General features: G+C 53.4%; 5 long non-coding RNA genes and 1 pseudogene across 9 annotated transcripts; all 6 read left to right on the top strand.

The window, feature by feature from the left end:
- Nucleotides 1-3,081: 3,081 nt before the first annotated feature.
- Nucleotides 3,082-8,709, top strand: LOC117309467 (uncharacterized). Its single transcript, XR_004523806.2, has 5 exons — nucleotides 3,082-3,352; nucleotides 3,873-3,994; nucleotides 5,911-6,033; nucleotides 6,554-6,675; nucleotides 8,593-8,709. It is a non-coding gene; the product is annotated as an uncharacterized lncRNA (long non-coding RNA).
- Nucleotides 8,710-11,916: 3,207 nt separating this feature from the next.
- On the top strand, nucleotides 11,917-17,156 carry LOC141278103 (uncharacterized). The gene is made up of 4 exons (XR_012330403.1): nucleotides 11,917-12,038; nucleotides 13,955-14,077; nucleotides 14,598-14,719; nucleotides 16,637-17,156. It is a non-coding gene; the product is annotated as an uncharacterized lncRNA (long non-coding RNA).
- Nucleotides 17,157-17,201: 45 nt separating this feature from the next.
- Nucleotides 17,202-22,123, top strand: LOC141278102 (uncharacterized). Its single transcript, XR_012330402.1, has 4 exons — nucleotides 17,202-17,401; nucleotides 19,320-19,442; nucleotides 19,963-20,084; nucleotides 22,003-22,123. It is a non-coding gene; the product is annotated as an uncharacterized lncRNA (long non-coding RNA).
- Nucleotides 22,124-22,639: 516 nt separating this feature from the next.
- Nucleotides 22,640-29,086, top strand: LOC141278101 (uncharacterized). 3 transcript variants are annotated; one of them, XR_012330400.1, is made up of 6 exons: nucleotides 22,640-22,767; nucleotides 24,687-24,809; nucleotides 25,330-25,451; nucleotides 27,369-27,491; nucleotides 28,012-28,133; nucleotides 28,999-29,086. It is a non-coding gene; the product is annotated as an uncharacterized lncRNA (long non-coding RNA). The 3 variants fall into 3 exon arrangements; XR_012330399.1 differs by lacking the exon at nucleotides 22,640-22,767 and adding an exon at nucleotides 23,635-23,761; XR_012330401.1 differs by lacking the exons at nucleotides 22,640-22,767; nucleotides 24,687-24,809 and adding an exon at nucleotides 23,710-23,761.
- A 1,456-nt stretch (nucleotides 29,087-30,542) lies between these two features.
- Nucleotides 30,543-42,138, top strand: LOC141278100 (uncharacterized). Of its 3 annotated transcripts, none has more exons than XR_012330397.1 (18): nucleotides 30,543-30,727; nucleotides 30,893-30,948; nucleotides 31,162-31,293; nucleotides 31,763-31,896; nucleotides 32,339-32,469; nucleotides 32,905-33,041; nucleotides 33,493-33,615; nucleotides 34,058-34,185; nucleotides 34,623-34,756; nucleotides 35,186-35,325; nucleotides 35,766-35,920; nucleotides 36,159-37,122; nucleotides 37,556-37,695; nucleotides 37,864-37,940; nucleotides 38,127-38,266; nucleotides 38,437-38,537; nucleotides 38,701-38,841; nucleotides 40,709-42,138. It is a non-coding gene; the product is annotated as an uncharacterized lncRNA (long non-coding RNA). The 3 variants fall into 3 exon arrangements; XR_012330396.1 differs by having other exon boundaries at nucleotides 36,414-37,122; nucleotides 40,709-42,137; XR_012330398.1 differs by lacking the exon at nucleotides 30,893-30,948 and having other exon boundaries at nucleotides 36,414-37,122; nucleotides 40,709-42,136.
- Nucleotides 42,139-42,486: 348 nt separating this feature from the next.
- On the top strand, nucleotides 42,487-44,663 carry LOC117312193 (serine/arginine-rich splicing factor 3 pseudogene; annotated as a pseudogene).
- The last annotated feature ends 24,757 nt before the right edge of the window (nucleotides 44,664-69,420 follow it).

Below are 69,420 nucleotides of genomic sequence, written 5' to 3'. Positions count from 1 at the left end.
GCACGCGTCCGCGGAGTACACCTCGCTGCACAGGTAGCCACGGGACTGGGCGTCGTAGCTTCCTGCGAGGCGGCCGGAGGTCCCGCAGGCGGGTGGGCCCCTGGGACAGACGCGCGGAGCGGCTCCTGCCCGGCCCCCCTGAGAACCGTCGCCGTTCCGTAAGGCGAGGCGCCTGCTTCAGAATGTAAAATCATGTGTCCGCTCCATCGATACGCCGTTTAGTTTACCAGGCAAGACTTTCTTGGTGAAAGAAGCAGCCTTGCCTTGCATTCTCGAGCAGGCTTCTCGGCTGGCTGTGCACCGGTACTCTCTCTCTGGGTGTGCTAGTCCGCAGGGCAGGGCATCGCCTGGGCGGGGTGGAGCGTGATCTCTGCGGCCTCGTCTTGCAGCTCCTTCCTTTCATTCTCAGTCATCCTGCCCACAGTGGCCTCCTCTCAGGCCTGCATACTTACAACGGCGCATTGCCCGTGCTGCCCCTCTGCAGGCAGTGTCCCTCTGTTTAGTTTGCAGCTGACTGATGCCGCCTCACCCTTCTCATCTCTTCTCAGGTGTCACTTGGTCAAGAAAGCGTCCCCTTACCTACTCAGCTCATCACGTCGCCCTACCGTAGCTCACGTGGCACCACGCACCTCTCGCTTATGGCCGTCATCGCCTTTCCCGTCCAGTTTCAGGTAGGTAAGTTTACCCCGTGGTCCGTGAGGAAGAAGAGATCACGCCTGTTTTGCTTACTCTTGATTCCCAGCGACTAGCCCGGTTACTGATAACCTCTGTTAGAGGGAGAAAAGAATGCACCCAATCCCTGGTGAAGCCCTGAGCGTTTTCCTTTCTAGTGTCCCTCGTACTCCTCCCTGCCATCTGTGTCGCCCTTACTCGGCGTCTACCGTTTATGAGTTTACGCCTGGGTTACGGTGACTGCTCCGGAGAATCGCATGCCTTTCTATCTCCCTCGCTGCGACCTCTCCTACACCTCCCAGGGCTCTTGGGTTATGCCCTTGCCCTCGTCCGAGCCGTCCGTGGCACCCTCTGTCAACGCCGTACGGCCAAGCTCCGAAGACTGACACTCAAGGCCCTCCGTAATTTGGCTTCAGTTTCACTTTCTAGACGTTTCAAGAAAGAACGGGGTCTAAATATCTGTGAACCTCTGCTCCGTTTCATATCTACCCACGAGGTTAATTTTTTTGTTTCTTCCAGTCCGCCTATTTTGCACCTCCTTCTCTGGGAAGACTTCACTGAGAATCCAAGCGATTTCTGGATCCCTTCTCTCCCCTGAAGCTGCAAACACTTCAACAGGACATGTGCGGAACTGCCGTAAGGTAATCTACATCTTGTCTCCCTCTCTGGTATCTAACCTCCCTGCGAATGGGGGTACGTCTCCGTGTTCTGTGCGGGTTTTCAGCCCAGGACTCTCTACGCGTAGTGGATATTTGATTTGGTAAGTGAACGAATAAGTGGATGAGTCACCGAGATGAGGGTGTTGTCTCATTCTTTCTCTCTTCCTCCACTTTCAAGTTTCTTTAGTTAGTTTCCTCAGACAAAGGGTTTCTTTGTAGCTACACAGTGGCCAGGTCCACAGAATGTTGCAGATAGCTGCTGAAAACATCCCTCCTCCACCTGAGAATGGCTTGCTCTCCCTCTCAAGCGGAGAGAGCTGGGATTCGATATTTAATGAAGTGCCTCTGTCCACTTGGCATTGAGAGGCACTAGGGGGCGTTAGTGCTCTACACCCGGCGAAATGCCTGTTTCGTTTGTGATTTTCCTTTGTGAAAAACAACTATCCACAGAGTGTTTTGTGCCGATTTTCCATCCTTTTAGAGTGACGGAAAGCATTTTACCCACGTAGAAACAGAGAACGAATAGAAAGAGCGTTGCATTACGTTCAATAAAAGCTTAGGGCGGTCTCGGTGGTACGTTAGTGAAGTTATCTGGGGACACCTTAGCCACGTACATTGTGTTGGAGAGGCACCGAGAATTCAGGAGTTCTCAAAGTTCGAGGACACAGTTGCCTTACACGTAGGCACGGTGGCAGCCATGGACGTGGCAGTGATTTGGAGAACGTTGTACTAGTCAGCTCTTGCTGCGATAATGCTTTGCAACAAATCTCCCCAAAACTCACTTACATAAAGAGGCATCTAGTTTTCTGGGACCTGTGGGCTAGCTGCAGCGGCTCTCTTGTAGACCTCTCGATGGCGGGTGTCGCTCCATGCCGTGGGTCAGTTTGAGGTCTGTCCCGCACACCTTACCGTGGAGCCCAACTGTGAGGCTGCAGGTCCCTGTCTTCTTGCAGAGTTCGGTGAAACGTAAGAGGTGAACCCAACCACACAAGCCCACGTAAGGCCTCTGCGACTCATTTAAGGCCCTCGTGTCTTCCCTTGGCCTCCTGGGAACCCCCTGGCCCCAGGATGCAGCTTCCGTAGCCCAGGGCAACCGGCGGAGGGGGGGCGGGCGGGGCTGCAGGAGGGTGGATCGCCGAGGTCACAGAGGGTGTGGGTGTGGCCACCTCTGCTGTGACTGAACCAAGGGCAGGGGGGCAGGGGGTCCAGGGCAGGGCCCTCAGAGCCCGGTAGGCCCAGGGGGGCGGCGCAAGCACCTAGGCCCAGGCCGAAGAGCGCCTTCTTGGTACGCGCGGCAGGCCGGCCTCTCGCCTTGCCACTCAGGCCGCCCTCCCACTTGAAGTGTGTGTGGCACGCGTCCGCGGAGTACACCTCGCTGCACAGGTAGCCACGGGACTGGGCGTCATAGCTTCCTGCGAGGCGGCCGGAGGTCCCGCAGGCGGGTGGGCCCCTGGGACAGACGCGCGGAGCGGCTCCTGCCCGGCCCCCCTGAGAACCGTCGCCGTTCCGTAAGGCGGGGCGCCTGCTTCAGAATGTAAAATCATGTGTCCGCTCCATCGATACGCCGTTTAGTTTACCAGGCAAGACTTTCTTGGTGAAAGAAGCAGCCTTGCCTTGCATTCTCGAGCAGGCTTCTCGGCTGGCTGTGCACCGGTACTCTCTCTCTGGGTGTGCTAGTCCGCAGGGCAGGGCATCGCCTGGGCGGGGTGGAGCGTGATCTCTGCGGCCTCGTCTTGCAGCTCCTTCCTTTCATTCTCAGTCATCCTGCCCACAGTGGCCTCCTCTCAGGCCTGCATACTTACAACGGCGCATTGCCCGTGCTGCCCCTCTGCAGGCAGTGTCCCTCTGTTTAGTTTGCAGCTGACTGATGCCGCCTCACCCTTCTCATCTCTTCTCAGGTGTCACTTGGTCAAGAAAGCGTCCCCTTACCTACTCAGCTCATCACGTCGCCCTACCGTAGCTCACGTGGCACCACGCACCTCTCGCTTATGGCCGTCATCGCCTTTCCCGTCCAGTTTCAGGTAGGTAAGTTTACCCCGTGGTCCGTGAGGAAGAAGAGATCACGCCTGTTTTGCTTACTCTTGATTCCCAGCGACTAGCCCGGTTACTGATAACCTCTCTTAGAGGGAGAAAAGAATGCACCCAATCCCTGGTGAAGCCCTGAGCGTTTTCCTTTCTAGTGTCCCTCGTACTCCTCCCAGCCATCTGTGTCGCCCTTACTCGGCGTCTACCGTTTATGAGTTTACGCCTGGGTTACGGTGACTGCTCCGGAGAATCGCATGCCTTTCTATCTCCCTCGCTGCGACCTCTCCTACACCTCCCAGGGCTCTTGGGTTATGCCCTTGCCCTCGTCCGAGCCGTCCGTGGCACCCGCTGTCAACGCCGTACGGCCAAGCTCCGAAGACTGACACTCAAGGCCCTCCGTAATTTGGCTTCAGTTTCACTTTCTAGACGTTTCAAGAAAGAACGGGGTCTAAATATCTGTGAACCTCTGCTCCGTTTCATATCTACCCACGAGGTTAATTTTTTTGTTTCTTCCAGTCCGCCTATTTTGCACCTCCTTCTCTGGGAAGACTTCACTGAGAATCCAAGCGATTTCTGGATCCCTTCTCTCCCCTGAAGCTGCAAACACTTCAACAGGACATGTGCGGAACTGCCGTAAGGTAATCTACATCTTGTCTCCCTCTCTGGTATCTAACCTCCCTGCGAATGGGGGTACGTCTCCATGTTCTGTGCGGGTTTTCAGCCCAGGACTCTCTACGCGTAGTGGATATTTGATTTGGTAAGTGAACGAATAAGTGGATGAGTCACCGAGATGAGGGTGTTGTCTCATTCTTTCTCTCTTCCTCCACTTTCAAGTTTCTTTAGTTAGTTTCCTCAGACAAAGGGTTTCTTTGTAGCTACACAGTGGCCAGGTCCACAGAATGTTGCAGATAGCTGCTGAAAACATCCCTCCTCCACCTGAGAATGGCTTGCTCTCCCTCTCAAGCGGAGAGAGCTGGGATTCGATATTTAATGAAGTGCCTCTGTCCACTTGGCATTGAGAGGCACTAGGGGGCGTTAGTGCTCTACACCCGGCGAAATGCCTGTTTCGTTTGTGATTTTCCTTTGTGAAAAACAACTATCCACAGAGTGTTTTGTGCCGATTTTCCATCCTTTTAGAGTGACGGAAAGCATTTTACCCACGTAGAAACAGAGAACGAATAGAAAGAGCGTTGCATTACGTTCAATAAAAGCTTAGGGCGGTCTCGGTGGTACGTTAGTGAAGTTATCTGGGGACACCTTAGCCACGTACATTGTGTTGGAGAGGCACCGAGAATTCAGGAGTTCTCAAAGTTCGAGGACACAGTTGCCTTACACGTAGGCACGGTGGCAGCCGTGGACGTGGCAGTGATTTGGAGAACGTTGTACTAGTCAGCTCTTGCTGCGATAATGCTTTGCAACAAATCTCCCCAAAACTCACTTACATAAAGAGGCATCTAGTTTTCTGGGACCTGTGGGCTAGCTGCAGCGGCTCTCTTGTAGACCTCTCGATGGCGGGTGTCGCTCCATGCCGTGGGTCAGTTTGAGGTCTGTCCCGCACACCTTACCGTGGAGCCCAACTGTGAGGCTGCAGGTCCCTGTCTTCTTGCAGAGTTCGGTGAAACGTAAGAGGTGAACCCAACCACACAAGCCCACGTAAGGCCTCTGCGACTCATTTAAGGCCCTCGTGTCTTCCCTTGGCCTCCTGGGAACCCCCTGGCCCCAGGATGCAGCTTCCGTAGCCCAGGGCAACCGGCGGAGGGGGGGCGGGCGGGGCTGCAGGAGGGTGGAACGCCGAGGTCACAGAGGGTGTGGGTGTGGCCACCTCTGCTGTGACTGAACCAAGGGCAGGGGGGCAGGGGGTCCAGGGCAGGGCCCTCAGAGCCCGGTAGGCCCAGGGGGGCGGCGCAAGCACCTAGGCCCAGGCCGAAGAGCGCCTTCTTGGTACGCGCGGCAGGCCGGCCTCTCGCCTTGACACTCAGGCCGCCCTCCCACTTGAAGTGTGTGTGGCACGCGTCCGCGGAGTACACCTCGCTGCACAGGTAGCCACGGGACTGGGCGTCGTAGCTTCCTGCGAGGCGGCCGGAGGTCCCGCAGGCGGGTGGGCCCCTGGGACAGACGCGCGGAGCGGCTCCTGCCCGGCCCCCCTGAGAACCGTCGCCGTTCCGTAAGGCGGGGCGCCTGCTTCAGAATGTAAAATCATGTGTCCGCTCCATCGATACGCCGTTTAGTTTACCAGGCAAGACTTTCTTGGTGAAAGAAGCAGCCTTGCCTTGCATTCTCGAGCAGGCTTCTCGGCTGGCTGTGCACCGGTACTCTCTCTCTGGGTGTGCTAGTCCGCAGGGCAGGGCATCGCCTGGGCGGGGTGGAGCGTGATCTCTGCGGCCTCGTCTTGCAGCTCCTTCCTTTCATTCTCAGTCATCCTGCCCACAGTGGCCTCCTCTCAGGCCTGCATACTTACAACGGCGCATTGCCCGTGCTGCCCCTCTGCAGGCAGTGTCCCTCTGTTTAGTTTGCAGCTGACTGATGCCGCCTCACCCTTCTCATCTCTTCTCAGGTGTCACTTGGTCAAGAAAGCGTCCCCTTACCTACTCAGCTCATCACGTCCCCCTACCGTAGCTCACGTGACACCACGCACCTCTCGCTTATGGCCGTCATCGCCTTTCCCATCCAGTTTCAGGTAGGTAAGTTTACCCCGTGGTCCGTGAGGAAGAAGAGATCACGCCTGTTTTGCTTACTCTTGATTCCCAGCGACTAGCCCGGTTACTGATAACCTCTGTTAGAGGGAGAAAGGAATGCACCCAATCCCTGGTGAAGCCCTGAGCGTTTTCCTTTCTAGTGTCCCTCGTACTCCTCCCTGCCATCTGTGTCGCCCTTACTCGGCGTCTACCGTTTATGAGTTTACGCCTGGGTTACGGTGACTGCTCCGGAGAATCGCATGCCTTTCTATCTCCCTCGCTGCGACCTCTCCTACACCTCCCAGGGCTCTTGGGTTATGCCCTTGCCCTCGTCCGAGCCGTCCGTGGCACCCGCTGTCAACCCCGTACGGCCAAGCTCCGAAGACTGACACTCAAGGCCCTCCGTAATTTGGCTTCAGTTTCACTTTCTAGACGTTTCAAGAAAGAACGGGGTCTAAATATCTGTGAACCTCTGCTCCGTTTCATATCTACCCACGAGGTTAATTTTTTTGTTTCTTCCAGTCCGCCTATTTTGCACCTCCTTCTCTGGGAAGACTTCACTGAGAATCCAAGCGATTTCTGGATCCCTTCTCTCCCCTGAAGCTGCAAACACTTTAACAGGACATGTGCGGAACTGCCGTAAGGTAATCTACATCTTGTCTCCCTCTCTGGTATCTAACCTCCCTGCGAATGGGGGTACGTCTCCGTGTTCTGTGCGGGTTTTCAGCCCAGGACTCTCTACGCGTAGTGGATATTTGATTTGGTAAGTGAACGAATAAGTGGATGAGTCACCGAGATGAGGGTGTTGTCTCATTCTTTCTCTCTTCCTCCACTTTCAAGTTTCTTTAGTTAGTTTCCTCAGACAAAAGGTTTCTTTGTAGCTACACAGTGGCCAGGTCCACAGAATGTTGCAGATAGCTGCTGAAAACATCCCTCCTCCACCTGAGAATGGCTTGCTCTCCCTCTCAAGCGGAGAGAGCTGGGATTCGATATTTAATGAAGTGCCTCTGTCCACTTGGCATTGAGAGGCACCAGGGGGCGTTAGTGCTCTACACCCGGCGAAATGCCTGTTTCGTTTGTGATTTTCCTTTGTGAAAAACAACTATCCACAGAGTGTTTTGTGCCGATTTTCCATCCTTTTAGAGTGACGGAAAGCATTTTACCCACGTAGAAACAGAGAACGAATAGAAAGAGCGTTGCATTACGTTCAATAAAAGCTTAGGGCGGTCTCGGTGGTACGTTAGTGAAGTTATCTGGGGACACCTTAGCCACGTACATTGTGTTGGAGAGGCACCGAGAATTCAGGAGTTCTCAAAGTTCGAGGACACAGTTGCCTTACACGTAGGCACGGTGGCAGCCGTGGACATGGCAGTGATTTGGAGAACGTTGTATTAGTCAGCTCTTGCTGCGATAATGCTTTGCAACAAATCTCCCCAAAACTCACTTACATAAAGAGGCATCTAGTTTTCTGGGACCTGTGGGCTAGCTGCAGCGGCTCTCTTGTAGACCTCTCGATGGCGGGTGTCGCTCCATGCCGTGGGTCAGTTTGAGGTCTGTCCCGCACACCTTACCGTGGAGCCCAACTGTGAGGCTGCAGGTCCCTGTCTTCTCGCAGAGTTCGGTGAAACGTAAGAGGTGAACCCAACCACACAAGCCCACGTAAGGCCTCTGCGACTCATTTAAGGCCCTCGTGTCTTCCCTTGGCCTCCTGGGAACCCCCTGGCCCCAGGATGCAGCTTCCGTAGCCCAGGGCAACCGGCGGAGGGGGGGGCGGGCGGGGCTGCAGGAGGGTGGAACGCCGAGGTCACAGAGGGTGTGGGTGTGGCCACCTCTGCTGTGACTGAACCAAGGGCAGGGGGGCAGGGGGTCCAGGGCAGGGCCCTCAGAGCCCGGTAGGCCCAGGGGGGCGGCGCAAGCACCTAGGCCCAGGCCGAAGAGCGCCTTCTTGGTACGCGCGGCAGGCCGGCCTCTCGCCTTGCCACTCAGGCCGCCCTCCCACTTGAAGTGTGTGTGGCACGCGTCCGCGGAGTACACCTCGCTGCACAGGTAGCCACGGGACTGGGCGTCGTAGCTTCCTGCGAGGCGGCCGGAGGTCCCGCAGGCGGGTGGGTCCCTGGGACGGACGCGCGGGGCGGCTCCTGCCCGGCCCCCCTGAGAACCGTCGCCGTTCCGTAAGGCGGGGCGCCTGCTTCAGAATGTAAAATCACGTGTCCGCTCCATCGATACGCCGTTTAGTTTACCAGGGAAGACTTTCTTGGTGAAAGAAGCAGCCTTGCCTTGCATTCTCGAGCAGGCTTCTCGGCTGGCTGTGCACCGGTACTCTCTCTCTGGGTGTGCTAGTCCGTAGGGCAGGGCATCGCCTGGGCAGGGTGGAGCGTGATCTCTGCGGCCTCGTCTTGCAGCTCCTTCCTTTCATTCTCAGTCATCCTGCCCACAGTGGCCTCCTCTCAGGCCTGCATACTTACAACGGCGCATTGCCCGTGCTGCCCCTCTGCAGGCAGTGTCCCTCTGTTTAGTTTGCAGCTGACTGATGCCGCCTCACCCTTCTCATCTCTTCTCAGGTGTCACTTGGTCAAGAAAGCGTCCCCTTACCTACTCAGCTCATCACGTCCCCCTACCGTAGCTCACGTGACACCACGCACCTCTCGCTTATGGCCGTCATCGCCTTTCCCGTCCAGGTTCAGGTAGGTAAGTTTACCCCGTGGTCCGTGAGGAAGAAGAGATCACGCCTGTTTTGCTTACTCTTGATTCCCAGCGACTAGCCCGGTTACTGATAACCTCTGTTAGAGGGAGAAAGGAATGCACCCAATCCCTGGTGAAGCCCTGAGCGTTTTCCTTTCTAGTGTCCCTCGTACTCCTCCCTGCCATCTGTGTCGCCCTTACTCGGCGTCTACCGTTTATGAGTTTACGCCTGGGTTACGGTGACTGCTCCGGAGAATCGCATGCCTTTCTATCTCCCTCGCTGCGACCTCTCCTACACCTCCCAGGGCTCTTGGGTTATGCCCTTGCCCTCGTCCGAGCCGTCCGTGGCACCCGCTGTCAACCCCGTACGGTCAAGCTCCGAAGACTGACACTCAAGGCCCTCCGTAATTTGGCTTCAGTTTCACTTTCTAGACGTTTCAAGAAAGAACGGGGTCTAAATATCTGTGAACCTCTGCTCCGTTTCATATCTACCCACAAGGTTAATTTTTTTGTTTCTTCCAGTCCGCCTATTTTGCACCTCCTTCTCTGGGAAGACTTCACTGAGAATCCAAGCGATTTCTGGATCCCTTCTCTCCCCTGAAGCTGCAAACACTTTAACAGGACATGTGCGGAACTGCCGTAAGGTAATCTACATCTTGTCTCCCTCTCTGGTATCTAACCTCCCTGCGAATGGGGGTACGTCTCCGTGTTCTGTGCGGGTTTTCAGCCCAGGACTCTCTACGTGTAGTGGATATTTGATTTGGTAAGTGAACGAATAAGTGGATGAGTCACCGAGATGAGGGTGTTGTCTCATTCTTTCTCTCTTCCTCCACTTTCAAGTTTCTTTAGTTAGTTTCCTCAGACAAAAGGTTTCTTTGTAGCTACACAGTGGCCAGGTCCACAGAATGTTGCAGATAGCTGCTGAAAACATCCCTCCTCCACCTGAGAATGGCTTGCTCTCCCTCTCAAGCGGAGAGAGCTGGGATTCGATATTTAATGAAGTGCCTCTGTCCACTTGGCATTGAGAGGCACTAGGGGGCGTTAGTGCTCTACACCCGGCGAAATGCCTGTTTCGTTTGTGATTTTCCTTTCTGAAAAACAACTATCCACAGAGTGTTTTGTGCCGATTTTCCATCCTTTTAGAGTGACGGAAAGCATTTTACCCACGTAGAAACAGAGAACGAATAGAAAGAGCGTTGCATTACGTTCAATAAAAGCTTAGGGCGGTCTCGGTGGTACGTTAGTGAAGTTATCTGGGGACACCTTAGCCACGTACATTGTGTTGGAGAGGCACCGAGAATTCAGGAGTTCTCAAAGTTCGAGGACACAGTTGCCTTACACGTAGGCACGGTGGCAGCCGTGGACATGGCAGTGATTTGGAGAACGTTGTATTAGTCAGCTCTTGCTGCGATAATGCTTTGCAACAAATCTCCCCAAAACTCACTTACATAAAGAGGCATCTAGTTTTCTGGGACCTGTGGGCTAGCTGCAGCGGCTCTCTTGTAGACCTCTCGATGGCGGGTGTCGCTCCATGCCGTGGGTCAGTTTGAGGTCTGTCCCGCACACCTTACCGTGGAGCCCAACTGTGAGGCTGCAGGTCCCTGTCTTCTCGCAGAGTTCGGTGAAACGTAAGAGGTGAACCCAACCACACAAGCCCACGTAAGGCCTCTGCGACTCATTTAAGGCCCTCGTGTCTTCCCTTGGCCTCCTGGGAACCCCCTGGCCCCAGGATGCAGCTTCCGTAGCCCAGGGCAACCGGCGGAGGGGGGGCGGGCGGGGCTGCAGGAGGGTGGAACGCCGAGGTCACAGAGGGTGTGGGTGTGGCCACCTCTGCTGTGACTGAACCAAGGGCAGGGGGGCAGGGGGTCCAGGGCAGGGCCCTCAGAGCCCGGTAGGCCCAGGGGGGCGGCGCAAGCACCTAGGCCCAGGCCGAAGAGCGCCTTCTTGGTACGCGCGGCAGGCCGGCCTCTCGCCTTGCCACTCAGGCCGCCCTCCCACTTGAAGTGTGTGTGGCACGCGTCCGCGGAGTACACCTCGCTGCACAGGTAGCCACGGGACTGGGCGTCGTAGCTTCCTGCGAGGCGGCCGGAGGTCCCGCAGGCGGGTGGGTCCCTGGGACGGACGCGCGGGGCGGCTCCTGCCCGGCCCCCCTGAGAACCGTCGCCGTTCCGTAAGGCGGGGCGCCTGCTTCAGAATGTAAAATCACGTGTCCGCTCCATCGATACGCCGTTTAGTTTACCAGGGAAGACTTTCTTGGTGAAAGAAGCAGCCTTGCCTTGCATTCTCGAGCAGGCTTCTCGGCTGGCTGTGCACCGGTACTCTCTCTCTGGGTGTGCTAGTCCGTAGGGCAGGGCATCGCCTGGGCAGGGTGGAGCGTGATCTCTGCGGCCTCGTCTTGCAGCTCCTTCCTTTCATTCTCAGTCATCCTGCCCACAGTGGCCTCCTCTCAGGCCTGCATACTTACAACGGCGCATTGCCCGTGCTGCCCCTCTGCAGGCAGTGTCCCTCTGTTTAGTTTGCAGCTGACTGATGCCGCCTCACCCTTCTCATCTCTTCTCAGGTGTCACTTGGTCAAGAAAGCGTCCCCTTACCTACTCAGCTCATCACGTCCCCCTACCGTAGCTCACGTGACACCACGCACCTCTCGCTTATGGCCGTCATCGCCTTTCCCATCCAGGTTCAGGTAGGTAAGTTTACCCCGTGGTCCGTGAGGAAGAAGAGATCACGCCTGTTTTGCTTACTCTTGATTCCCAGCGACTAGCCCGGTTACTGATAACCTCTGTGAGAGGGAGAAAGGAATGCACCCAATCCCTGGTGAAGCCCTGAGCGTTTTCCTTTCTAGTGTCCCTCGTACTCCTCCCTGCCATCTGTGTCGCCCTTACTCGGCGTCTACCGTTTATGAGTTTACGCCTGGGTTACGGTGACTGCTCCGGAGAATCGCATGCCTTTCTATCTCCCTCGCTGCGACCTCTCCTACACCTCCCAGGGCTCTTGGGTTATGCCCTTGCCCTCGTCCGAGCCGTCCGTGGCACCCGCTGTCAACCCCGTACGGTCAAGCTCCGAAGACTGACACTCAAGGCCCTCCGTAATTTGGCTTCAGTTTCACTTTCTAGACGTTTCAAGAAAGAACGGGGTCTAAATATCTGTGAACCTCTGCTCCGTTTCATATCTACCCACAAGGTTAATTTTTTTGTTTCTTCCAGTCCGCCTATTTTGCACCTCCTTCTCTGGGAAGACTTCACTGAGAATCCAAGCGATTTCTGGATCCCTTCTCTCCCCTGAAGCTGCAAACACTTTAACAGGACATGTGCGGAACTGCCGTAAGGTAATCTACATCTTGTCTCCCTCTCTGGTATCTAACCTCCCTGCGAATGGGGGTACGTCTCCGTGTTCTGTGCGGGTTTTCAGCCCAGGACTCTCTACGTGTAGTGGATATTTGATTTGGTAAGTGAACGAATAAGTGGATGAGTCACCGAGATGAGGGTGTTGTCTCATTCTTTCTCTCTTCCTCCACTTTCAAGTTTCTTTAGTTAGTTTCCTCAGACAAAAGGTTTCTTTGTAGCTACACAGTGGCCAGGTCCACAGAATGTTGCAGATAGCTGCTGAAAACATCCCTCCTCCACCTGAGAATGGCTTGCTCTCCCTCTCAAGCGGAGAGAGCTGGGATTCGATATTTAATGAAGTGCCTCTGTCCACTTGGCATTGAGAGGCACTAGGGGGCGTTAGTGCTCTACACCCGGCGAAATGCCTGTTTCGTTTGTGATTTTCCTTTCTGAAAAACAACTATCCACAGAGTGTTTTGTGCCGATTTTCCATCCTTTTAGAGTGACGGAAAGCATTTTACCCACGTAGAAACAGAGAACGAATAGAAAGAGCGTTGCATTACGTTCAATAAAAGCTTAGGGCGGTCTCGGTGGTACGTTAGTGAAGTTATCTGGGGACACCTTAGCCACGTACATTGTGTTGGAGAGGCACCGAGAATTCAGGAGTTCTCAAAGTTCGAGGACACAGTTGCCTTACACGTAGGCACGGTGGCAGCCGTGGACATGGCAGTGATTTGGAGAACGTTGTATTAGTCAGCTCTTGCTGCGATAATGCTTTGCAACAAATCTCCCCAAAACTCACTTACATAAAGAGGCATCTAGTTTTCTGGGACCTGTGGGCTAGCTGCAGCGGCTCTCTTGTAGACCTCTCGATGGCGGGTGTCGCTCCATGCCGTGGGTCAGTTTGAGGTCTGTCCCGCACACCTTACCGTGGAGCCCAACTGTGAGGCTGCAGGTCCCTGTCTTCTCGCAGAGTTCGGTGAAACGTAAGAGGTGAACCCAACCACACAAGCCCACGTAAGGCCTCTGCGACTCATTTAAGGCCCTCGTGTCTTCCCTTGGCCTCCTGGGAACCCCCTGGCCCCAGGATGCAGCTTCCGTAGCCCAGGGCAACCGGCGGAGGGGGGGCGGGCGGGGCTGCAGGAGGGTGGAACGCCGAGGTCACAGAGGGTGTGGGTGTGGCCACCTCTGCTGTGACTGAACCAAGGGCAGGGGGGCAGGGGGTCCAGGGCAGGGCCCTCAGAGCCCGGTAGGCCCAGGGGGGCGGCGCAAGCACCTAGGCCCAGGCCGAAGAGCGCCTTCTTGGTACGCGCGGCAGGCCGGCCTCTCGCCTTGCCACTCAGGCCGCCCTCCCACTTGAAGTGTGTGTGGCACGCGTCCGCGGAGTACACCTCGCTGCACAGGTAGCCACGGGACTGGGCGTCGTAGCTTCCTGCGAGGCGGCCGGAGGTCCCGCATGCGGGTGGGTCCCTGGGACAGGCGCGCGGGGCGGCTCCTGCCCGGCCCCCCTGAGAACCGTCGCCGTTCCGTAAGGCGGGGCGCCTGCTGCAGAATGTAAAATCACGTGTCCGCTCCATCGATACGCCGTTTAGTTTACCAGGCAAGACTTTCTTGGTGAAAGAAGCAGCCTTGCCTTGCATTCTCGAGCAGGCTTCTCGGCTGGCTGTGCACCGGTACTCTCTCTCTGGGTGTGCTAGTCCGCAGGGCAGGGCATCGCCTGGGCAGGGTGGAGCGTGATCTCTGCGGCCTCGTCTTGCAGCTCCTTCCTTTCATTCTCAGTCATCCTGCCCACAGTGGCCTCCTCTCAGGCCTGCATACTTACAACGGCGCATTGCCCGTGCTGCCCCTCTGCAGGCAGTGTCCCTCTGTTTAGTTTGCAGCTGACTGATGCCGCCTCACCCTTCTCATCTCTTCTCAGGTGTCACTTGGTCAAGAAAGCGTCCCCTTACCTACTCAGCTCATCACGTCCCCCTACCGTAGCTCACGTGACACCACGCACCTCTCGCTTATGGCCGTCATCGCCTTTCCCATCCAGTTTCAGGTAGGTAAGTTTACCCCGTGGTCCGTGAGGAAGAAGAGATCACGCCTGTTTTGCTTACTCTTGATTCCCAGCGACTAGCCCGGTTACTGATAACCTCTGTTAGAGGGAGAAAGGAATGCACCCAATCCCTGGTGAAGCCCTGAGCGTTTTCCTTTCTAGTGTCCCTCGTACTCCTCCCTGCCATCTGTGTCGCCCTTACTCGGCGTCTACCGTTTATGAGTTTACGCCTGGGTTACGGTGACTGCTCCGGAGAATCGCATGCCTTTCTATCTCCCTCGCTGCGACCTCTCCTACACCTCCCAGGGCTCTTGGGTTATGCCCTTGCCCTCGTCCGAGCCGTCCGTGGCACCCGCTGTCAACCCCGTACGGCCAAGCTCCGAAGACTGACACTCAAGGCCCTCCGTAATTTGGCTTCAGTTTCACTTTCTAGACGTTTCAAGAAAGAACGGGGTCTAAATATCTGTGAACCTCTGCTCCGTTTCATATCTACCCACGAGGTTAATTTTTTTGTTTCTTCCAGTCCGCCTATTTTGCACCTCCTTCTCTGGGAAGACTTCACTGAGAATCCAAGCGATTTCTGGATCCCTTCTCTCCCCTGAAGCTGCAAACACTTTAACAGGACATGTGCGGAACTGCCGTAAGGTAATCTACATCTTGTCTCCCTCTCTGGTATCTAACCTCCCTGCGAATGGGGGTACGTCTCCGTGTTCTGTGCGGGTTTTCAGCCCAGGACTCTCTACGCGTAGTGGATATTTGATTTGGTAAGTGAACGAATAAGTGGATGAGTCACCGAGATGAGGGTGTTGTCTCATTCTTTCTCTCTTCCTCCACTTTCAAGTTTCTTTAGTTAGTTTCCTCAGACAAAAGGTTTCTTTGTAGCTACACAGTGGCCAGGTCCACAGAATGTTGCAGATAGCTGCTGAAAACATCCCTCCTCCACCTGAGAATGGCTTGCTCTCCCTCTCAAGCGGAGAGAGCTGGGATTCGATATTTAATGAAGTGCCTCTGTCCACTTGGCATTGAGAGGCACTAGGGGGCGTTAGTGCTCTACACCCGGCGAAATGCCTGTTTCGTTTGTGATTTTCCTTTGTGAAAAACAACTATCCACAGAGTGTTTTGTGCCGATTTTCCATCCTTTTAGAGTGACGGAAAGCATTTTACCCACGTAGAAACAGAGAACGAATAGAAAGAGCATTGCATTACGTTCAATAAAAGCTTAGGGCGGTCTCGGTGGTACGTTAGTGAAGTTATCTGGGGACACCTTAGCCACGTACATTGTGTTGGAGAGGCACCGAGAATTCAGGAGTTCTCAAAGTTCGAGGACACAGTTGCCTTACACGTAGGCACGGTGGCAGCCGTGGACATGGCAGTGATTTGGAGAACGTTGTATTAGTCAGCTCTTGCTGCGATAATGCTTTGCAACAAATCTCCCCAAAACTCACTTACATAAAGAGGCATCTAGTTTTCTGGGACCTGTGGGCTAGCTGCAGCGGCTCTCTTGTAGACCTCTCGATGGCGGGTGTCGCTCCATGCCGTGGGTCAGTTTGAGGTCTGTCCCGCACACCTTACCGTGGAGCCCAACTGTGAGGCTGCAGGTCCCTGTCTTCTCGCAGAGTTCGGTGAAACGTAAGAGGTGAACCCAACCACACAAGCCCACGTAAGGCCTCTGCGACTCATTTAAGGCCCTCGTGTCTTCCCTTGGCCTCCTGGGAACCCCCTGGCCCCAGGATGCAGCTTCCGTAGCCCAGGGCAACCGGCGGAGGGGGGGGCGGGCGGGGCTGCAGGAGGGTGGAACGCCGAGGTCACAGAGGGTGTGGGTGTGGCCACCTCTGCTGTGACTGAACCAAGGGCAGGGGGGCAGGGGGTCCAGGGCAGGGCCCTCAGAGCCCGGTAGGCCCAGGGGGGCGGCGCAAGCACCTAGGCCCAGGCCGAAGAGCGCCTTCTTGGTACGCGCGGCAGGCCGGCCTCTCGCCTTGCCACTCAGGCCGCCCTCCCACTTGAAGTGTGTGTGGCACGCGTCCGCGGAGTACACCTCGCTGCACAGGTAGCCACGGGACTGGGCGTCGTAGCTTCCTGCGAGGCGGCCGGAGGTCCCGCATGCGGGTGGGTCCCTGGGACAGGCGCGCGGAGCGGCTCCTGCCCGGCCCCCCTGAGAACCGTCGCCGTTCCGTAAGGCGGGGCGCCTGCTGCAGAATGTAAAATCACGTGTCCGCTCCATCGATACGCCGTTTAGTTTACCAGGCAAGACTTTCTTGGTGAAAGAAGCAGCCTTGCCTTGCATTCTCGAGCAGGCTTCTCGGCTGGCTGTGCACCGGTACTCTCTCTCTGGGTGTGCTAGTCCGCAGGGCAGGGCATCGCCTGGGCAGGGTGGAGCGTGATCTCTGCGGCCTCATCTTGCAGCTCCTTCCTTTCATTCTCAGTCATCCTGCCCACAGTGGCCTCCTCTCAGGCCTGCATACTTACAACGGCGCATTGCCCGTGCTGCCCCTCTGCAGGCAGTGTCCCTCTGTTTAGTTTGCAGCTGACTGATGCCGCCTCACCCTTCTCATCTCTTCTCAGGTGTCACTTGGTCAAGAAAGCGTCCCCTTACCTACTCAGCTCATCACGTCCCCCTACCGTAGCTCACGTGACACCACGCACCTCTCGCTTATGGCCGTCATCACCTTTCCCATCCAGTTTCAGGTAGGTAAGTTTACCCCGTGGTCCGTGAGGAAGAAGAGATCACGCCTGTTTTGCTTACTCTTGATTCCCAGCGACTAGCCCGGTTACTGATAACCTCTGTTAGAGGGAGAAAGGAATGCACCCAATCCCTGGTGAAGCCCTGAGCGTTTTCCTTTCTAGTGTCCCTCGTACTCCTCCCTGCCATCTGTGTCGCCCTTACTCGGCGTCTACCGTTTATGAGTTTACGCCTGGGTTACGGTGACTGCTCCGGAGAATCGCATGCCTTTCTATCTCCCTCGCTGCGACCTCTCCTACACCTCCCAGGGCTCTTGGGTTATGCCCTTGCCCTCGTCCGAGCCGTCCGTGGCACCCGCTGTCAACGCCGTACGGCCAAGCTCCGAAGACTGACACTCAAGGCCCTCCGTAATTTGACTTCAGTTTCACTTTCTAGACGTTTCAAGAAAGAACGGGGTCTAAATATCTGTGAACCTCTGCTCCGTTTCATATCTACCCACGAGGTTAATTTTTTTGTTTCTTCCAGTCCGCCTATTTTGCACCTCCTTCTCTGGGAAGACTTCACTGAGAATCCAAGCGATTTCTGGATCCCTTCTCTCCCCTGAAGCTGCAAACACTTTAACAGGACATGTGCGGAACTGCCGTAAGGTAATCTACATCTTGTCTCCCTCTCTGGTATCTAACCTCCCTGCGAATGGGGGTACGTCTCCGTGTTCTGTGCAGGTTTTCAGCCCAGGACTCTCTACGCGTAGTGGATATTTGATTTGGTAAGTGAACGAATAAGTGGATGAGTCACCGAGATGAGGGTGTTGTCTCATTCTTTCTCTCTTCCTCCACTTTCAAGTTTCTTTAGTTAGTTTCCTCAGACAAAAGGTTTCTTTGTAGCTACACAGTGGCCAGGTCCACAGAATGTTGCAGATAGCTGCTGAAAACATCCCTCCTCCACCTGAGAATGGCTTGCTCTCCCTCTCAAGCGGAGAGAGCTGGGATTCGATATTTAATGAAGTGCCTCTGTCCACTTGGCATTGAGAGGCACTAGGGGGCGTTAGTGCTCTACACCCGGCGAAATGCCTGTTTCGTTTGTGATTTTCCTTTGTGAAAAACAACTATCCACAGAGTGTTTTGTGCCGATTTTCCATCCTTTTAGAGTGACGGAAAGCATTTTACCCACGTAGAAACAGAGAACGAATAGAAAGAGCATTGCATTACGTTCAATAAAAGCTTAGGGCGGTCTCGGTGGTACGTTAGTGAAGTTATCTGGGGACACCTTAGCCACGTACATTGTGTTGGAGAGGCACCGAGAATTCAGGAGTTCTCAAAGTCCGAGGACACAGTTGCCTTACACGTAGGCACGGTGGCAGCCGTGGACATGGCAGTGATTTGGAGAACGTTGTATTAGTCAGCTCTTGCTGCGATAATGCTTTGCAACAAATCTCCCCAAAACTCACTTACATAAAGAGGCATCTTAGTTTTCTGGGACCTGTGGGCTAGCTGCAGCGGCTCTCTTGTAGACCTCTCGATGGCGGGTGTCGCTCCATGCCGTGGGTCAGTTTGAGGTCTGTCCCGCACACCTTACCGTGGAGCCCAACTGTGAGGCTGCAGGTCCCTGTCTTCTCGCAGAGTTCGGTGAAACGTAAGAGGTGAACCCAACCACACAAGCCCACGTAAGGCCTCTGCGACTCATTTAAGGCCCTCGTGTCTTCCCTTGGCCTCCTGGGAACCCACTGGCCCCAGGATGCAGCTTCCGTAGCCCAGGGCAACCGGCAGAGGGGGGGGCGGGCGGGGCTGCAGGAGGGTGGAACGCCGAGGTCACAGAGGGTGTGGGTGTGGCCACCTCTGCTGTGACTGAACCAAGGGCAGGGGGGCAGGGGGTCCAGGGCAGGGCCCTCAGAGCCCGGTAGGCCCAGGGGGGCGGCGCAAGCACCTAGGCCCAGGCCGAAGAGCGCCTTCTTGGTACGCGCGGCAGGCCGGCCTCTCGCCTTGCCACTCAGGCCGCCCTCCCACTTGAAGTGTGTGTGGCACGCGTCCGCGGAGTACACCTCGCTGCACAGGTAGCCACGGGACTGGGCGTCGTAGCTTCCTGCGAGGCGGCCGGAGGTCCCGCAGGCGGGTGGGTCCCTGGGACAGACGCGCGGAGCGGCTCCTGCCCGGCCCCCCTGAGAACCGTCGCCGTTCCGTAAGGCGGGGCGCCTGCTTCAGAATGTAAAATCACGTGTCCGCTCCATCGATACGCCGTTTAGTTTACCAGGCAAGACTTTCTTGGTGAAAGAAGCAGCCTTGCCTTGCATTCTCGAGCAGGCTTCTCGGCTGGCTGTGCACCGGTACTCTCTCTCTGGGTGTGCTAGTCCGCAGGGCAGGGCATCGCCTGGGCAGGGTGGAGCGTGATCTCTGCGGCCTCGTCTTGCAGCTCCTTCCTTTCATTCTCAGTCATCCTGCCCACAGTGGCCTCCTCTCAGGCCTGCATACTTACAACGGCGCATTGCCCGTGCTGCCCCTCTGCAGGCAGTGTCCCTCTGTTTAGTTTGCAGCTGACTGATGCCGCCTCACCCTTCTCATCTCTTCTCAGGTGTCACTTGGTCAAGAAAGCGTCCCCTTACCTACTCAGCTCATCACGTCCCCCTACCGTAGCTCACGTGACACCACGCACCTCTCGCTTATGGCCGTCATCGCCTTTCCCGTCCAGTTTCAGGTAGGTAAGTTTACCCCGTGGTCCGTGAGGAAGAAGAGATCACGCCTGTTTTGCTTACTCTTGATTCCCAGCGACTAGCCCGGTTACTGATAACCTCTGTTAGAGGGAGAAAGGAATGCACCCAATCCCTGGTGAAGCCCTGAGCGTTTTCCTTTCTAGTGTCCCTCGTACTCCTCCCTGCCATCTGTGTCGCCCTTACTCGGCGTCTACCGTTTATGAGTTTACGCCTGGGTTACGGTGACTGCTCCGGAGAATCGCATGCCTTTCTATCTCCCTCGCTGCGACCTCTCCTACACCTCCCAGGGCTCTTGGGTTATGCCCTTGCCCTCGTCCGAGCCGTCCGTGGCACCCGCTGTCAACCCCGTACGGCCAAGCTCCGAAGACTGACACTCAAGGCCCTCCGTAATTTGGCTTCAGTTTCACTTTCTAGACGTTTCAAGAAAGAACGGGGTCTAAATATCTGTGAACCTCTGCTCCGTTTCATATCTACCCACGAGGTTAATTTTTTTGTTTCTTCCAGTCCGCCTATTTTGCACCTCCTTCTCTGGGAAGACTTCACTGAGAATCCAAGCGATTTCTGGATCCCTTCTCTCCCCTGAAGCTGCAAACACTTCAACAGGACATGTGCGGAACTGCCGTAAGGTAATCTACATCTTGTCTCCCTCTCTGGTATCTAACCTCCCTGCGAATGGGGGTACGTCTCCGTGTTCTGTGCGGGTTTTCAGCCCAGGACTCTCTACGCGTAGTGGATATTTGATTTGGTAAGTGAACGAATAAGTGGATGAGTCACCGAGATGAGGGTGTTGTCTCATTCTTTCTCTCTTCCTCCACTTTCAAGTTTCTTTAGTTAGTTTCCTCAGACAAAAGGTTTCTTTGTAGCTACACAGTGGCCAGGTCCACAGAATGTTGCAGATAGCTGCTGAAAACATCCCTCCTCCACCTGAGAATGGCTTGCTCTCCCTCTCAAGCGGAGAGAGCTGGGATTCGATATTTAATGAAGTGCCTCTGTCCACTTGGCATTGAGAGGCACTAGGGGGCGTTAGTGCTCTACACCCGGCGAAATGCCTGTTTCGTTTGTGATTTTCCTTTGTGACAAACAACTATCCACAGAGTGTTTTGTGCCGATTTTCCATCCTTTTAGAGTGACGGAAAGCATTTTACCCACGTAGAAACAGAGAACGAATAGAAAGAGCATTGCATTACGTTCAATAAAAGCTTAGGGCGGTCTCGGTGGTACGTTAGTGAAGTTATCTGGGGACACCTTAGCCACGTACATTGTGTTGGAGAGGCACCGAGAATTCAGGAGTTCTCAAAGTTCGAGGACACAGTTGCCTTACACGTAGGCACGGTGGCAGCCGTGGACATGGCAGTGATTTGGAGAACGTTGTATTAGTCAGCTCTTGCTGCGATAATGCTTTGCAACAAATCTCCCCAAAACTCACTTACATAAAGAGGCATCTTAGTTTTCTGGGACCTGTGGGCTAGCTGCAGCGGCTCTCTTGTAGACCTCTCGATGGCGGGTGTCGCTCCATGCCGTGGGTCAGTTTGAGGTCTGTCCCGCACACCTTACCGTGGAGCCCAACTGTGAGGCTGCAGGTCCCTGTCTTCTCGCAGAGTTCGGTGAAACGTAAGAGGTGAACCCAACCACACAAGCCCACGTAAGGCCTCTGCGACTCATTTAAGGCCATCGTGTCTTCCCTTGGCCTCCTGGGAACCCCCTGGCCCCAGGATGCAGCTTCCGTAGCCCAGGGCAACCGGCGGAGGGGGGGGCGGGCGGGGCTGCAGGAGGGTGGAACGCCGAGGTCACAGAGGGTGTGGGTGTGGCCACCTCTGCTGTGACTGAACCAAGGGCAGGGGGGCAGGGGGTCCAGGGCAGGGCCCTCAGAGCCCGGTAGGCCCAGGGGGGCGGCGCAAGCACCTAGGCCCAGGCCGAAGAGCGCCTTCTGGGTACGCGCGGCAGGCCGGCCTCTCGCCTTGCCACTCAGGCCGCCCTCCCACTTGAAGTGTGTGTGGCACGCGTCCGCGGAGTACACCTCGCTGCACAGGTAGCCACGGGACTGGGCGTCGTAGCTTCCTGCGCGGCGGTCGGAGGTCCCGCAGGCGGGTGGGTCCCTGGGACAGACGCGTGGAGCGGCTCCTGCCCGGCCCCCCTGAGAACCGTCGCCGTTCCGTAATGCGGGGCGCCTGCTTCAGAATGTAAAATCACGTGTCCGCTCCATCGATACGCCGTTTAGTTTACCAGGCAAGACTTTCTTGGTGAAAGAAGCAGCCTTGCCTTGCATTCTCGAGCAGGCTTCTCGGCTGGCTGTGCACCGGTACTCTCTCTCTGGGTGTGCTAGTCCGCAGCGCAGGGCATCGCCTGGGCAGGGTGGAGCGTGATCTCTGCGGCCTCGTCTTGCAGCTCCTTCCTTTCATTCTCAGTCATCCTGCCCACAGTGGCCTCCTCTCAGGCCTGCATACTTACAACGGCGCATTGCCCGTGCTGCCCCTCTGCAGGCAGTGTCCCTCTGTTTAGTTTGCAGCTGACTGATGCCACCTCACCCTTCTCATCTCTTCTCAGGTGTCACTTGGTCAAGAAAGCGTCCCCTTACCTACTCAGCTCATCACGTCCCCCTACCGTAGCTCACGTGACACCACGCACCTCTCGCTTATGGCCGTCATCGCCTTTCCCGTCCAGTTTCAGGTAGGTAAGTTTACCCCGTGGTCCGTGAGGAAGAAGAGATCACGCCGGTTTTGCTTACTCTTGATTCCCAGCGACTAGCCCGGTTACTGATAACCTCTGTTAGAGGGAGAAAGGAATGCACCCAATCCCTGGTGAAGCCCTGAGCGTTTTCCTTTCTAGTGTCCCTCGTACTCCTCCCTGCCATCTGTGTCGCCCTTACTCGGCGTCTACCGTTTATGAGTTTACGCCTGGGTTACGGTGACTGCTCCGGAGAATCGCATGCCTTTCTATCTCCCTCGCTGCGACCTCTCCTACACCTCCCAGGGCTCTTGGGTTATGCCCTTGCCCTCGTCCGAGCCGTCCGTGGCACCCGCTGTCAACGCCGTACGGCCAAGCTCCGAAGACTGACACTCAAGGCCCTCCGTAATTTGGCTTCAGTTTCACTTTCTAGACGTTTCAAGAAAGAACGGGGTCTAAATATCTGTGAACCTCTGCTCCGTTTCATATCTACCCACGAGGTTAATTTTTTTGTTTCTTCCAGTCCGCCTATTTTGCACCTCCTTCTCTGGGAAGACTTCACTGAGAATCCAAGCGATTTCTGGATCCATTCTCTCCCCTGAAGCTGCAAACACTTCAACAGGACATGTGCGGAACTGCCGTAAGGTAATCTACATCTTGTCTCCCTCTCTGGTATCTATCCTCCCTGCGAATGGAGGTACGTCTCCGTGTTCTGTGCGGTTTTCAGCACAGTACTCTCTACACGTAGTGGGTATTTGATTTGGTAAGTGAACGAATAAGTGAATGAGTCACCAAGATAAGGGTATTGTCTCATTCTTTCTCTCTTTTTCCACTTTCAAGTTTCTTTAGTTAGTTTCCTCAGACAAAAGGTTTCTCTGTAGCTACGCAGTGGCCAGGTCCACAGAATGTTGCAGATAGCTGCTGAAAACATCCCTCCTCCACTTGAGAATGGCTTGCTCTCCCTCTCAAGCGGAGAGAGCTGGGATTCCATATTTAATTAAGTGCCGCTGTTCACTTGGCATTTAGAGGCACTAGGGGGCGTTAGTGCTCTACACCCGGTGAAATGCCTGTTTCGTTTGTGATATTCCTTTGTGAAAAACAACTATGCACAGAGTGTTTTGTGCCAATTTTCCATCCTTTTAGAGTGACGGAAAGCATTTTACCCACGTAGAAACAGAAAACGAATAGAAAGAGCGTTGCATTGCGTTTAAGAAAAGCTTAGGGCGGTCTCGGTGGTACGTTAGTGAGGTTATCTGGGGACACCTTCGCCACGTACATTGTGTTGGAGAGGCTCCGAGAAGTCATTCAGGAGTTCTCAAAGTTCGAGATCACAGTTGCCTTACACGTAGGCACGGTGGCAGCCGTGGGCATGGCAGTGATTTGGAGAATGTTGTACTAGTCGGCTCTTGCTGTGATAATGCTTTGCAACAAATCTCCCCAAAACTCACTTACGTGAAGAAGAATCTAGTTTTCTCGGACCTGTGGGCTAGCTGCAGCGGCTCTCTTGTCGACCTCTCGATGGCGGGTGTCGCTCCATGCCGCGGGTCAGTTTGAGGTCTGTCCCGCACACCTTACCTTGGAGCCCAACTGTGAGGCTGCAGGTCCCTGTCTTCTCGCAGAGTTCACTGAAACCTAAGAGGTGAGCCCAACCACACAAGGCCACGTAAGGCCTCTGCGACTCATTTAAGGCCATCGTGTCTTCCCTTGGCCTCCTGGGAACCCCCTGGCCCCAGGATGCAGCTTCCGTAGCCCAGGGCAACCGGCGGAGGGGGGGGCGGGCGGGGCTGCAGGAGGGTGGAACGCCGAGGTCACAGAGGGTGTGGGTGTGGCCACCTCTTCTGTGACTGAACCAAGGGCAGGGGGGCAGGGGGTCCAGGGCAGGGCCCTCAGAGCCCGGTAGGCCCAGGGGGGTGGCGCAAGCACCTAGGCCCGGGCCGAAGAGCGCCTTCCTGGTCTGCGCGGCAGGCCGGCCTCTCGCCTCGCCACTCAGGCCGCCCTCCCACTTGAAGTGTGTGTGGCACGCGTCCGCGGAGTACACCTCGCTGCACAGGTAGCCGTGGGACTGGGCGTCGTAGCTTCCTGCGAGGCGGCCGGCGGTCCCGCAGGCGGCTGGGTCCCTGGGACAGACGCGCGGAGCGGCTCCTGCCCGGCCCCCCTGAGAACCGTCGCCGTTCCGTAAGGCGGGGCGCCTGCTGCAGAATGTAAATCACGTGTCCACTCTATCGATACGCTGTTTAGTTTACCAGGCAAGACTTTCTTGGTGAAAGAAGCAGCGTTGGCTTGCATCCTCGAGCAGGCTTCTCATCTGGCTGTGCGCTGGAACTCTCTCTCTGGGTGTGCTAGTCCGCAGGGCAGGGCATCCCCTGGGCAGGGTGGAGCGTGATCTCTGCGGCCTCGTCTTGCAGCTCCTTCCTTTCATTCTCGATCATCCTGCCCACAGTGGCCTCCTCTCAGGCCTGCATACTTACAACGGCGCATTGCCCGTGCTGCCCCTCTGCAGGAAGTGTCCCTCTGTTTAGTTTGCAGCTGACTGATGCCGCCTCACCCTTCTCATCTCTCCTCAGGTGTCACTTGGTCAGGAAAGCGTCCCCTTACCTACTCAACTCATCACGTCCTCCTACCGTAGCTCACGTGACACCACGCACCTCTCGCTTATGGCCGTCATCGCCTTTCCCATCCAGCCTCAGGTAGGTAAGTTTACCCCGTGGTCCGTGAGGAAGAAGAGATCACGCCTGTTTTGCTTACTCTTGATTCCCAGCGACTAGCCCGGTTACTGATAACCTCTGTTAGAGGGAGAAAGGAATGCACCCAATCCCTGGTGAAGCCCTGACCGTTTTCCTTTCTAGTGTCCCTCGTACTCCTCCCTGCCATCTGTGTCGCCCTTACTCCGCGTCTACCGTTTATGAGTTTACACCTGGGTTTCGGTGACTGCTTCGGAGAATCGCATGCCTTTCTACCTCCCTCGCTGCGACCTCTCCTACACCTCCCAGGGCTCTTGGGTTATGCCCTTGCCCTCTTCCGAGCCGTCCGTGGCACCCGCTGTCAACCCCATACGGCCAGGCTCCTAAGACTGACACTCAAGGCCCTCCGTAATTTGGCTTCAGTTTCACTTTCTAGACGTTTCAAGGAAGAACGTGGTCTAATTATCTGTGCACCTCTGCTCCGTTTCATATCTACCCACGAGGTTAATTTTTTTGTTTCTTCCAGTCCACCTATTTTGCACCTCCTTCTCTGGGAAGACTTCACTGAGAATCCGAGCGATTTCTGGATCCCTTCTCTCCCCTGAAGCTGTAAACCGTTTAACAGGACATGTGCGGAACTGCCGTAAGGTAATCTACATCTTGTCTCCCTCTCTGGTATCTAACCTCCCTGCGAATGGGGGTACGTCTCCGTGTTCTGTGCGGTTTTCAGCACAGTACTCTCTACTCGTAGTGGGTATTTGATTTGGTAAGTGAACGAATAAGTGAATGAGTCACCAAGATAAAGGTATTGTCTCATTCTTTCTCTCTTTTTCCACTTTCAAGTTTCTTTAGTTAGTTTCCTCAGACAAAAGGTTTCTCTGTAGCTACGCAGTGGCCAGGTCCACAGAATGTTGCAGATAGCTGCTGAAAACATCCCTCCTCCACTTGAGAATGGCTTGCTCTCCCTCTCAAGCGGAGAGAGCTGGGATTCCATATTTAATTAAGTGCCGCTGTTCACTTGGCATTTAGAGGCACTAGGGGGCGTTAGTGCTCTACACCCGGTGAAATGCCTGTTTCGTTTGTGATTTTCCTTTGTGAGAAACAACTATGCACAGAGTGTTTTGTGCCAATTTTCTATCCTTTTAGATTGACGGAAAGCATTTTATCTACGTAGAAACAGAAAACGAATAGAAAGAGCGTTGCATTGCGTTTAAGAAAAGCTTAGGGCGGTCTCGGTGGTACGTTAGTGAGGTTATCTGGGGACACCTTCGCCACGTACATTGTGTTGGAGAGGCTCCGAGAAGTCATTCAGGAGTTCTCAAAGTTCGAGATCACAGTTGCCTTACACGTAGGCACGGTGGCAGCCGTGGGCATGGCAGTGATTTGGAGAATGCTGTACTAGTCGGCTCTTGCTGTGATAATGCTTTGCAACAAATCTCCCCAAAACTCACTTACGTGAAGAAGAATCTAGTTTTCTGGGACCTGTGGGCTAGCTGCAGCGGCTCTCCTGTAGACCTCTCGATGGCGGGTGTCGCTCCATGCCGCGAGTCAGTTTGAGGTCTGTCCCGCACACCTTACCGTGGAGCCCAACTGTGAGGCTGCAGGTCCCTGTCTTCTCGCAGAGTTCACTGAAACCTAAGAGGTGAGCCCAACCACACAAGGCCACGTAAGGCCTCTGCGACTCATTTAAGGCCATCGTGTCTTCCCTTGGCCTCCTGGGAACCCCCTGGCCCCAGGATGCAGCTTCCGTAGCCCAGGGCAACCGGCGGAGGGGTGCGGGCGGGGCTGCAGGAGGGTGGAACGCCGAGGTCACAGAGGGTGTGGGTGTGGCCACCTCTTCTGTGACTGAACCAAGGGCAGGGGGGCAGGGGGTCCAGGGCAGGGCCCTCAGAGCCCGGTACGCCCAGGGGGGTGGCGCAAGCACCTAGGCCCGGGCCGAAGAGCGCCTTCCTGGTCTGCGCGGCAGGCCGGCCTCTCGCCTCGCCACTCAGGCCGCCCTCCCACTTGAAGTGTGTGTGGCACGCGTCCGCGGAGTACACCTCGCTGCACAGGTAGCCGTGGGACTGGGCGTCGTAACTTCCTGCGAGGCGGCCGGAGGTCCCGCAGGCGGCTGGGTCCCTGGGACAGACGCGCGGAGCGGCTCCTGCCCGGCCCCCCTGAGAACCGTCGCCGTTCCGTAAGGCGGGGCGCCTGCTTCAGAATGTAAATCACGTGTCCACTCTATCGATACGCTGTTTAGTTTACCAGGCAAGACTTTCTTGGTGAAAGAAGCAGCGTTGGCTTGCATCCTCGAGCAGGCTTCTCATCTGGCTGTGCGCTGGAACTCTCTCTCTGGGTGTGCTAGTCCGCAGGGCAGGGCATCCCCTGGGCAGGGTGGAGCGTGATCTCTGCGGCCTGGTCTTGCAGCTCCTTCCTTTCATTCTCAGTCATCCTGCCCACAGTGGCCTCCTCTCAGGCCTGCATACTTACAACGGCACATTGCCCGTGCTGCCCCTCTGCAGGAAGTGTCCCTCTGTTTAGTTTGCAGCTGACTGATGCCGCCTCACCCTTCTCATCTCTCCTCAGGTGTCACTTGGTCAGGAAAGCGTCCCCTTACCTACTCAACTCATCACGTCCCCCTACCGTAGCTCACGTGACACCACGCACCTCTCGCTTATGGCCGTCATCGCCTTTCCCATCCAGCCTCAGGTAGGTAAGTTTACCCCGTGGTCCGTGAGGAAGAAGAGATCACGCCTGTTTTGCTTACTCTTGGTTCCCAGCGACTAGCCCAGTTATTGATAACCTCTGTTAGAGGGAGAAAGGAATGCACCCAATCCCTAGTGAAGCCCTGAGCGTTTTCCTTTCTAGTGTCCCTCGTACTCCTCCCTGCCATCTGTGTCGCCCTTACTCCGCGTCTACCGTTTATGAGTTTACACCTGGGTTACGGTGACTGCTTCGGAGAGTCGCATGCCTTTCTACCTCCCTCGCTGCGACCTCTCCTACACCTCCCAGGGCTCTTGGGTTATGCCCTTGCCCTCTTCCGAGCCGTCCGTGGCACCCGCTGTCATCCCCATACGGCCAGGCTCCTAAGACTGACACTCAAGGCCCTCCGTAATTTGGCTTCAGTTTCACTTTCTAGACGTTTCAAGGAAGAACGGGGTCTAAATATCTGTGCACCTGTGCTCCGTTTCATATCTACCCACGAGGTTAATTTTTTTGTTTCTTCCAGTCCACCTATTTTGCACCTCCTTCTCTGGGAAGACTTCACTGAGAATCCGAGCGATTTCTGGATCCCTTCTCTCCCCTGAAGCTGTAAACCGTTTAACAGGACATGTGCGGAACTGCCGTAAGGTAATCTACATCTTGTCTCCCTCTCTGGTATCTATCCTCCCTGCGAATGGAGGTACGTCTCCGTGTTCTGTGCGGTTTTCAGCACAGTACTCTCTACACGTAGTGGGTATTTGATTTGGTAAGTGAACGAATAAGTGAATGAGTCACCAAGATAAGGGTATTGTCTCATTCTTTCTCTCTTTTTCCACTTTCAAGTTTCTTTAGTTAGTTTCCTCAGACAAAAGGTTTCTCTGTAGCTACACAGTGGCCAGGTCCACAGAATGTTGCAGATAGCTGCTGAAAACATCCCTCCTCCACTTGAGAATGGCTTGCTCTCCCTCTCAAGCGGAGAGAGCTGGGATTCCATATTTAATTAAGTGCCGCTGTTCACTTGGCATTTAGAGGCACTAGGGGGCGTTAGTGCTCTACACCCGGTGAAATGCCTGTTTCGTTTGTGATTTTCCTTTGTGAGAAACAACTATGCACAGAGTGTTTTGTGCCAATTTTCCATCCTTTTAGATTGACGGAAAGCATTTTACCTACGTAGAAACAGAAAACGAATAGAAAGAGCGTTGCATTGCGTTTAAGAAAAGCTTAGGGCGGTCTCGGTGGTACGTTAGTGAGGTTATCTGGGGACACCTTAGCCACGTACATTGTGTTGGAGAGGCTCCGAGAAGTCATTCAGGAGTTCTCAAATTTCGAGATCACAGTTGCCTTACACGTAGGCACGGTGGCAGCCGTGGGCATGGCAGTGATTTGGAGAATGTTGTACTAGTCGGCTCTTGCTGTGATAATGCTTTGCAACAAATCTCCCCAAAACTCACTTACGTGAAGAAGAATCTAGTTTTCTGGGACCTGTGGGCTAGCTGCAGCGGCTCTCTTGTAGACCTCTCGATGGCGGGTGTCGCTCCATGCCGTGGGTCAGTTTGAGGTCTGTCCCGCACACCTTACCTTGGAGCCCAACTGTGAGGCTGCAGGTCCCTGTCTTCTCGCAGAGTTCGGTGAAACGTAAGAGGTGAACCCAACCACACAAGCCCACGTAAGGCCTCTGCGACTCATTTAAGGCCCTCGTGTCTTCCCTTGGCCTCCTGGGAATCCCCTGGCCCCAGGATGCAGCTTCCGTAGCCCAGGGCAACCGGCGGAGGGGGGGCGGGCGGGGCTGCAGGAGGGTGGAACGCCGAGGTCACAGAGGGTGTGGGTGTGGCCACCTCTTCTGTGACTGAACCAAGGGTAGGGGGGCAGGGGGTCCAGGGCAGGGCCCTCAGAGCCCGGTAGGCCCGGGGGATGGTGCAAACACCTAGGCCCGGGCCGAAGAGCGCCTTCCTGGTCTGCGCGGCAGGCCGGCCTCTCGCCTCGCCACTCAGGCCGCCCTCCCACTTGAAGTGTGTGTGGCACGCGTCCGCGGAGTACACCTCGCTGCACAGGTAGCCGTGGGACTGGGCGTCGTAGCTTCCTGCGAGGCGGCCGGAGGTCCCGCAGGCGGCTGGGTCCCTGGGACAGACGCGGGGAGCGGCTCCTGCCCGGCCCCCCTGAGAACCGTCGCCGTTCCGTAAGGCGGGGCGCCTGCTTCAGAATGTAAATCACGTGTCCACTCTATCGATACGCTGTTTAGTTTACCAGGCAAGACTTCCTTGGTGAAAGAAGCAGCGTTGGCTTGCATCCTCGAGCAGGCTTCTCATCTGGCTGTGCGCTGGAACTCTCTCTCTGGGTGTGCTAGTCCGCAGGGCAGGGCATCCCCTGGGCAGGGTGGAGCGTGATCTCTGCGGCCTCGTCTTGCAGCTCCTTCCTTTCATTCTCGATCATCCTGCCCACAGAGGCCTCCTTTCAGGCCTACATACTTAAAATGGCACCTTGCCCATGCTGCCCCTCTGCATGAAATATCCTTCTGTTTAGTTTGCAACTGATTGATGCCTCCTCATCCTTCTCATGTTTTCTCAGGTGTCACTTTGTCAAGAAAGTATCCCCTTACCTACTCAACTCATCACATCCCCCTACCGTAGCTCACATAACACCATGTACCTCTCGCTTATAGCCTTCATCACATTTCACATCCAGTTTTAGATAGGTGTTTACCATATGGTTCATGAGGAAGAGATCATGACTGTTTTGCTTACTCTTAGTTCCCAGCGACTAGCACAGTTACTGATAACCTTTGTTAAATGGAGAAATGAATGTATCCAGTCAATGGTGAAGCCCTGACAGTTTTTCTTTCTAGTGTCTGTCATACTCCTCCCTTCCATCTGTGTTGCCATTACTCCGGGTCTACCATTTATTATTTTACACCTGGATTACGAGGATTGCTTCGGAGAATAGCATGTCTTTCTATCTTCATCCCTGCAACCTCTCTTACACCTCCCAAGGCTCTTGGGTTATGCCATTGCCCTCTTCCAATCCGTCCGTGGCACCTATTGTCATCATCGGCTGTCAGCAGACTTGCATGCAGTGTTCCTTTCTTTTCTCTTTTCTTCCTTTCGCCACTGGGCCATGCAAATGGGTGAAGCCCTGACACTCGCTGCCACGTGGATGTACCCTGCGAACATGATGTTGAGCGAGAGACGTCAGACACACAAGGGCACACTGGGTGTGACACCACTGAGGAGAAACGTCAAGAACAGGTAGATCCACATAGTCAGTGGGTTCCTGGTTGTCAGGGGCTGCCGAGGGGACGGAGTGATAGCTAAGGGTGTGAGGTACATTTTGGGGTGACAGAAGTGATCCAAAGCACGGCAGTAAAGATGGCTGCACAGCTCAGTAAACTGTCCCCATGCTCCCCATTGCAGCCTGTGATAGCATCGCTCTCAGGATGAAGGCTGACTGCAGGAAGACTGAACGCGCAGTGAGTCCTGGGCCCAGACCCTGAGCTGGTGCTGCCCATTTGGGGAAGTCACTGGTACTTGCAGAGCCTCCACAGAGACCGGCTCACCCCCAGGGCCTCACAGTTCATGGCGCACCCGGCCCAAGGGCCTTCCCACTGGTTGTCATCACCAGCTGTCACCAGACTCGCATGCAATGTTCCATTCTTTTTTTTTATCTTTTCTCTGTCCCTCAGCACGCAAAGGGGTGATGCCCTGACACTTGCTGCCATGTGTATGCACCCTGAGGACACGATGCTCAGCGAGAGCCGTCAGAAACAAAAGGACACGCAGGGTCTGACTCCACTGAGGAGAAACGTACAGAGCAGGTAGATCCACAGAGTCAGAGAGTAAGTTCCTCGTTGTCAGGGGCTGCCGTGGGGGTGGAGTGATAGCTAAGGGCATGAGGGACATTTTTGGGGTGACGTAAATGGTCCAAAACATGGCAGTAGTGATGGCTGCACAGCTTGGTAAACTGTCCCCCACACACCGGTGCAGCCTTTGAGAGCATCGCTCTCAGGAAGAAGGGCTGACCACACGAAGAATGAGCAGTGGCTTCTGGGCCCAGGAGCCACTGAATGAGCAGTGGCTCCTGGGCCCAGACACTCAGCTGGCACCCCCCACGTGGGGAAGTCACTGAGGCTTTCTGAGCCTCCCCGGAGACTGGCAGCAGCCCCAGGACCTCACAGAGCACGGTGCACCCATCCCCAGAGCCTCCCCTCTGTTTCTCATCACCGGCTGTCAACAGACTTGCATGCAACGTTCTTTTCTTTTATCTTCTCTGCTTTACGTCACTAGGCCATGCAAAGTGGTGAAGCCCTGACACTCGCTGCCACTTGGATGCACCCTGAGACTTCTACGCTATGGGAGAGAAGTCAGACACAGAAGGACACACAGGGTGTGACCCCACTGAGGAGAAACGTCCAGAACAGGTAGATCCACATAGGCAGAGAGTGGTTTCCTGGTTGTCAGGGGCTGGCGAGAGGATGCAGTGATAGCTAAGGGCCTGAGGGATATTTTGGGGGTGATGGAAATGATCCAAAGCACGGCAGTAGGGAGGGCTGCACAGCTCAGTAAACTGTCCCCATGCTTCCCGTTGTAGCCTGTGAGAACATCGCTCTCAGAACGAAGGGCTGACTGCAGGAAGACTGAACGTGCAGTGGGTCCTGGGCCCAGACTCTCAGTTGATGGCTCCCCACTTGGGGTAGTGACTGGGAGTTGCTGAGCCTCCTCAGAGACTCGCAGCAGCCCCAGGGCCTCACAGGGCATGGCGCCCCCTGCCCCAGAGCCTTCCCTCTGGTTCTCATCACCAGCTGTCACCAGACTTACATGCAATGTTCCATTCTTTTCTTTTATCTTTTTTCCTTTCCTCAGCATGAAAAGGGTGAACCCCTGACACTCGCTGCCACCTGAATGCACCCTGAGGACACGATGGTTGGTGAGACAAGTCAGACACAGAAGGACACACAGGGTCTGACCACACTGAGGAGAAACGTCCAGAAAAGGTAGATTCACAGAGGCAGAGAGTAAGTCCCTGGTGGTCAGCGGCTGCCGAGGAGACGGATTAATAGCCAAGGGTGTGAGGGACATTTTCGGGGTGACGGAAATGGTCGAACAAGTGGCAGTTGTGATGGCTTCACAGCTTAGTAAACTGTCCCCCGTGCTCCCATGCGGCCCGTGAGAGCATCGCTCTCAGGACGAAGGGCTGACCACAGGAAGACTGAACGAGCAGTGGGTCCCTGACAAAGATGCTCATTTGGCGGCCCCCCACTTGGGGTAGTGACTGGGAGTTGGTGAGCCTCCAAGGAGACTGGCAGCAACCCCAGGGCCTCACAGGGCCTGGCGCCCCCAGTCACAGTGGCTTCCCTCGGATTCTCATCACCAGTTGTCAGCAGACTTGCACGCAATGTTCCTGTCTTTTCTTTTTTTTCTTTTATCAGTCCTTCTGCATGCAAAGAGGTGAACCCCTGACACTCGACGCCACGTGGATGCACCCTGACACGATGGTCGGTGAGACAACTCAGACACAGAAGGACACCCTGCGTCTGACCCCACTGAAGAGAAACGTCCAGAACAGGTAGATCCACATAGTCTGAGAGTGGGTTCCTGGTTGTCAGGGTCTCGCAAGGTGACGGAGTGACAGGTAATGGCATGAGGGACATTTTTGGGGTGATGGAAGTGGTCCAAAGCACGGCAGTAGGGACGGCTTAACAGCTCAGTAAACTGTCCCCTTGCTCCCCGTTGTAGCCTGTGAGAACACCTCTCTCAGTACAAAGGGCTGACTGAAGGAAGACTGAACAAGCAGTGGGTCCTGGGCGCAGACAATCAGTTGGCGGCCCCCCACTTGGGGAAGTGACTGGGAGTTGCTGATCCTCCACGGAGACTGGCAGCTGCCCCAGGCCCTCACAGGTCACGGTGCCACCAGTCCCAGAGCCTTCCCTCTGGTTCTCATCACTGGCTGTTACCATACTTGCATGCAATATTCCTTTCTTTTCTTTTGTCTTTTCTCATTCCCTCTGCATGCAAAGGTGTGAAACCCTGACACGCGCTGCCACATGGATGAATCCTGAGAACATGATGCTCAGCGAGAGAAGTCAGACACAGAAGGACACACAGGGTGTGACCCCACTGAGGAGAAACGTCCAGAACAGGTAGATCCACAGAGTCAGAGATTGGGTTCCTGGATGTCAGAGGCTGGCGAGGGGATGGAGTGATTGATAAGGGCGTGAGGGACATTTTTTGGGTGATGGAAGTGGTTCGAAACACGGCAGTAGTGAGGGCTGCACAGCTTAGTAAACTGTGCATATGTTCCCCGTTGTAGCCTGTGAGAACATCGCTCTCAGAACGAAGGGCTGACTGCAGGAAGACTGAACGAGCAGTGGGTCCTGGGCCCAGTCTCTCAGTTGATGGCTCCCCACATGGGGTAGTGACTGGGAGTTGCTGAGCCTCCACAGAGTCTCGCAGCAGCCCCAGGGCCTCACAGGGCATGGCGCCCCCTGCCCCAGAGCCTTCCCTCTGGTTCTCATCACCAGCTGTCACCAGACTTACATGAAATGTTCCATTCTTTTCTTTTATCTTTTTTCCGTCCATCAGCACACAAAGGGTGAATCCCTGACACTCGCTGCCACCTGGATGCACCCTGAGGACACGATGCTCAGCGGGAGAAGTCAGGCACAGGACATACAGGGTCTGACCCCACTGAGGTGAAACGTCAAGCACAGGTAGATCCACAGAATCAGAGAGGAAGTCCCTGGTTGACAGGGGCTGCCGAGTGGACAGAGTGATAGCTTAGGGTGTGAGGGACATTTTTGGGGTGACGGAAATGGTCCAAAACATGGCAGTAGTGGTAGATTCACAGCTAACTAAACTCCCCCGTGATCCTGTGCAGGCTGTGAGAGCATCGCTCTCAGGGCAAAGGGCTGATCGCAGGAAGACTGAACGAGCAGTGGGTCCTGGCCCCAGACAGTGAGCTGGTACCCCGAACGTGAAGAAGTCACTTGGACTTCCTGAGCCTCCACAGACACTGTCAGCAGCCCCAGGGCCTCACAAGTCATGGTGCCCGTGGCCCCAGAGCCTCCCCTCTGTTTCTCATCACCAGCTGTCACCATACCTACATGTCATGATCCTTTCTTTTCTCTTGTCTTCTTTACTTCACTAGGCCACACAAACAGGTGAAGCCCTGGCAGTCGCTGCCACGTGGATGCACCCTGAGACCACTACACTATGTGAGAGAAATCAGACAAAGAAGGACACACAGGATATGACCCCACTGAGGAGATACTTCCAGAACAGGTAGATCCACAGAGTCAGAGAGTGAGGTCCTAGTTTTCAGGGGCTGACAAGGTTGCGGAGTGATAGCTAAGTGTTTGAGGGACATTTTTTGGGTGACGGAAGTGGTTCAAAACACGGCACTAGTGATGGCTGCACAGCTCAGTAAACTGTCTTCATGCTCCGTGGTGCCACCTGTGAGATCATTGCTCTTAGGACAGAGGGCTGACCGCAGAAAGACTGAACGTGCATTGGGTCTTGGGCCAGAGGCTCAGTTGGCGACCCCCACTTTGGGAAGTGACTGGGAGTTGCTGAGCCTCCACGGAGACTGGCAGCAGCCCCAGTGCCTCACAGGGCACGGCACCCCTGACCCAGAGCTTTCCCTCTTGTTCTCATCACCGGCTGTCGCCAGAGTTGCATGCAATTTTCCTTTCCTTTCTTTTTTTTTCTCAGTCCCTCAGCATGCAAAGCGGTGAAGCCCTGACACTCGCTGCCATGTGGATGCACCATGAGAACACGATGCACAGTGAGAGAAGTCAGACACAGAGGGACACAAAGGCTGTGACACCACTGAGGAGAAACGTCCAGAACAGGTAGATCCACAGATGCAGAGAGTAACTCCCTGTTTGTCACGGGCTGCCTAGGAGACGGAGTGATAGCAAAGGGCGTGAGGGACATTTTTCAGGTGACGGAAATGATCCAACAAATGGCAGTAGTGATGGCTTCACAGCTTAGTAAACTGTCCCCTGTGCTCTGGTGCATCCTGTGAGAGCATAGCCAGCAGGACTAAGTGCTGACCGCAGGAAGACTGAACGAGCAGTGGGTCCTTGGCAAAGATGCTCATTTGGCGGCCCCCCACTTGGGGTAGTGACTGGGAGGTACTGAGCCTCCACAGAGAATGACAGCAGCCCCACGGCCACACAGAGAACAGTGCCCTGGGCCCCAGGGCCTCCCCTCTGTTTCTCATCACCAGCTGTGACCAGATTTGCATTCAATGTTCCTTGCTTTTATCTTCTCTTCTTTACGTCACTAGGCCACACAAAGCGGTGAAGCCCTGACACTCGCTGCCATGTGGATGCACCCTGAGAACATGATGCTCAGCGAGAGAAGTCAGACACAGAAGGACACACAGGGTGTGACCACACTGAGGAGAAACGTCCAGAACAGCTAGATCCACATAGTCAGAGAGTGGGTTCCTGGTTGTCAGGGGCTGGTGAGGGACGGAGTGATTGGTAAGGGCGTGAGGGACAATTTTGGGTTGATGGAGGTGGTCCAAAGCACGGAAGTAGGGACGGCTGCACAGCTCTGTAAACTGTCCCCATGCTCCCCATTTTAGCCTGAAGGGTGCGGTGATGGAAATGGTCCAGAACATGGCAGTAGTGACGGCTACACAGCTTACTAAACTGTCCCCCGTGCTCCTGTGCAGCCTGTGAGAGCATTGCTCTCAGGAAGAACGGCTGACCGCAGGAAGACTGAACAACAGTGTGTCCTGTGCCCAGACGCTCAGCTGGCGCCCCCCACAAGCGGAAGTCACTGGGAGTTCCTGAGCCTCCACGGTGACTGGCATCAGCCCCAGGGACTCACAGGGCACGGCACCCCTGGCCCCAGAGCCTTCCCTCTGGTTCTCATCAATGGCTGTCAACAGACTTGCATGCAATATTCCTTTCTTTTCTTTTCTCAGTCCCTCAGCATGCAAAGGGGTGAATACGTGACACTCGCTGCCATGTGGATGCACCCTGAGGACACGATGCTCAGCAAAAGAAGTCAGACACCGAAGGACATACAGGGTGTGACACCACTGAGGAGAAACGTCCAGAACAGGCAGATTCACAGAGTCAGAGATTAGGTTCCTGGTTATCAGGGGCTGAGGAGGGGACGGAGTGATAGCTAAGTGGATGAGGGACATTTTTCGGGTGATGGAAGTGGTTCAAAGCATGGCAGTAGGGACGGCTGAACAGCTCAGTAAACTGTCCACATGCTCCCCATTGTAGCCTGTGAGAACATCACTCTCAGGACGAAGGGCTGACTGCAGGAAGACAGAACGAGCAGTGGGTCCTGGACCCAGACACTCAGTTGGCGGCCCCCCTACTTGGAGTACTGACTGGGAGTTGCTGAGCTTCCACGGAGACTTGCAGCAGCCCCAGGGCCTCAGAGGGCACGGCGCCCCAGAGCCTTGCATCTGATTCTCATCACCAGCTGTCACCAGACTTTCATGCAATGTTCCATTCTTTTCTTTTATCTTTTTTCCGTCTCTCAGCATGCAAAGGATTGAAGCCATGACACTCGCTGCCACATGGATGCCCCCTGAGATCTCTACGCTACAGGAGAGAAGTCAGACAAAGAAGGACACACAGGGTGTGACCCCACTGAGGAGAAACATTTCAGAACAGGTAGATCCACAGAGTCACAGAGTGGGTTCCTTGTTCTCAGGGGCTGACGAGGGGGCGGAGTGATAGCTATGTGTGTGAGTGACATTTTGGGGGTGATGGAAGTGGTCCAAAGCACGGCAGTAGTGATGGATGCACAGCTCAGTAAACTATCCCCATGCTTCCTGGTGCAGCCTGTGAGAGCATCGCACTTAGGACGAAGGGCTGACTGCAGGAAGACTGAACGAACAGTGGGTCCTGGGCGGAGACGCTCGGTTGGCGGTCCCCCACTTAGGGAAGTGACTGGGAGTTTCCGAGCCTCCACGGAGATTGGCAGCAGCCCCAAGGCCTCACACGGCATGGAGCCCCCACCCCTATAACCTTCCCTCTAGTTGTAATCACCGGCTCTTACCAGACTTGCATGCAATGTTCCTTTCTTTTCTTTTTCTTTTCTCAGTCCCTCTGCATGCAAAGCGGTGAAGTCCTGACACTTGCTGCCTTGTGCATGCACCCTGAGAGCACGATGCTCAGTGAGAGAAGTCAGACACAGAAGGACACACATGGTGTGACACCACTGAGGAGAAACGTCCAGAACAAGTATATCCACATAGTCAGAGTGGGTTCCTGCTTTTCAGGGTGTGGCGAGGTGAAGGAGTGGTAGCTTAGATTGTGAGGGACATTTTTGGTGTGATGGAAGTGGTCCAAAGCACAGCAGTAGGGACGGCTACACAGCTCACTAAACTGTCCCCATGCTCACTGTTGCAGCCTGTGAGAGCATCGCTCTCAGTACGAAGGGCTGACCGCAGGAAGACTGAATGAGCAGTGGGTCCTGGGCCCAGATGGTAAGTTGCCTGTCCCCTACTTGGGGAAGTAACTGGGAATTCCTGAGCCTCCATGGAGCCTGGAAGCAGCCCCAGGGCCTCACAGGTCACGGCGCTCCCGGGCCCAGAGCCTTCCCTCTGGTTCTCATCACCAGCTGTCACCAGACTTCTTGCAACATTCCTTTCTTTTCTTTTTTCTTTTCTCAGTCCCTCAGCACACAAAGTGGTGAACCCCTGACACTCGCTGCCACGTGGATGCACTCTGAAAACACGATGCTCAGTGAGAGAATTCAGACACAGAAGGACACACAGGGTGTGACACCACTGAGGAGAAATGTCCAGAACAGGTAGATCCACATAGTCAGAGAGTCAGTTCCTGGTGGTCAGGAGCTGGCGAGGGGACGGAGTGATAGCTAAGGGCATGAGGGACATTTTGGGGTTGATTGCAGTGGTCCAAAGCACGGCAGTAGTGACGGCTGCACAGCTCAGTAAACTGTCCCCATGCTTCACATTGCAGCCTCTGCGAGCATTGCTCTCAGGACGAAGGGCTGACCTTAGGAAGACTGAACGAGCAGTGGATCCTGGGCCCAGACACTTAGCTGGCAGCCCCCGACTTGGGTAAGTTAGTGGGACTTGCTGAGCCTCCACGGAGACTGGCACCAACCCCAGGGCCTCACAGGGCGTGGTGCCCCCGGCCCCAGAGCCTCACCTCTGTTTCTCATCACCGGCTGTCACCAGAGGTGCATTCAACTTTCCTTTGTTTTCTTTTTTGTTTTTTCAGTCCCTCAGCCATGCAAGGGGGTGAATCCCTGACACTCGCTGTCATGTGGATGCACCCTGAGAGCACGATGTTCAGCGAGAGAAGTCAGGCACAGAAGGATGCACAGGGTGTGACCCCACTGAGGAGAAACGTCCAGAGCAGGTAGATCCACAGAGTCACAGAGTGGGTTCCTTGTTCTCAGGGGCTGACGAGGGGGCGGAGTGATAGCTATGTGTGTGAGTGACATTTTGGGGGTGATGGGAGTGGTCCAAAGCACGGCAGTAGTGATGGATGCACAGCTCAGTAAACTATCCCCTTGCTGCCTGGTGCAGCCTGTGAGAGCATCGCACTTAGGACGAAGGGCTGACTGCAGGAAGACTGAACGTGCAGTGGGTCCTGGGCCCAGATGCTCAGCTGGCGTCCCCCATGTGGTGAAGTCACTGGGACTTGCTGAGCCTCCACGGAGACGGGCAGCAGCCCCAGAGTCTCACAGGGCACTGCGCCCCCAGCACCAGAGCCTTCCCTCTGTTCTCATAATCAGCTGTCCGCAGATTTGCAGGTCACGTTCTTTTCTTTTCTTTTGTGTTTTTTAAAGGCAACTCTTGCGTACGTGTATTTAATATGCAGGGAACCAGCCCTGACTCCTTGGTCTGTGTCTTCTAGCCTTTAGAGCCTCGAAGGCATCCATATCCTTTGTTTTTGCACCCAGTGCCTGGGGTTTGATGATGGAAACTGACACCGAGGGCATCACCATGTGTGGGGTGACGTCAGGGAAAAAATCCCATGGCGAGGGACTACCTGAGGACCACGTGCACCTGGGACCTCCCTGCCCCCTGCCTGCAGCCCTGCACCTGGGAGCGGAGCTGGTGCATCACATGCCTGAAGTCATGGAAGTAGGTCTCCTGCTTATCATGCTGCAGCAGGGAAGGCAGGTTGTGCGTAGCCTTGGTGAAGTTGGCCACCATGGCCGCAATGGCAAACTGACAGCTCCCATCGTGCTGCAGGCAGCCCGGCTGCAGGCTGAAGCAGGCCGCATGCCTGGACTTCCCCTCCCTGGGGAAGGATGCAGGTGAGGCTCCGCTTCCACAGAGGAGCCCCGGCCCACGGCCAACAGGTTCCCCCACGCAGGCACCGAGGATAAAAGTCCAGGTAGAACTTGCCGATGGACGACCTTGCTTGAGGCCGCATCCCGGACCATGTAGAGCCTCATGTCTTCGTGACACATGTTGGTGCCCTCTTCCAGGTCAAAGGTCAGCCCCAGCATCTCCTGGGAGATGCCCAGCAGCCCATGCGTGACCAACTGCATGGGGAAGGACTCATTAAGCAGGTACTGGTCCACATGGTAGCGCGTCTCCTCTCCCTGGTTCATGTAGTAATGCAGGATCAAGGTGTTGATGGGGCCGTCAAAGTGCAGGCCCCACCTCTGGCACTCAGCCTTCTTTAGCTCCAGGATCACGGCCGCTCCTGCTCCCCAAGGGGCTTCAGCTTCTTGGCCAGCTCACCTGCAGGTGGAAGGGAGAGGCTCGGCTACGTCCCTGGGGTGGCCCCCAGCCGTCCCCATTCCCGTGCCCCTCGAGGCAGAATGAAGGGTCCAGGAAGCTGACCCCCAAGGGCTGACATAGTGGGGTCTCAGGCAGCACCACGTCCAGTCAAGGTCCGCCTGACCCCGTCCCCACTGGAACTCAGGGGGAGGCGGGGTTACCTAGGACAGTGGCCACCACCTGCCTGGTCTTGTCCAAGTTCATCTCCAGCACAGAGTCAGCATGTGTGCGGAACCCCAGCAGGCGGGACTTCTGGGCCTGCAGCCTCACCAGCTCCCTGAGGATCACGCAGTTCTCCTGGAACCCAGAGATGGAAGGTGCTGGGGACCATGGGCCATGCCCTCCCTGCGGGCCCCGGGCCAGGTCTCTGCAGGCGGGCAGGGCTCTCAGGCCACTGGCAGGCACAGCCAATCCCCCTCCCTCCTCCTCCTGGCCCGGATTTCTAGACACATTGGTGCTCTCCTAACACATGGTCTTTATTAACACAGGTCCTTTTGGAACCAGAAATGGCATGAACCGTGATGGGCTCTAAGGACAAGGGCAGGAAGAAATGTGGCCAGGATCTCCAGGAGCCACCAAGGGGCCTCCCCGGGCTCAACAAGGCAAACACGGCTGCCGTTCAGACAGCAGCTCATCCCCACGGCGCCCGAACACCCAGCACCTGGACGGTGAGACGCCTGTTGCTGCAGGTGGCCCGTGGCTTGCTAATGAGGCCCGGCCCCAGGCGTACGACACCTTCTCTGGGGCCACCTCTCCGGTCTGCGGGGGTTTCTCCTGGGAGCCCCCAGTCACCACAGAACCAGTGTGGCCTGTCTGTAGCCCAAGAAGGTGGGGACACAGGACTGTCCCCCATGCCCCCTGCATCACCCGCGAGGCCAAGCGACCACCAGTGTTGTCTGTGGGGAAGATGAAGGGCTCATGCACAGCCCCCATCTACAGAAGCACAGACTGCAGCCACATGCGGTATGCAACAAGCACAAGTGTCCATGCAGGACCCGATGTCTGAATGTCAAGGCTGTGCCCAGGCCACAGTGAGAAGGCCCATCCCCCATGCAAGCCACAGAGAGGGGATGGGGGGCCATCTGCGATTCTGAGCTCATTGGGCATCACCCCAGAGGGAGAGGGTGAGGGAGAGAGGTAGACAGAAGTACAGAGGGAGAGGGAGAGAGAGGGAGGGAGAGACGTCTCTCCCTTCCCTGGGGGTTCTCTAGTGCAGCCAAGGCTGAAAACCACTGCATTTTGGGAGATGGGTCCTCATGGAAAAGTTAAATAGTAGCTCATGGCATTATTGACACATATTAAAAAGGCCCCAAATCTTGGGGAGTCAGGGAGGGGAGTTGGCGGCTGCCTCATAAACGAGGAGAGATTGGGCATCAGAAGAGGTGCCTGTGCAGCCCGCTGCCCAGGGCCCTGCAGACTTCATCTCCCAGTGGTGATCCTGGGCTGGAAGTCAGCGGGGAGGTCAGGCTGTCCTAGCATCAACGTTGACTTCAGGGCTGATCTAAAAGACGCCTGGAGTTTGTTGAAGCAGAAAAAAGAGAAAGCAGTGGGGACAGGATGGGAGTGGGAGGGGTAGGGAACCCCCCTCCTCAGCACTTCTATCTCTCTCCCTCCCTCCCTCTACCTCACTGCCTCTCACTCTCCCTCTCCCTCCATCTCTCCCTCTGCCTCTCTCCCTCCCTCTCTCTCTGTCCCTCTTTCCCTGTGCCTCTCTCTCTCTCCCTCTTTCCCTCTCCCTCTATCCCTCCCCCTCTCCCTCTCCCCCTTTCCTCCTCCCTCTCTCCCTCTCCTTCTCTCCCTTCCTCTCTCCCTGTCCCTGTTTCCATATTCCGCTCTCCCTCTCCCTCCACCTCCTTCCCTCTCCAGAGGGGGAAGGAAGTACAGGGAGAGAGAGAGAGAGCAGGAGAGGGAGAGGGGAGAGAGAGAGAGGGATAGAGGGAGGGAGGGAGAGACGTCTTTCACTCCCTCTATCCCTCTCTCCCTCTCCTGCTCTCTCTCCCTCCTCCCTATACCTCCTTCCCTCTGCAGAGAGGGAGGGGGAGAGGGAGGAGGGAGAGGAAGGGGAGAGAGAGGGAAAGAGGGAGAGAGGGAGGGAGAGAGGGACGAGAGGAAGCAGGGAGAAAAGAGAGAAAGAGCACACCATCTACATTTCTGTCAAATGACACCAGGGATCCTTACACAACCAGGAGAAAATAACACAGCGAGGCTCTTTCTCAGCTGGAACTGGAAGTGCAGATGGGGCCAAACACCACCAGGGTTGCCACACATGTCCACCTGCCGCCCCAGCCCCATTAGCCCGGTCACCAGGGCTCTGAGTGTTTGCTCCAGGGACCTGGGGTTCACCCTGTCACCCTGGAGGTTGGGCCTAGACAGCAGGGCCCTGGGCTGGGCACATAGGGGGAAAAGAATCCCCACAGGACAGCTTGTGCGAGCAGATTCAGCTGCCAGATTCTAGAGGCCCGGGATCACCCTGTGGCCCGTGAAACCCAGGAGCCACGAGGGTCTTGCATCGGGATTCCTGTCCGTTGGATTGTAACGTTTATGTAGGGAATCCTGGAAACAGTGGTAACAAGACTGAATTCGAACGAGCTTTAGGCTATTATGGACCACTCCAAAGTGTGTGGGTTGCTAAAAACCCTCCCGGCTTCACTCTTGTTGAAAATGAAGATCCCCGAGATGCAGTGGATGCTGTCTGAGAACTAGACGGGAGAACACTCTGTGGCTGCCGAGTAAGAGTGGACCTTTCGAATGGGGAAAAGAGAAGTCGAAATCATGGCCAGCTCCTTCTTGGGCTCGTTGCCCTCAAGACGATTATTGGAGGAGGAGTCCTCCCCCTTGTCACAGATCTCCAAGATGGAGAAGCTTCTCCCGCAGCTGGAGCAGGTCCCTTTCTAGATATAGGAGAAGAGAGAGATCACTGTCCCAGGAGAGAAATCACAAGCCGTCCCGATCTTTCTCTATGTCTCCTAGCCGATCCAGGTCAAATGAAAGGAAGTAGAAGACCACTTTGCAAGAGGAGTGGTGCACAGGAAATAACTTCATTTGACAGGAGTATGTACAGAAAATTCAAGTTTTGTTTGAGACTTCTGAAGCTTGATGCACTTTTTAAATGTTTTAGCTGTTCAAATTTGTTTGTCTCTTGGGACAGTGACACATAAAGGTGTCATTCTCTATGGTTTGAAATGGGTCATATGAGGCATGTAATATGAAGAATTGTTACTTTACAATGTTCCCTTAAGCAAAATTGAATTTGCTTTGAATTTTTGGTCTTGCCTAGACTGATAATAAAACTCTAACTCCTGCCCACCTAAAGTGTGATGTTTATTATTATGGAAACAACACTGGCAAACGTTGAAAAGACTTTCTGTAGCTGGGATATGGTATGCAGCTGTAGTTAAGCAAGCAGTCTTTAAAAGGTGCTGTGAACACAAGCCAGCAGGTAGAAATGAAAGCCGCACCCTTACCCTAGATTAGAGGTTTAAGAATTCCACTAGTCTTCACACTGGACAAGAGGTGGTCCAGTGAGTTTAGAATCTAAGAAGTTTCAAGGAAGTTAGTTTACCTTTGAGTTAGGTCATAAGTCCCCTCTGTGGTTGCTGTACATGAATACATAACTCTTTGTAATGTTTTTTGGAAGTTGAGATTATCAAGATACCAATGTCCTGCCATATTAAGAGTATATTGTAGAGCTGAACTTTGAGTTACTGTGCAATTTTTTTTTCATGCTGTCATTTGTAATATGTTTTGTGAGAATCCTTGGGATTAAAGTTTTGGTTCCAAAAGGAAAAAAGAAAAAGAAAAAAAGGATCCACCTGCCAATGCAGGGGACACGGGTTCGAGCCCTGGTCCGGGAAGATCCCATGTGCTGCAGATCAACTAAGCCCATGGGCCACAACTACTGAGCCTGCGCTCTAGATCCTGGGAGCCACAACTACTGAGCCCCCATGCCACAACTACAGAAACCCGCACATCTAGAGCCCGTGCTCTGAAACAAAAGAAGTCACCGTAATGAGAAGCATGTACCCACAACGAAGAGGAGTCCCTGCTCACTGCAACTAGAGAAAGCCCGTGTGCAGCAACGAAGACCCAACACAGCAAAAAAAAAAAAAAGACGATACTGGCCAGGTGATCAAGGGTAAAATTGTTTGTCACAAGTCCCGTTGATGGTGTGTATCCTTGATGTGACCTGAGGAGAATGGCATTTTTATCTCTGTCTAGATCTTCCGTCCCAAACCCCATAACTCCAGACCAACCATAAGAAAAACATCAGAAAACCAACAGAAAAACAAATTGAGGGACAAAATACCTGACCAGTCCTCTTCAAAACTTTCAAGGTATCAAAGCCCAGGGACGTCTGAGAAATGTCACAGCCCAGAGGAGACTGGGACAGAAAAAGGATGTTAGGGGAAAACTAGGGAAATTCTAATAAAGTGTGGACTTTAGTTAATAATAATGTATCCATCTTGGTTCCTTAGTTGGATAAACATGTCGTACTAACGTGTTGGAAATAGGGGTACTGGGTCGGGGGTCCACGGCACTCTGTACAGATCTTTGCAACTTTTTTGTAACTCTAAGCTATTCTAAAATTAAGCGACTACTAAACAGAGATAAGAATGTTATTTCCCTGATTTGAACATGCCTGAGTTTGTTTTCATGGTCACATTTGTGCTATCTGGATTTGTCTTGGAATCAGTAGCAAAGGAGAGTTGCCAGCCCCTGGGAAGATGCGGCTGATTTGCAGGTGGCTTGCTCTGGAGCTGAAGAACATGGTGGGAAGTCTGCAGCCTCGGGCTGCACTTAGAGCCATGGGAGGGGATGGGCCAGCTCAGTTAGGGATGGAACCTATAAATAAAACTCTTTTTCTTTTCCATTATGGCTTATCACAGGATATTGAATATAGTCCCCTGTGCTAGACAGTAGGACCTTGTAGTTTATCCATCCTATATTTAATAGTTTGTGTCTGCTAACCCCAAACTCCCAATCCAACCCTCCCTCACTCTTTCTCCCCCTTGGCAACCACAAGTCTGTTCTCTATGTCTGTGAGTCTGTTTTTATTTCGTAGACAAGTTCATTTGTGTCATATTTAGATTTCACATATAAGTGAGATCATATATTTCTCTTTCTCTTCTGACTTACTTCACTTAGTATGATAATCTCTAGGTCCATCCACGACGTTGCTGCAAATAGCATTATTTCATTCTTTTTATGGCTGAATAATATTCCATTGTATATATGTACCACATCTTCTTTATCCATTCATCCATCAGTCGATATTTAGGTAGCTTCCACATCTTGTCTATTATAAATACTGCTGCAATGAACATTGGGGTGCGTGTATCTTTTCTTTCTTTCATTCTTTTTTCTTTCTTCTTTCTTTCTTTTTCTTTCTTTCTTTCTCTCTTTCTTTCTTTATTTTTTTGTCACACAGCATGTGGGATCTTAGTTCCCTGGCCAGAAATGGAACCCATGCTCCCTGCACTGGAAGCACAGAGTCTTAACCACTAGACCATCAGGGAAATCCCAGGGGTGTATGTATATTTTTGAATTAGAGTTTCCTCCGGATCTATGCCCAGGAGTGGAATTGCGGGACCCTATGGCAGCTGTATCTGTTCTCTGCACATCTCACATCAACCACCTGCACTCCAGTCCTTGCTCTCAATGTCATCTTTGGGGAACCCAACCTGCAACAGAGACCTTGACAAGAAGAAATGGCTCAGGGAAAAGCTACCTGCACAGGGAGGAGATAGAGGCCATCGACCCTGGGGTGCGGCAGGGAGAGTGGGCACAGAGATTTGTTATTTCATTCCCAATACTCAGCCCTCCTGGCTGCCCCACTCTAGGTCACCTCGGGATACAGAGGTGACCCGGTTAGAGTCCCTGCCTGTGCAGGAATCTAGGGGCACCAGCGGGTCTGAATAATATTAGTGCAGGGTCTCCCCCACGACATGGCACGGGGTTATTTGGGGTGGGTCATCCTCTGCTGGGGGCCCCTCCTGGGCACTGTGTGGGGTCCAGCAGCATCCCTGGCCCCACCCATTTGATTCCAGGGGCCCCTCCCCCCCAGGTGTGACAACCACAGATTTTCCCCAGACATTACCGAAGAACTGGGTGAGGCAGGGATAGGATGGCCCTGGGTGAGGACAGCTGTGTTGAAGCAACCAACCTGGCTTAGGGCAAGGTCTGCCCTAATCCCGTCAGAGCCTGCATTTAGAACTGCCCCTTCCCTCTCCCACCTCCCCTGCCCTGCAGTGGTCTCCGAGACATCATCCCCATGTAATAAATCACACCTTCTCAGTTTACTGTCCCCAGCACCTAGAAGAGTGTCTGCTGTGTAGTAGACACTTCATAAATACTTGCTGAATAAAGGAGTTGAATAAAGGGATGAGTGGATGAATGAATGAAGGTTACCATGGAAGGAGGGGGAGATTCCCTTTCTGGCTCTCAGTGGTTGGGATATCAAGTGAAAGATCCGTCCTAAATAGGCTGACCAGCCTTCTGGGGTTCCCCGGAAATGAGGGTTTCCCCACAGTTCCAGCGCTCAAACCTGAGCAGTCCTGGGCAAACTGGGGGCAGGTGTTGGTCACCCTATGTAAACACAGTAACAATTCCAACTGCAATAGCAATGGCCAAGGACCTCTGCGGTCTTATTGACCAGGCAGTTCTTTACCTGGCAGCGAAGGGTGGGCCGGGATTGGAATTCCGATTATCCAGGGTGGGCAGGTGAGGGCACAACCCGGGCTTGTGTAGGGGAGTCCAGGAAGGTTCTGGAGGAAGTGACAGTGACACAGGAGGGAGGGAGGAGTCTAAGGAAGAACATCCCACATGACAACGTGTGCCAGTGTCCCTGGGCCCAAGGTCACACCTGACCAGGGCTTGCTTTTTTCTTTTTTTCTAATTTACTTTTTCCCACATGGATATGCAATTGTCCTAATGTCATTTACTGAAAACTCCTTAATTTCCCCACTTTCTGTCATATCAAGTTCTCATATATCTGTTTCTGGACCTTTATTCTCTATCATAGAGCTGTACGTCCCATCCCTGCACCACTAGGGCTGTTTCATCACTATAACTTTATTTTTTATTGACTTATTTCTTTGGCCGTGCCAGGCAGCATGCGGGATCTTATTTCCCTGACCAGGGATCGAACCCACACCCCTTGCAGTAGAAGCTTGGAGTTTTAATCGCTGGACCTCCAGGGAAGTCCCCAGGGCTTGCTTTGACATCCATCGAATGGTGGCGGGTGGGCACAGGGAGCAGCTGTCTGTGAACCATCCTGTGTAGAAATGCAGGGTGGTGGGCAGGACAGGTGGAGCCGGAGGGGAAGAGGTGGATGAGGGAGGGAGGGATGGTGGGTGGGTGAGAGACAGACAGAGAGTTTCCGGAGACAATAGCCCTGGCTGTGTCCTAGGGCAAGAAAGCTGAAAATAGCTCCTAGTGCCGGGAGCCTTGGAGCCAGAGCCTGGGAGCCAGGGTGACTGGCTCTCCTCCCTGGTGTGTGTGGTTGGGTGGGGGGGCTCTGGACTTCTCAGGCTGGGAATGGGGTGCACGGAGAAGGGATGGAGCAGGGACCCTTCTCTCTGGGACCTCGCGGGCCATCCTTAGCTCACAAAGCTGAGCCACTCCTGGCCCTATGAGTGGGGGGGCTTATCCTCCCTGTCCCCTGGATCACACCACCTCACACACAACTTCCTGTTGTGTGCTCCCAGAAACCAAGAGAATCAGTTTTTAAAAGATTTGGGGGAGGGGGGTAAACATACAAACGAGCAGAATGGATACATTTTCAGAATGGGAATGTCTCTGTGTAACCCCACCCCCAGGGTAACCACAGTCCTGACCTCTAACACCCTTGACGAGTCAGCCTTGGTCTGGGCTTGTGGACCCACAGAAGCTTCCTCATCCCCTCCTTCAGACCCCATCTCTCCCTCAGCATCTTTGTGAGAAGCACCCAGGGAAGTGGGACTGCTAGGCTGTACTGCTGCTACAACTCCACCTGGGCTCCACCAGGTTCCAGCCCCCCGCCCTGTGCACCTCTCTGACCCTGAGGCACCTCAACTGGTAGTAGTGGCATCACCTTCCCTCCCGGGACTTGTGACACTTAAGGGAGACACAGAAAGGACAAGAGTTTGGCTCCCTGGCTGGCAAAGAGCAGGTGCTCAATTGTCATAAGTGTCCGTATCAGTGAGCATTCTCCAGACAAACAGAATCCATAGAGTGTGTGTGTATATACACACACACGTACATATGTACACGCATACAAAAATATACAGCTGTGTATATATGCACTATGCATACAGACATATACACATATAGTATATACAATACACACACATATACACACACATATATAAAATGCATGGTTTGTATATATACAGTATGTATACACACATATACACATAATATATACAATAGACACATACATATACACTATACATACACACATATGAAATGCATAGTTCGTATGTACACATAGTATGTACACAAACGTATAACATATGCAATATACACACCTAGGTACGTCTATATCATACATATATACACACATACAAAGATATTTAGATGTGTATATATACAGTATAATACATACACATATAATATATGCAATACATACACGTACATACATATAGACACACATATAAACCTACATATAAAAGCATGTACCATAAAAAATATATGTACTGTATATATAAATTAATCATATATATACATACACATATCATATGTATGATATATACACATACATATATGCAATGTACACATACACACCTATATGTGAATATGTGCATGTACATACACATATAAATACATATGCAAGTGTGTATATATATAGTATATACATATATACATATAATACCTATACAACATATACACATACAGGTATACAACATATATACACACCTATATATAAATATACACTGTATACATACATACATACAGTGTACATATACTGTATATATACACACCCATATATCAATACATGGGTGTGTGTATATATACAGCATGTTCACATTTATAATATGTATACTATTTATATACACATACATACATGTATACAATATATACACACAAATATATAGGCTTGTATGTATACTGTATATAGTACTTACACATATACTACAAACGTTACAAACTTACTACAAACTTACATACATATATGTAATATGTATACACACATATACAAATTAATAGGTTTGTATATATTCAATATTTTTACATATATAATTTTGTTTTAAGGAGTTGACTCATGTGACCATGAGGCAGGCAAGTCAGGGCAGGACTCTGGGCAGGAGACACAGGGAAGAGCTGATGTCCCAAGGCCATTGGAGGAACAGTTCCCTCTTTCTAGGGAACCTCATTTTTCTCTCCAGTCCTTCAACTGATGGATGAGGCCCACCCATGCCACAGCATTGACAATCTCCTTTACGCAAAGTGAACAAAATTCAGTGTTAATCTCTTCTGAAAAATACCTTCCTGGCCACATCTGGAATATTGTTTGTGGTTACCAGGACCCCACGCAGTGCGCACATGAGATTAACCATCCCCGTGATGATGATGACACTTTATTTTCTCCCTTGACCATTGTCACTACTATTCCAATTAAAATGGCAGTGCTATGAGGGCAGGGCATTTCCTTTTTTGCCAGTACTGAGCGTCTGTGGTCTGGTGCCTAGCATAGGCTAAATACACAGCATTTTTGTGAACAGAAGCCGGGATTCCAGCTGTCATATTTAATGAGGAATTATAGTCTTATTAGGGGGAAGGGTGTGTGTCACTGTACGTCAAGGTTGGGAGTCGAACCCGCCACCCCAGGCCCCGAGGGGTCTCCCCAGGTCCCCACTTCGGGCCGGTGGGGGTGGCCGGGGGCAGCCAAAGACTTGCGTACATGCATGTGTGCGTGAGAGCGTACGATTCCACGGGGCGAACCGCGCGTGCCGCGAGTGGTTCAGCCCGGCCCCCGGCTCATTGTGCTCGCCTCATGCCGGCCCGAGTTCACAGCAGCGCTTGAGGCCCCAGGCCTGTGACCACAAAGAGGGAGCCGGGGACCGACGGGAGCGCGGCGGCGGCAACTGAGGCCCAGGCCAGGCCCCCTCCCCTCAGCCTCCCGCCTGCCTGTCTGCCCCGCCCCTGCCGGTGGCGCCGCGCCCCTCCCCAAACCGCCAGACTAGCACGGTGCGGGGGCCGCGTGCGAAGACATGGGGGAGAAGCTGGAGCTGAGGCTGGAGTCGTTCGTGGGGGCCGAGCCCGCCGTCTACCCGTGGCCACTGCTGGTTTACGTAAGTCCCGCCCGTCCCCTCCTCCTGGACCCCCGCCCCTCTTCTCCCAAGGCACGCGCTGAGCCCACCAAGAAACGGAGCGACTCGAGTCGCCAGACCCTCTTTGGATCCCCCCTTCCCGCCCCGCCGTGGTTCTCCGCAGCAGTTTCCAGCCACCCCGTGCAGGGTGGGCAGAGGAGAGCTGGCGCCGGCCAGGGGCGCAGACTCGGCCGTGGGGACCCCACGCTTCCGAGGGGCGCCCGAGCCGGTCTTTGGTTGGCTCTGCAGGGCTGGGGACCCCGATGTCCCCAGGCCTGGAATGCCGGCGGGCTTGCCCTTCTGTATTTTAGGATCTGACATGTAGGGTTTCTTTTTCCTGGAAGTTTATTCTTAGCGCTGTCAACGTGCTTAGTTCTTTTTTTATTTTTCAGGGCACCCTTTCCTCTCTCACTCCAGTTTTTTTGTTTCTGTTTTGTTTTGTTTTAGTTAGGCATTTTGTCCCTCTGATCTTGAGTGGGTGGGCTGGCAGGACACTTGGAGAGGAGGCGTTCTGTCCCCTGATCTTGAGTGGTCTTTGGAAAATGACATGCCAGACGGAAATTTACACAGGCGTCCAGTGATTCCAGAAATACAGGGTGTCCGGCTAGGTGGACGCCCAGCCTCTTGTACCCCGTGGCGGCGTGGTGCGCGTGTTCCTTGTCTCAGGGTTTATGCTTGGGCCCCGCAGCCCACCTTCCGGAGGGAAAGCGCAGCGGGCGCCTTGGGCCGGCGCCTTTGGGGCGCCCTTTCGTGCGCTCGGCTTGCGGGGGACCGGCCTCCAGGTGACCCGGCCCTCGCGCGGGCTCCGTGTGTGTCAGTTTGTGGAAAGTGTGTCGCGGCCAGGGTCGGGGTCGGGACACTGGGACCGCCTGGGAGCCGATGTTGACTCCCGGGCCCCGGTTCTCCGCAGTTATCTGAGGTCCGAGGGTTTCCAGCCCGCCACTGCGCACGGGCGCTTTCTATTTTTGCCCTTCCTGTGCCCGGAGGCGCGGCTGAGCCTGGGCTCTGGCTTTTCTGGTTGGGTAACTCCGGGTGGCCCGGGTGGGCGGCCTGAGCAGTGGGCAGGGCGGGGAGACTGAAAGTGGGGAGAACCTTCAGAACTCCAGCTGATCCACTTGCCTCGCCTCCCCGCCCCTCTTACTGCACTTGTCATGCACCAGTTGGCTGGCCGGCGCATTTTTCAAAATGTAATAATTTGTTTATCCTTAGTAGCCGTGAAGCATAGTTCACTTGTAGTGCACAGTTGTAGGAGTTTTGACAGATGATTGCCGTCAGGCGGCAGAGCAATCCTGTCATCCCATTTGCTGCCCTTTGGCATCAGCGCACCTCTAGCCTCTTGGCCACTAATCTCTCTGTCCCTAAGGTTTTAGCTTTTCCAGAAAGCCAGATGAATGGAACAACAGCATGTAGCTTTTCGATTCTGGCTGCTTTGGCTCAGCAAAATCTATGTGAGATTCATCCCGGGTTTGTTTTTTTGTTGTTGTTGTTTTAAATATTGATTTAGTTAGTTATTTACTTGGCTGTGCTGGGTCTTAGTTGCGGCACATGGGATCTTCATTGGCATGTGCAGTATGTTTTAGTTGCAGCGTGTGGGATCTAGTTCCCTGAGCAGGGATGGACCCCGGGCCCCCTGCATTGGGAGCATGGAGTCTTAGCCACTGGACCACCAGGGAAGTCCATCATCCCTGTTGTTGCGGGTATGAGAAGCCACTCCTTTTTCTGGCTGTGTTGTATTCCATGATGCGTTTGTCCATTCGCCTGCGGGTGGCAGGACTTGTGGGATGTTTCCAGTTTTGAGGAGATCAGGAATAAAGCTGCTGTAAACACCCCAGGGCAGGTTTCCATGTGAACTTGGGTTTTTACCTCACTTGAGAAAATACTCAGGAGTGGGACTGGGATCTGTGCTAAGTGTATGTTTGACAACCCTTCTGCATCTTAGAAATTGGTATTTTTGAGTATTGGAAGAGTTTAGAAATGCACTGTGACCCAGAACCCAAGCACTTGAAACAAAGTTGAAAGTTCATCTGGAGATGGTCACGTTGTCCCCGTCTCTGTCTTTTATTCAAGGCAGAGCAAGGCCACAGATTTGTAACCCTTGTAAGGAAGGCCTCGTGTGTCCAGGCCCTGGCAGGACCTGGCTTTCTAGTGGTGGGCCATTCTGAAGTGGAGAGAGCGTCTTTCCCTTGCTGGCCAGACCTTGCTTGGCAGGGTGCGGGGTGTGCTGCCTGCCTGGCCGGGCGCTCTTTCTGCCAGTCAGCAGCCGTTCCTGGTGTGTCTGTCCTACTACCAGGCAGGTGGTCAGGGGCCCTAGTGAAGTGCTCAGTGAGCCGCAGCCTTCCTAAAGCTTTGCGGGTAATGTCTGCTATCCTCCCATTTCCCTGCTGAGGAATTTTGCTTTCTCATGGGAAGTGAGGGGGCAGTACTTTATAAGAGTTCATATTTTGTGATGACTCGATGTTGAATACATTAAGAAAATGGGCTCTTTCCAGAAACTTAACTTCTTAGAAGGTCAGATTACTCATGTGACCACACGTTTGAAATGAGTGAGCTTGTTTGTTCATTGATTCATTCATTCTGCAAGCACCTCCTGGATATTTAGAGTGAGTGTTCCAGGGGGCGCGGAGGACAGTAGACAGTATTCTTTTTTTTGATTTTTGCATTTTATTTAATTTATTTTTTATACAGCTCATTCTTATTAGTCATCAGTTTTATACACATCAGCGTATACATGTCAATCCGACTCGCCCAGTTCAGCTCACCACCATCCCCACCCCCTCTGTGGCTTTCCCCCCTTGGTGTCCATACATTTTTTCTCTACATCTGTGTCTCAACTTCTGCCCTGCAAACCGGTTCATCTGTACCATTTTTCTAAATTCCACATACATGCATTAATATACGATATTTCTTTTTCTCTTTCTGACTTACCTCACTGTGTATGACAGTCTCTAGATCCATCCACGTCTCAACAAATGACTCAATTTCGTTCCTTTTTATGGCTGAGTAATATTCCACTGTATATATGTACCACAATTTCTTTATCTATTCGTCTGTCAATGGGCATTTAGGTTGCTTCCATGACCTGGCTATCGTAAATAGTGCTGCAGTGAACACTGGGGTGCATGTGTCTTTTTGAATTATGGTTTTCTCTGGGCATATGCCCAGTAGTGGGACTGCTGGATCATATGGTAATTCTATTTTTAGTTTTTTAAGGAACCTCCATACTGTTCTCCATAGTGGCTGTATCAATTTACATTCCCTCCAACAGTGCAAGAGGGTTCCCTTTTCTCCACACCCTCTCCAACATTTGTTGTTTGTAGATTTTCTGATGATCCCCGTTCTAACTGGTGTGAGGTGATACCTCTTTGTAGTTTTGATTTGCATTTCTCTAATAATTAGTGATGTTGAGCAGCTTTTCACGTGCTTCTTGACCATCTGTATGTCTTCTTTGGAGAAATGTCTATTTAAGTCATCTATCCATTTTTGGATTGGGTTGTTTGTTTCTTTAGTATTGAGCTGCATGAGCTGTTTATATATTTTGGAGATTAATCCTTTGTCCATTGATTTGTTTGCAAATATTTTCTCCCATTCTGAGGGTGACAGTATCCTTATTCTCAAAACTTCTATTCTCAAAACTTATTTTCAAAACTTATAGGTGATCTATAAACACAGAAGTTCAGCTGAGGTGTAGTGGCCCGTATAAGGGATCAGCTGAGGTCCCAGAGAGTGGGGCTGCCAGATTTGCCCTGGGGGAGGTGTGGGTGGCTTCTCTGAGGAGGGAGCACCTGCAGGAGGAAGTGCAAACAGCCACAACCGCCTGTACGCAGAAATGTCCAGCCTCCAAGATGGGCTTTTGCGCAATTGACAAATAGGAGGGTGAGGTGCAGGGCGAGTTTTGTTCCTTCTGTGACTGAGAGTTCCCAGTTATCTACTTATAGCTCATGGTGGCATTTCTAAAGCAGGATGGTCCTTCTTTTGGTGGGAAAACTGGGTCTCAGCTCAGGAGGAAGCAGGTGGTATCTTCGGCTGCCTGATGGCAGGGCAGGAGCCAGTGAGGGTGTGCAATGGTCCTTCCCCTCCGTGACTCACTGAGGCTGTGGGCATGGAGTGGCCCCAGCGTGACTGTCCCTGCCTGCTTCTGGCTTCCTCCTGAGAGCCCACGAGTCTCTGATGAATGCCCACTGAGCAGTTACACCTTTCACTCCACAGTGAGTAGTAGCTGAAGTGGGCGGCTGAGTGAGCCATCCCTCCCCGTGACTCAGAAAACATTTTCTGATCTGACCTCTGCTAGTGTGAGTCCTGCCTAATCTGAGGTCAGGTGGAAGGCAGGTTAACCATTTGATGACTTTCCGTGGGTGAAGTAGCCTCTTTAAAGAGGAAGGGATCACCGGAAAAGCCTGGTGTTCCATACGTACGTGGCTTTTGTACTTTGGTCCCTAACATCCAAATGCCACCTGTATACTCTGTTCCTGGTGGGAGGAGCCAGAGGCAGCCGGCCCTTTGGATATTCACTAGGTAGGAGGCGGCTGAGAGCTGCAGGGGACCCGTCCCCAGTCTACCTCTAGGAGCTGCATCCTTTTTTCCTTAATTAAATTAAACTTTTTATTTTGAGATTATCATAGATTCTTGCACAGCCGTCAGAAATGAGTTGGACACATCCCACGTTCTCTTTACTCAGTTTCTCCCGATGGTGGCATCTTACAAAGCTACGCACTGATGTAATGATTTCATTGGCATTGGTACAATCAAGATACAGAGTGTTTGGTGTCCCTTTTGAATTCGGGGACCTGTAGGGTGCGACTGGCTGTGTCTGCACATCCCTGGGTCCCAGACCCAGTGCACGTCTGCCAGGAAACCCCTCTCCTCCCTCTTTATTTCTGCTGTGTCCTCCTCTCGTGGTCCTGGCACTCTTCCCCAGTGCGTGCGCCTTCTCTCCCTGGCTGTGGGATGACAGTCCTGTTTCCTTCCTCCTACTCAGGGTGCAGCCTGGAGGCCTCTTTGGCATTTTCTCTTTCCCTTCAAGTTGTCCCTGCCGTTCCCACCAGCCGGGTCTTCTGCCATGCCTGTGGCATCGAGCAGTCCCAAGGGTGTTAACAGAAGATGTGCCGGGTGCCTGTCCATGGTCCTCCACAGCTCACGTGTGGCTCTGTAGTGCCTCCCTCACTGCCCACCTTTCTTGTTCCTTCCCAGACTCTCTCTCCCCACCCACGGCCACTGTCATGGTGCCTAGCCCGGGGCTCTGTTCCTCGGTGCCCCTGTGTTGGACCGGGCCCTCTTCCTGTCCAGGGCGCCTGGCAGGGCTGCCAAGTCACAGGTTCCCGTGAGCTGCAGTTGGGAGATCAGAGGCTGTGTGCTTCACTGAAGATTGACCTTGGATGACGATGCCTTCTCATCTCTGAGGGGCTTCTGTTTGAATCCCCTCAGTTAGTCATGGGGTGCATGGCTGATGTGGGGAAAGCATGTCAGACTCACACCAGGTGCATGGGCAGCTGGTGTGTGAGAGAGGTTACCTCTGAGAATGCTGGTCCTTTAAAAACCTGACGCATCTTTTCCTGGCTGTGTGCTGGGGTTGGGGGACTGCCACAGGGTGGTGCCCATGGGGACAGTGGGAGTCATGGGGCTCAGGGCGGGGAGCTCTCGGGAAGGATTTGCATGTCCCATGGTGGTGGTGACTCACGTTTCCCCTGGTGTGCAGGTGGCTCCCTGGCGTCTGCTCTGTGCTCACCCTGTGGGCTGAGTGAGGCACCCACTGGGGAGCAGGTGCTGGGGCCACAGGACACGCTGGGCCCACACCTGGTCTGAGACAGACACCAGGTGAAGGGGCGGGACAAGGGGAGGAGGAGGCGTGCTGGGTCTTGTGGGTTTTGTGTCTTTTTAAATAACAGTTTTTCGAGATAGCATTCACACACCACAGAACTCACCCATATGAAGTGTACAATTTAATGGCTTTTACTTTATTCACAGAGCTGTGCAGCCTTCACCTCTGTCTAATACCAGAACATTCCATCAGCGCAAAGGGCCTGCAGTCCCCTGCCCCAGTCCCTGACACTAGGAATCCACTCTCTGTGTCTGTGGATCTGCCTGTTCTGGATGTTTCCCATCAGTGGAATCACACACTGTGTGTCCTTCTGTGTCTGGCTTCTCTCACTGAGCATCGTGTTCTCAGGGTCCATCCACGTTGTTGTGAGTGTCAGGGCTTCACCCCTTTGCATAGCTGAGTGATGCTCCCGTGTGCGTGGCCCAGGCTGTGGGGTCTCAAGGCCCCTGGAGAGGCGTTCGTTTGGCTTGGTCCTGGGGTGGGGTGATGCCAGTTGCACTGATACGGTGCTAACAGGACCCCTTGCTGGAGTGGGAGACAGTTGGAAGGCTGGGGGCGCCGCTCTCCTTGGCCTTTGAGACCACCGGGTGGAGGCTGTGCTGCCGCTTGTCACTCAGGAAACGAGGGCAAGTCCTTCTCCAGCTGTGCCCCCTTGGAAGGGCTTCCTCCATCCCTGGGCTTTCCCTCCCTTGCTGTCACAGCCTCGGCCTCAGGCCAGACTGCTCTGTGGCAGTAAAGCATTTTCTTTGGTGAGGGCGAGAAAAGTTGTGTTGAACTTTTAGTCGTCGCGTTCCCCCATCCCACTGGGATCACTCCACGATGGCCCCTCCACGCACACACCCGACGTCAGGCACTCAGCACTTGCAGCGGCTCCTTGGGTGGCTGGGCAGCCTCTTAAAGGTGGGCTAGTTTGGATTGAAGCAACTGAAATGGTCTTGTCACCCCTGGAGCCCCAGTGGTGCCCCGTCTTCCTGTGGACATACCTATGCCTGTCCTGCAGAAGGACGGCTGCCTGGACAACAGGACATCCCAGCCCATCCTGGCTCTGTGCAGACTGGCTTCCGTGAGCTGCGGACCCAGGCGTGGAGCTCAGGTTCAGGGTCAGGTCTGGAAACGCTCCTGCAGGTTCGGCAGTAGGTGAGGGGGCACACAAGCCACGTGTGTGCCCTTGTGGGAGCCATGTGACGAGTCAGAAGGAGGAGGCGAGGTACGTTTTCATAGCATTGTACATAACTGAGTATAGCCCAGACACGACGTTTTCAACATGCCATTTAAAGAATTACTGAAGGGCAGTGTTACTTTGTGGTTGCACGCACACCTTGTCTTAGAAATACGTGTGCATCTTGTGCTCACAGCACACGCCACTGGAGTGGGCCAGTGCGCACCATTGCCCCTCATCCAGGTGGCCAGGGGCTGCTGTGGGCACAGTGAGGCTTTAGACCCCTCTCCCTCTTGGTGGCTCCTTCCTTGGACCCTGGTCATTGGGGCCCCTTTGTGCACAGCGGGTCCCACCCACCCGGGTCAGGGCCACGGGCCCACTGTGTCCTGCACTGTGTCTGTGTCTGGGGATCCATGGGCCTGCTCCCTCTTCTCTCTTCCTCCTCCAGCTGGACTTTGGCCTCATGGGGTCCCAGCAGCCCCTTCCTGTTTTCCCATGTTGACTGCTCTTGCAGTGCCAGTCTCGTGGGCAGGGTTTTGCGATGCTCAGTCCCGAGACCAGCCTAGTTTGTCAGTCTGGCCCTGTGGGGAGAGGGCCGGATGGGCGGTGGGAGGAGAGCCTTCTTCCTGGCTCTCTCCTTTACATCGCTTTACCAGGCGGTTCCCATCCTTGGCCTGGCTTGTCCTCAGGTATGGTCCTGGGACCAGGCAGCACCCCCTTGCTGGGGACCTGTGGATGTCCAGGGCTGACTGTGGACGAGACCCGTATGATGCTCCACAGCCAGTCTCTCTGCCACCCCCGCCCCTGTGTGAAATGCACTCATTTTCAAGTGAAAACCTGTTCACTTCTTGAGTACTCAGGCCCACCGCAGGCGCTGGCCCTCCCCCTCCCCCTTCACCCTCTGCTCCCTCTCCCTGGCGAGTGGGTTCTCCCCAGTGGGGCTGCAGGCTGAGAGATGCTCCCCAGCAGGGCCGCAAGCTGAGAGGTGAGGCTGAATGCCTTCACTGGGCCTCAGGGCCCTCTGCTCACCCGCTTGGCTTGCCTCCCAGATGGAGAGCCTTCTGTGGATTTTCCACTCCTCCAGCCAGGTCTCTGCTCTCAAAGCCCGGCCACTAGGAGAGGCAGAGAGACAGCTGGCAGACCTCCCGCCGTGTTCCATCTCCTGTGCCTTTGACTCTTCCCGCTGTGCTTCTCCACTTTGGGAAGCAGTGCGTGCATCCCACCCTGGCTGCTCTGTCCCACTTGCCTTGGTCCCCACCCCAGGGCTCCAGAGGTGTGCAGAGCCTCGGGGAAGAAGGCAGCTACCCCCAGCCTGCAGGCAGTGTCCCCTGCAGCCTGCTGGGGAGTGGGGACCGCGGGCAGAGTCCCAGGGTACTGCCCCTTGGCACCTCCTGGGCACTCGTGCCCTCAGCAGATGGTGATAGAGCAAGAGTCCCTGCTGGCTTCAGGCTGGTAGTTCTCTGAGTGGGGCCCCAGGCCAGTAGCCTCCCTACCAGCTGGAACTGGTTAGGAATGTGGGTTCCTGGGTCCAGACCTGCTGATTCTGAAACTTTGCGGATGGGCCCCAGAACTCCACACTGAACAGGGATTATGATGCTCGTCCCAGTGTGATGCCCCTGCCTTGGAGGCCCCCTGGGTCCCGGCGTCTTCCTGCTGCAAGTGGGAAGAGGACGGAGTCCACGTCTTGTCTCCTCCCTAGTCTCTGCCCCCGCCTCTTGCCGTGTCCTCCAGGGACGATGTCTCCAGATGTCGTGCCCCTGTCACCGTGAACCAGCCTGTGTGCTCAGGGGTGGGCTGTGCCCTGGCAGCGAGCACCCAGGAGGCCTCCTGTCCAGGCTCCTCATGCCGGGCACAGGGCTTGTGGGGACGAGCAGGGGCAGAGGCAGGCCTGCGGGCGTCCAGGTGGAGTTCCTGTTCCCACACCTGTCCTCACGATCAAGGAGGAGGCAGCGGCCTGCTGAGTGGGACAGCCAGACTCCCCAGCCCCGTGGGCGGCCCCCACCCTCACCTGAGCTGGGCGGGGGTGGGGAGCAGACAGGACGGGCTTGGTGGCAGCTCAGGCCTGATGACAGCCCCCGGCTTGCGCACAGCGTGCTTTTTCAGGTGGGAACGGTTGTGCTTATTGCAGCTCTTTTCCCAGCACCCCAGAGTGAGGCCACCGGCTCTGTGGTGAGCAGCATTCCACTAAGCCTCTGTGCGGCTTCCTGCGGAGGCTCTGAGGCTGTCAGTGAGAAGGGCCTGGGTTAGTCAGTGACTCAGCAAGCAGCCAGCAGCGGGCCGGGGCTGTGGCTGGGATGGGGAGGCCGGGCGTCCTGTGCAGCGAGACCAGGGCTGGCCTCAAACCCCGGAGTTCCAGGGCTCCCCCGGGAGAGGAGGTGTGGGTGCTCCTAAGTGCGGGCTTCCTCAGGGCTGTTCTCAGTCGGACCTTTCTGGATTGGCTTCTGGCGTCGCTCTGTTCTGAAGGCCTGTGAAGCAGAAGAGGCCACAGCTGAGAAGCTGTGAGAGCTTCTGAATCATCGATGGTGATCAGGGCATCTTAAATCATACGACTCAGGACAAGTCACTGGAAGCTGGCCAGTTCCTAAAGCAGCATCCTGAGATTGTAGGAGGCACATCATAAACTGTTTCCTTCCTTTCGTCCTGGTTTTAAAGCTTGGGAAAGCTTGAGTTCATCTCATCACAGATGAGACCACATTCCAGGCCCCTGTCTTCCCAGGTCTGTGTGATGCAGCCTGAGACGCGGTGGCTCGGCCAGGGCTGCGGCCCACGTGCCGTGAGGGCCCCTGCCGCCCCTGCAGGAGGAGCATCTCTGGGGCACGTCCAGCCTCCTGAGGGGGCCGAGGGAGGGAGTGCAGTCCGAGCCGGCACGGGGCTGCCACGCGGCGCACGCTCAGGCACACGCATGTGCTCATGGGGTCCTTCCAGAGCACGCACGCTGTTTAGTCACTCCACAGTGGTGACCAGAATGAAACTCTCCTGGGTGCTGTCGTGTCCTCCCATGGATCTAAGACTTGTTCTTACGGACCGTGCTCGCAGGGTAGGGTATCGGCCTAAACACAGACATGAATTTAGGAGCTTGAGATGACGCACACTGATGACCTCCCGTGGTTTCTGAGGGCAGGGATTCAGAGTAGGCGGGCCAGGGGATTCTGGCCAAGGGTTCCTCAGGAGGCTGCAGTAAGGGCTTCAGCTGGGGCTGCCCCATCCAAAGGCCGAACCAGGTGGGATGCCTGGCTTCCAGGAGGCCCCTCCCGTGGCTCCTCTGCACGTGGGCCCCACAGGGCTGCTGAGGCTCCTCAGTGCGTGGGGGCCGGCTCCCCTCAGGAGGAGTGTGATGCGGGAGAATGTTGGTGGAAAGTTCTAGACCCTCCTCCTCATCCTGTGGCTACCTCAGTGCCTTGTACACTGTGCTCTGTGCGTTTGTCTCTGAGCAGACCCTGCGGGAAGCATGGCGTCTTCTCTGCTTTCAGTGGGTACAGGAGCTCAGGGAATTCAGGGCTGCCAGGACTGTCTGTCTGGACTCACTGAATGTTGTGGACCAGAAACAGAGTCCGTCGGCCACATGAGTGTCTTAGATGCTCAGTATTTTCCTACTGAGGTGGAGGTGATTTTAACAATACCTCGCATTTCCTCCTATAGACTGTGTTGTGGTTTTTTGCCGTGCCGTGCAGCTTGTGGGATCTTAACTCCCCAACCAGGGATTGAGCCTGGGCCCTCGGCAGTGAAAGCACAGAGTCCTAACCACTGGACCACCAGGGAAGTCCCTGTTGCTGTTGTTGATAGCTGTTTTGAGGTGTAATTCCCACACTCTTCACCTCATCCACCTAAAGCGTACCGTTCCCCGCTTTGTAGTGTATTCATTGAGTGCAGTTGTCACTACTACCAATTTTAAAACGTTCCATCACCCCTAGAGGAAACCCCATACCCATTAGCATCCCTCCCATCCCCCTCCCAAGCCCCTGACAACCAGGAACCCACTCTCTGTCTCTGTGCACTTGCCTGTTCTGGACGTTTCCCATCAATGGAATCACACACCCTGTGTATCCTCTGTCTGGCTTCTCTCACTGAGCATCGTGTTCTCAGGATCCATCCATGTTGTAGCGAGTGTCAGTGCTTCACTCTTTTTCATGGATAGATAATATTTCAGTGTGTGGAGGGACATATTTGTTTATTCGTTCATCTGTTGATGGACATTTGGGTGGTTTCCACCTTTTGGCGGTTGTGAATCACGCCTCTGTGAACATTAATGTTCGGGTTTTTGGTGTGGTTTTTTTCTTTTTTTGGCTGAATTGGGTCTTCATTGCTACCCACGGGCTTTCGCTAGTTGGGTGTGTGGGCTCTAGTGTTTGTTGCAGTGCACGGGCTTCTCATCGCAGTGGCTTCTCTTGTTGCAGAGCACAGGCTCTAGGCACGTGGGCTTCAGTAGTTGCAGCACGCAGGCTCTGTAGTTGTGGTGCATGGGCTTCGTTGCTCCGTGGCATGTGGGATCTTCCCAGACCAGGGCTCGAACCTGTGCCCCCTGCATTGGTAGGTGGATTCATAACCACTGCACCACCAGGGAAGCCCAATGTTCAGGGTATTGTGTGGACGAATATTCTCATTTCTCTTGGGCAGACACCCAGGAGAGGAATTGCTGGGTCATTTGCTAACTGTTTAACCTTTGAGGAGCTGCCAGACTGTTTTCCAAACCCAGCTGTCCTCACTGTTTTCTGCCATTTGCCAGGAGACCTTGGGACTGATTGTTCCCATCAGTGGTTCTTCTCCAGGGTTTCTGGGTCAGCAGTGGCGCTGAAGCTTCGGGTCAGTTCCCCCGTGTTGGGAACCACTGGTCTGCAGGGCTGTCCTGTGCTGGACTGCACAGACAGCACGTGCTCCATCTCCTGCCCCCGGCCTTGTCTAAGTAATATGTGTTCAATGGATATTTACTGCTCCATCCTTGGTAAGTTGGAGGATATTATTAAGAACGATAGAATATTGGTTTTTTCCTTTGCCTTAAAAAATAAGATTCTGGGCAAAAGGTCACATACCATAATTCTATTTACAAACATCCAGAATGGGCAAATCCACAGAAACAGACAGTGGATTAGTGTTGTCAGGGGCTGGGGAGGGGATTGGGGCGCATCTGCTAATGGGGTGATGGGATGTTCTGGAACTAGATAGAGGGGATGTTTGCCCAGCTCTGAATGTATTAAAACCCACTGAACTGTATACTTGAAGAGGGTCCCATTCTGTGTGAATTATAGCTCAGTAGGGCTGCTGTTGCAAAGATGAGGCTTAGGACACAAAGGGTGTTTCCGGAGTTGTTTGACCTGTTAGGACCACTGTGCCATGGGGGCCCCTATCCTGGGAACTTCCAGGCATCCGTGCCCTGGCCCGTAGGGGCTCTGCCAGCGTTGTTGTTCTCCACTGTGAAGCGTGGAAATGGTGGCCTGGTCTGAGAGGGGCAGTCGCTGTCTCGGGGAAGGGCTGGCAGCTCTGGGTCTGACAATCTCACCTCCGGCTTCAGCCCGTGCTCTTCGCGGGCCCTCCTCTGGCTGTGCATCCTCTTCGAAGCCCCTCCTCACCGTGATAGGAACCTTCACTGGTGGGGCAGAAGTGCAGTCTAGAGTTACAGACCGTCCACACGATGTGTAATCCTCACTTGTTTTGTGCCGGGTCTTGGGTTAGCTGGCCGCCAAGACCCTGGCGAAAGGCCAGAGCAAACCCCAATGTGCTCCTTGGGGAAAGTGGCGAGGCCAGCCCACCGGGTGCAGTGAGGCCAGGAGAACGCCACCATGGCTGAGAAGGAGGACTGCTGCTCGCCTGCTCCCGGTGGTTGCACGAGTGGTGTTTCCCCATTTTACAGATGGAGACCAAGGCCTGCGGTGGTTCAGGGACTCAGAGGCAGACCTGTGGCTTCCAGGCTGCAGGAACGCCCGGGGGAAGTCCTGGGGCAGGAGGGTCGGGGACTTCGAGTCCGTCCCGGTCCCTTCCCCGCAGCCCGCTGGGCAGCAGGGCGCTGCAGGAACAGGCGCTCCCGGAGCCAGCGTGTCCCACGTGGCAGGACATGGCCCCAGCGGTGTGGGTGGAGCTCTCTGGTAGGTCCCGCGAGTCGAGTAGTCCCGGGGGCTGCAGCACCCGCCTCCTCTGATTGCCCCCATCACCGGAGCAGGGAGGGACAGCTCTGAACCCTGTCCAGGACGTTTAAACCCCACGATGCTGCTCACAAAATCATTGAGACCATACGGTGAGTGTGGTGCCTGCTGGTGCGGGGCCTCGGGGTGGGCCAGTCCTGAGTTCCCAGCAGCCCCCAGCCGTGCAGTCCCCCATTCCTCCATGCTGATCTGCGTCAGCGTCACCAGCATCGAGGAGGCTTGGGAAGTGGGGCTGTGGGGTCAGGGGTCAAGTCCTCTGAGTGTGACCCAGGACAGGTCTTGGTGCTTCATGAGCTGGCTTCCTGTGGAAGAGGCTGGAAATCCTGAGTGGCCAGCTTCCCGAGGGACCACTCCCCTCTCCCCTCATCACCTTGGTTTAGTCTTCTCCCGTAGGGTTTGGTGTGACCTTTGGGTTTGGGTCACTCTTCCCTCTGTGCACCTGCCCAGTGCTGTGGCGAGGAGGTCGGGTGCCTGGGAGGCTGACCCAGGCGAGATCTGGGAGGAGGGCCGCCTGCTGTGTTCTAGTGGGCTGTCTCCTCATGTGGGACCTGAGGGTCTGCGACAGCCTCCAGAGTGCCCTTGGGGGCCCATGCACAGAATCCTGCAACTGCTCTTGGCTTTAGAATGTTCCACATGTGTGACCATGGCCCTGGCATCTCGCTGCATTGTGCCTTAAAATCCTTAGCTGTGTAGCCACTGCCTGGGCCACACGCCATTATATCTGCTTGGACCTGGGGCGGCCGGGCTGGCAGCAGCACAAAAGGCTGTTTGGTACATAGGTGTGGTGCTCCCCCCTCTCCGTCCTGTCCTTCCTGTGAGAGGCGAGCATGTATCAGTTTCTTCTGTATTGTTTCAGATTATATGTATATATATATTACTGTAGTATATTAGTATAAAATCTATCGTAGCGTTCTCCAGAGAAACAGACCCAGTGATGTCTGTGTATATGAGATTAATTTAAGCAGCTGAGTCACACGACTTCAGGCTGGCAAGTCTGAAATATGCAGGACAGGCCAAGAGAGGCAGACCCAGGGAAGAGTTGATGTTGTAGCTCAAGTCTAAAGGCAGTCTGGAGGCAGAATTTTATATATACACATACAGATTAACTCCATATAATATAGTACAGAGGGGTCCTGTGTAGTTTACCCAACTTTCTCCAATGGTGACGTCACACATAACTGTAATAGCAAAACCAGAAAATGGACATTGGCATAATCTACAGACTTTATTCACTGTGCATGTGTGGTCACGCATATGCACGCATGCATTCTTGTAACCTCCACCTCTGACAAGACATGGATCGGTTTCATCACGACAATATTTTTATCCCTCTTAAATACATAAATACAGATATCCTGGAGATGGCAAGTGTTGTGAACTTAGGGAAGTAGTGTACTAAGGTATTCATCAGAGAAGAGCTGGTGTCCCGTCTAGGTTGTCACCATCACTTTCTGATGTGAATCCCAAATTACTCCTTTGGTTTTTTCTAGTGTTAACAAATCCCTGACATGAGGTGGAACTTTGACTTTACGTAGCATCACTAGATAACCTGTAGTGTGCAGACGTGTGCTGGGACAGCTCCTGGGCCTCTCTTTGTTTTGAGGGTGATGGGACATCAACACCACACTGAAGGTTGCCCAGATCTCCCCCGAACCGAGATTACCCCCAACCCCTGTTTTGAACCACATCAAATGTATTTATTTAATACTTTGACGCATGCTTTGTGTGTGTGTGTGTGTGTGTGTGTGTGTGTGTGTGTGTGTGTGGTACGCGGGCCTCTCACTGTTGTGGCCTCTCCCATTGCGGAGCACAGGCTCCAGACGCGCAGGCTCAGCGGCCATGGCTCACGGGCCTATCCACTCCACAGCATGTGGGATCTTCCCAGACTGGGGCACGAACGCGCGTCCCCTGCATCGGCAGGTGGACTCTCAACCACTGTGCCACCAGGGAAGCCCTTTGCTTTTGGTTTTGATCTTCTTTTGAAATATTGTTTTTCTCTTTTTCCCTGCTCTCCACATAGGAGGAAAAGAGACGTAGAGTTACATCCAGAGAACGGTAAGAATAATAAAGCTTTTTGTCCTGTGCAATATGTAATCTTGATGACTGAAATTACTTTTCTGAAATCTTTTAAAAAGAAGAACTTTATAGTGAGTTGCCAGGGTGACCATAGATAGCTTAAGGATGCTGGTTTGCAGTCAGGTTATTAACCTTGTGATTCAGGTAGAATTCTCTTGCAAAGAGTGAATTGGGGGCAACTGGCAGTTATCAGAACTAGATCTAAAGGTTGTTCAACTAACGCTGAATGAATAACATGTGAACGCAAACAGTAGTGAAGGGCTTAAAATGAAATAGTCTCATCCCACTCCCACATCCAGCACTCAAGAAGCGACCAATTCTTTACTCAGGTTTTTAATTATAAAATAAGATATGTGTACTGAGAAGTGCACAGAACAAGACTGTCAATGTGACAAATAAAAAGAGAATACGTACATAACCAGTACTCGAATCTGAAAGTATTGATCCTTATCAGCATCTCAAACCCCCCCAATATCCTTTTCCCATCACAATCTCCTTCTCTCTTCCCAGTTAAACACCATCTTCATTTATTGACAATCCTTTCCTTTAACCTGCATGCATCCCTAACAAAAGAGTTTAGTTTTGTCAACATCTAACTTTATATAGACAATCATAGTATATGAAATCTTTTCTATCTTATTTCTTTCTCTCAACATTGTTTTAAAAAATTCATCCACATTGCAGCCTGTAGCTCTAGTTCATTCAATTTTATTGCTTGATAGTTTTCCCACTGTACGAATATGCATAATTTATTAAATTTTTGACTCTTAATGGACAGTTTGTTTTCAGTTTGTGCTAATGCAAATCATGGACAGGAAACCTGCTGTACCGGTTATTCTGGTGTATTTACACAGGGCGGGGGTGAGGGCTGCTGGCTCACAGGCTATTTATATACCTTCAGTTAATGGAGAGTGCTATATGCTTTCCAAAGTAGTTGTGTCGATTTATACTCCAGTATAAACAGGGTAGAAGATTCCCATAGTACTCCAGGTCTACAATACCTGATAGTACCACACTTTATTTATGTATTTGTCAAACTGATTGGCATGAAGTTTCATTGGTTTTGACTCACTTTTCTCTTATTACTTAATGAAGTCGTACACTTTTCTGTGTTTACTGGCTGTTTGGATTTCCTTTTTTATGAGGTTTACATCAACTATTGTTATTTTTTTATTATTATTATTTATTTATTTTTGGCTGAGTTGGGTCTTCGTTGCTGCGTGCTGGCTTTCTCTAGTTGCGGTGAGTGGGGGCTACTCTTCATTGCAGTGGCTTCTCTTGTCGTGGAGCACAGGATCTAGATGGGCAGGCTTCAGTAGTTGTGGCACGTGGGCTCAGTAGTTGTGGCTCACAGGCTCTAGAGCGCAGGCTCCGTAGTTGTGGCACACAGGCTTCGTTGCTCTGCGGCCTGTGGGATCTTCCCGGACCAGGGCTTGAACCCGTGTCCTCTGCCTTGGAAGGCAGATTATTAACCACTGCGACACCAGGGAGGTCCAACTGTTGTTATTTTGAATTCTTCTCCATTTCCAAGTAATACTCTTACATGACCATTTTCTGACTAAATTGGACGCATTATCTGTTCACTTTCTATTTTACTAAATAAGGGTTTAGTTCCTTTACACTCTTTCTATGTGCACACTGCTCAGTAAAGTTATGTCATCATTAGTTATTCCACTGTTCATGATCTCTTTGACTTGTAGTGATATACTTAAAAACCTACATTGTTGATCAACTATAAACTCTCTCAACGTCACGCTTTGTAAAATGAGGACATTCATACCATCTTCCCTTTTTTCTACCTCCTGTCTACCTTCCAAACCTAGTTTTTACGTTGTCAAAGTTGAAATTTATATTCTGTTCTATGTGCAGTCAAGTCTTCTGTTATTTGAGAGTCAGTAGGGAGTAAGGTTTAAGACAACAGGCAGAGAACCTAAACTCAAAGCCTCGATCCAACCCTAATTTAGGTACAGCCTGGGCAAGTTCCTACCCTGTCTTAGCTTCCTCTTCACAAAAGTGGGAATGATATTAGCACCAACCTCCTAAGGCTATACAGTGGATTAAATGAGTTAATATATGCAAAAACACTTAGAACCTAATATATACTAAGTACATACTAGTACATTTCAGTGCATACCAAGTTAACGCAAATACATACTAAGTATAGTTTAGGTTAGTTATTTGTTATTACATGCAAGTTGACAATAAAAGCTGCAAACCAAGACAGTATTGCCATTATTACAATGAAATTAATATTGCCCACTGCAGATGTACTGTCTCTGTGTATAGACTACACCTCGTTCCATACTGTGTCAGTGTCACTGCCCTTGTGCAGGGTGACCACATACTCCAAGCCACCTTGGGCTGTTCCAGTTTATACCTGTTGTCCTGATATTACAACATTAGAGCACCTCCTTACACTATTGAATTGTAAGGAGTTTGGACAAGTTCTGGTTTGGACAACAAATTAGATAGGTGGTCATTACCCCTGTGTGTTGCTGAAAAGGGGGACATCTATAGTGTCAAGTTTAAGTGGATTCTTCTCTTCCTCACCAATAGTAGGTTAAAAATCAACCATAGCTTAGTTTGCTTCACGTTTATGTCAGCATAGCCTTTTGTCCTCTGGAGTTCAAGTTCCTTCTCCTCTTCCTCTCCCTCCTCCCTTCCAACAGTGCCTAATACCTAGTAAGTACAATATGCCTCAAGGTGTTTCTAAGCTCTCAATCACACAATCAATAGAAGCCTCTCCAATCTAGACTAGTTGCTCTCTGCACTGAATCGCCTATTACCTTCCTTCTTGGCTTATTGCCTCATTTTGCTGGATTATTTCTATAAATAGCTTAAGGTGTAGCACAGGAGGTCAATTTTTCAAATTTCTTTGTGTATAAAATATCTTCTTCAGTCTCCACTTATGACTGATAGTTTGGCTGGATTCAAACCCCTAGGGTGAAAATTATGTGTCTGAGAAACTTTGGAGGTATCTTTCTAATGCTTTCCAGGATCCATGGTGCTGAGGACAAGTATGATAAAGTCAGATTTTAACTTTTTTTTTTTAGGTGACCAGTATTTTTCTCTCTGGAATGGATGTATCCTGTCAGTATTTTATTCTATGTTAATTTATTTTTTCAGTATTTTAAAGTTTCACAATGAAGGGTGCCTAGGTGTAAGTCTATTCTTGTTCATCTTGCTCAAAACTTGAGTAACTATTTTCAATCTGAGGCCTGATGTCTACTTCCAGTTGTGGGGAATTTTGTTGCCCTTTGACAGCTTTCCTCCATTTTTTTTCTGGGTCTGGAGTTTCTAATAGTTACATGTTGCATCTCCCAGATGCAGCCTCTCTAACTTATTGCTATTACATTTTCCATTGTGTCTTTCTTTCTTTTATATAATGAGAAATTTTTTAGATTCCTACTGAAGTTATCTCAGCAACCATATTTTCATTTCCAAGAGATCTCTCTTGCTTTCTGACCATTCTCTTTTTAATTAACACCCTAGTCTTATTTTATAGTTGCTAGCTCTTTTTAAATCTCCCTCAGAATACTAATTAAGGTTTTTTCTTAAATTATTTTGTTCCCTAAATTGTCCCCGGTCCTACCAGGATATGTTTTCACACTTTTCCCCCCTCTCTCATGTTGTAAGCTTTACTCAACTATCACGCAAATGAGTTATTTTCTATTTAAGAATGAGCGCATAAAGCTCCCTGAAGTCAACGATTGATTGGTTTCTTATG

This window comes from Tursiops truncatus, chromosome 1 (genome assembly GCF_011762595.2).
Source record: "Tursiops truncatus isolate mTurTru1 chromosome 1, mTurTru1.mat.Y, whole genome shotgun sequence".
Classification (NCBI taxonomy): domain Eukaryota; kingdom Metazoa; phylum Chordata; class Mammalia; order Artiodactyla; family Delphinidae; genus Tursiops; species Tursiops truncatus.
Note: the sequence above shows the minus strand (reverse complement) of the source record. Positions and strands in the feature narration are given on the sequence as shown.